This window comes from Chelonoidis abingdonii, chromosome 1 (genome assembly GCF_003597395.2).
Source record: "Chelonoidis abingdonii isolate Lonesome George chromosome 1, CheloAbing_2.0, whole genome shotgun sequence".
NCBI lineage: Eukaryota > Metazoa > Chordata > Testudines > Testudinidae > Chelonoidis > Chelonoidis abingdonii.
Window position 1 is genome coordinate 61,342,654 of NC_133769.1, and position 72,089 is coordinate 61,414,742.

The 72,089-nt window shown below is 41.3% G+C and overlaps 1 protein-coding gene across 1 annotated transcript; it reads right to left on the reverse strand.

Annotated features, from left to right (window-relative positions):
* Window positions 1–3,937: 3,937 nt before the first annotated feature.
* AMIGO2 (adhesion molecule with Ig like domain 2) lies at window positions 3,938–14,647 on the reverse strand. The gene is made up of 2 exons (XM_032802448.2): window positions 14,517–14,647; window positions 3,938–6,750 (listed from the first exon to the last, which is right to left on the reverse strand). The coding sequence occupies exon 2, from the start codon at window positions 6,675–6,677 to the stop codon at window positions 5,112–5,114; it is 1,566 nt and encodes a 521-aa protein (XP_032658339.1). The 5' UTR covers window positions 6,678–6,750; window positions 14,517–14,647; the 3' UTR covers window positions 3,938–5,111.
* Between the last annotated feature and the right edge of the window lie 57,442 nt (window positions 14,648–72,089).

The window sequence follows — 72,089 nt, forward strand, 5'->3', positions numbered from 1 at the left end:
TATGTCTGTACTGGCCACAGTGCAAAACTGCAGCTATGCCACAATTTAGCCCTAAGATGAGGCTTAGTGAATTACAGTACAGTGATGCTATCATTAGAAGTCTTCAAAATGCAATTATTAAAAGAATCCATACTCAGGTGGCAATTGCTAAATAGGTATCACAGAGGTGTTCCCCTGTTCTACTGGCCTCTAATTAGAACGTGCATGACTGGGGTTAAGAGGAGGGATGTTTGCCTTGTTTTCAGCATCCTGCACAGTAAGTGTCAGAAAATGTGAAACTGTGTGGTTTTTTCTTCCCCACTTTGGATGTTTGTTTCTCTTTTGGGAGGCTGGAGGAAGGCTAAGTCCTAAGCTGATCGGTGGTGGATGTAGCATTAGAACCTAAAAAGACTAAGGTCCTGATTCAGTAAAGCACATAAACACATTCTTAACATTCAGCGTGGCTGGTTTAGGGCATTTGTTAACAGTGGGGCTGTGATTAAGCGTGGGGTGGGAAATAACTAGATGTACTTATTGTTAGTTACATGCTCAAGGTTTGATTAGACCAAGCCATGTTAAGCTGTTCAAATTGTAGAGGTGGAAAGAGGGCACAAACAAGCCTTTCTCACAATGCTTGTACCCTGGCCACAGGGAGGGCAATAGGAGTCTAATGCTGTTGCTGCTGCTAGGTTCCCAGAGGTAGGGTGATCAGACAGCAAATGTGAAAAATCAGGGCAGGGGGTGGAGGGTAATAGGAGCCTATGTAAGAAAAAGACCCAAAAATCGGGACTGTCCCTATAAAATTGGGACAACTGGTCACTCTACCCAGAGGCAATGCTAGACTCATTTGGGGTCATGTGGCCTGCTTGGGAATGGCTCATGCTGTAGTCTTTCAAAAGGTGGTGCACAGGCTGGAGATTTTGTGGCAGCGGGAGGTCCACTGCGCATCAAAGGGACAATTTAGCTCTTTAATTGTGATTGGCGATATTAACACACTATTAGGATGAGAGAGATTGCATCTAATGGACAATTCAGTCATGGATTCAACTGGGCAACTCTAGAATTTATTCATCACTTGAGGAGGGCTGCTGGAGTTAGTGTGGTATAATCCTAACCCCTCAATCTGGGCATTTTGCTATCTCCAGAGATTGTATGTTGGGACCTAGCTGTATACACAAGAGGATAGTTTCCTTGTTTATGCAAGGGGGTCATACTCCATTGCATGTTGGGTCCTCTCAGACGCAGGGTGGCTTGTTGTGTTGAGTGAGCACTGGAGCAACTATATAGATAGCTCATCATCTATGATAGGCAGGCTGGGTTTGCAGGTCTGGTGCTACTGTTGTATTGTAAGTATTAAAGTAAATTGAAGTGATAGGATTTCTTTAAAAAACTTCTTCCTCTTAAAGCTGCAACCATTTAACTAACTCCAAGGTTGTGAGATGTGGAAATAATAGGCCTCACCCAGAATGTTAATATTGCTACATTGTCAGGAAAGATGCTTAATCCAGTTTCTTAGATATATAATCGGACATCTGAGCATTTTAAAGCAGGGACTAATGTATGAACAGTTAACATTTACAACAAGCATCTGATGCTTAGAACTATATTCGCTCTCTGTTACAGCAGGCTGACAGTTTGGGTCTGACTCTGCAAATTTTTATGCCCCTCAGCGGGATATAAACCCTCTAGGAGTAAAGGTGCAGGGTCAGTTTCCCTTTACTAAAAAATGGCTTTAAAGTACATATAGTTAATTCAGCATATTGTATAAGTGCAAGTATTGTGTTACGAACAGGCAAGTGAGCGCACACAGTTAAACATTGCTTTAGATATTCAGCTATTTGGATGGACAATGGCAGCAATTTGTTTTGCTTTTCAGTCTATTTTGGATTTGACTCGATTAGCACTCCCATGCTAGTAACCTAAGCAAATTCAACCTATATTTTAAGGTACAATTTGTTTGTGCAACACCATATCCAATAAATACAGCCTTTTCTAGCAATACTCAGTTAACAAAAATAGGCCAAATACATACAAATCGGATACTCTTTATCTCTGGCTTTCCCTTTCTGTCTTACCATTTTGTATTCAATCCTCTGTTTCAATCACTTTGCTCCTTCTTGTACAGTACAGAATATGTCCATGCACATATGGCAAATCATGGGGAAATCATGTGGCTTATTTCAATCTTCTTTCTAATCAAAAAATCCTCAAGCAAGAGACAGCTTCTTAAAGGGCACTTGTTCCTCTCATAAAGGTCAATGACAAATCTACCACTGACTTCAGCAGAAACAAGATTGGTCTCCTAATTATTTGCTAACAGATACTGTATGTAGGGCTACTGATTTTGTTTTAAAGTATATAGGTAAAGTATTACAAAATATAGATACATGTATGGAAAGGACGCTAAAAGCCTTATATCTTAGATACGAGCAGTTATTTAATATATGTTGTTCAAAGTAAAAAACTGGATCTTGTATACCTACATCCCCTGCCCATTATTCAATCTCTACAAAAGAATTTAAATAATCATGTATCTGATTTTGGTTTCACATGTTTCAAGGAAGCAAACATTCTAATGATTCCAAACAGCTGTCCAATTCCTCCTCTTTTCCTTCTACATTTTGTACATCACAGCAACACTGTTTCATAGTTTAATTTGTTTTCTAGATAGGTGGCTGTCAAACAACTAGATACATCCTGATTTTTTTCATAGCAAATTAGTTCTTATATTTTTATCTATCCTGGCCCAAAATTCAGTCTAGTGTAAACAGGTGCCATTCCACGGAAGCCACAAAAGTAGTAAATTATTATTAAAATTAGAGTCAATGGAACAAAGTTCAACCACTTACATCATTTGGCCCCTTGACTCTAACTTTGATAATTCTCTCCCATGTAGTACACTCTTTGGAGATACAATGGGCAAGGGTCTGTCAAACTTACATTGTATAGTACTTTAACTCTGAAGAGACCTGTTGATTTCAATGAGACTCCTCAGAGTTAGGTACTACTGAGGGTGAGACGGGTGGCAAAGTCTAGCCCAATGAAAATGTAAGTAAACTAGAAAAGAATGAAAATAGTTAAAGCCCGGTGTACGTTTTTATAATATTATTTTAAGGACTACAATAAAGTGTGCTACCTAGTAATTAACTCTAAATTGTTTTGGGAAACAAGATGTAGGAAAGACAAGAGGTTCAAAATAAGGGCCCTATCCTGTGTGCTGCTGATTAGCGCTGTGTCTACAGTGCCATGCCAGAGTATGACTGGCAGCTCATGTAGACATAACCAAGCTAGCTTTAATCTAGATAACTCAGGTATCAGAGCCGTGACCCTGGATAATTACTCATGTAGTTAAGCCACGCTGAAGCACATGGGGAAAATTAGCTCAGATATGTCTACACAAGCTACAGTCATGCTCCGTAACTGCAGTGTAGACGTGCCCAGTAAGTTGAAGGTATATTGCCCCTCACAGGACTGGGCCCAAATGTTATAGTTGATTCTCTAATGCCAATCTTTAAAAGCAAATTTCATGAGAATACTAACATTTAAAAGTATGCCTTTGAAAGGACAAAGCAAAAAGCAACCAAAAATTAGAAAAAGGGAGGGAAAAAACCCCTCTGTTAAACAATGGGCCCAGTCTTGCTCTCATTGATGTCAATGGAAGTTTTGTTACTGAACGCAAAGGGAGTTGAACTGCTTGAATAAAGAATGCAGGATCCCAAACATGCAATACGTGATTGGACAAATCTGCTCACCTTACTTTCATGAGCAATCCCATGGATTTAATTATAAGAAAAGTGAGGAGGATTTCTCCCCTTCCTATTTAGTTAAATGTTTCATATGGTAAGAGGTGAGCAGATTTTCTGTGCCTGGCCATAAACATTTACTATACAAAATGATTAAGATAACATACACTCTGGAATATTCTGGCTTGTGTAACTTCATTTATTCCTTTGGTAAGGGCTGTTTGGAGGCACACGGACTGCAGTTCTGTTCCCTGATATTCCAATTTACACCCAGATCCATATATTTAAGATACTGATTCTTATAAGCACACAGATTGAAAAGACAGTATCATCTACAGCAAACATTTTCTCCACAACTGATATCTAGAAAACACATAGCAAAGTGTCCCCCAACTTCACATTAACACTTTGGGTAAGTCTTCACTACAAAGTTAACTTGGATGATACCCGTCTAGGTCTGAGGCGCCAGGTTAGCCTAGCCCAGGTGTGAGCAGCCACCTTCCAAAGAGATGCCTGAATTACTGGGTACATCTACAAGGCAGTGAGTCTCAGAGCCCAGGTAGACTGACTTGTGGGGCTCAGGCTATGAGGATAAAAATAGCAGCGTAGATATTCCAGCTGTGGCTAGAGCCTGGGTTCTGAGACCCAGTAAGAGGGGGAGGGCCTTAGGGCCCAGGCTGCAGCTTTAGTGGGAGCATCTACGCTGTGTGTACACTGTTATTTTCAGCCCTGTAGCACAAGCCCGAGTCAGCTGATGAGGTCTCTGAGACTACTGCTGTGGGGGGTTTTCCTGCAGTGTAGACATACCCTCTGTTTCCTCACTGGTGCTGCACTAACCTGAGTGTGTCATTAGGATGGCCATAGGCATATCCCACGTGTACTGCAGTACGCTGAGCTGCTTTATGATTCTTTCCCAGTGAATTGTGGGAGAACTTGTCTGTCCTTCTGCACATTGAGGGGAATTGTGGGAAGGCATTAATAGACCATCAGCACTCAGGTGGGGATTTAGCCTGAGTCCTCAATGAAAACTGGGTGGGTTACTAGCCTCAGTGAAAGCAGCACTTGCCCTTGAGCCTACAACCCCAGACAAGCCAGCTAGCCTGGGCTGACGGCACCACTAGACTCAGGTGAGAGGCTTTTGAGTGTAGATAGGAGGGGGATTGGGGCAACACCCAGGTAAGAGCCTGAGTTAATTCTAGAGTAAAGATATACCCTTTGCTAACCTGTGTGATGTTGTTGCATGTTATTCCAATCACAGGAAGAGTAGGTGGACCTGTTCTTGAAGACTACTGACAATGCATTTTTTGCCACATTTTATTATTTTTTTTCCAGATGGTTGCTACAGGCAGGGGCGGTGTTGAGAGATTTAACTGCACACTAGAAAGCAAACTAAGATGATGGCATGAAAGGTGTATCCGAGAACACAGAGTTGACAGAATCAGAGTCAGATTTTGCTCGGGTTGTTTTCAAGATGCTCTCCGCTATGACAGTTTCTTTGGGAAACAGTCTCACTTTCCCATTCTGCCCATGTTTTGGCTCCTTCACAGGCTCAAGGAACACCACTCTCTTACCACTACTGGATTTCTTCTCATCAGCTGGAGGACCCTGAGATGGAGTGGAGTTTAGGACGGATGAATGGGCACTGGTTTGGGGCAGCTTCCTTTTTCTTCTTCTTGTCTTACACTGACAAGGACATGGGGTCAGATAGAGATAAAGCAGTACCAAAATAATACTGGCTACACAGGCAGCAAGGGTGGTGAAAGCAGTGTTAAATGCTTCATGAGCATGGGATCTGTTCACTGTGAAATTGCTTACATTAATTCTAACCTCTATGGTTTCATTTAACAGTCTTCTTTTATTTATTGCAATGCATGAATACAGTCCAGAATCCTCCAGCTGGGGATCCATTATCTCTAGACTCCCATTGTGAAACACCTTAAAATTTTCAGTGTCCTTATCTGGCTCCAGTAATCTATTGTCCGGGCTAACCCAGATGAAATATGTGCCTGCATCACTAATTCTGCTGTCACAGTGTACAATCAGCCTTTCGCCAACTTGGGCCTCATGAATAAACCCAAAGGCATGGAATGACACATTGATGGTGCTTTCGGAGCAATTCAGAAAGTTGTCGTGCAATAAAGTCAGTTTATTGGAACCTTTGGGATCAGATCGTAATACACAGGCATACTCATTTTTGAAATCCACAACTGAGTTGAAGTGTCTGTGATACCAATAAATTAGCATGGAGTATAGAGTACAGTCACAGTAAAATGGGTTACCATGAAGATAAATTCCACTGAGTTGTTTGGCCGGTACTAAACTTACGTGTTGAATGGGTACTGACTGGATGTGGTTATAGGAAATGTCTAATAATACAAGTTCTGTAAGTTTGTGTTTTCCAATATACAAGTCCAGTGGAAAGTGTGACAGTGAGTTACAACACAAGTACAGTTTCTGCAATTTGTATAATCCTCCAAAGGCAGCAGAATCAATCTGTGTTATCTGATTGTTGTAAAGCAAGAGAACTTCCAGTACTCTCAGCTCTTGAAATAAAGGGCTTCCCAGTGTCTTCAGGTTGTTGGATGACAAGTCTAGGTACTTTAAATTTGGAGTTGTGGAAAAGCTTCCAGTGATAATACTGCTAATACTATTATGATTGATTATTAAAGTATTCAGTTTGTCAAAAAGCACCGGGACCCATTCAGGTTCCAAAAATGCAATTCTGTTATAACTCAAATCCAGTCTTTTTATGAATTTGAAGAGAGTTCCTGGTACCCTAGAGAGGTTCTTATTGGTGCAGCTTACAATGTCACTAGCACAGATGCAGGCTGTAGGACACAAGCCAGAGGCACTGCCACATACACTCATTGTAAAGACCAAAAAGCATAGCAGTCCTCTGCCGTTCAGTTTAAGAACACCAAGTCGAGTAGAAATTGTCTGGCAGCTTAAAGACATTATGGCTCTCTCTCAGCCGTCTCCCCGTTCTCCTTGCCACAGATTATACATGTAGTTAGCCTTGCACTAATCTCTGTTAAAAGAGGAATACAGAAGTACAGAATGTTAACACATAATGTTCACACCCCATTTGGTTTTCTGTGCAGATCTTCTGAACAAATGCAGCATTTTTAGTGACTGAATCTGTTCCGTTTCACATTTAGTTTTCAAATCCATTATTTCCTAAGGCCATGATTTATCAACTTTTTTTTGCATCTGTTAGATTTTGAACTCACCTGCAAATTCTCATATTACAGACCTATCATTTTTTGCTCTCCCTTCAAAAAAAATACTACCTGTTCTCAGCCTCCTAGCTCAGTACGTGCGATTTCTGACAGTTGAGAGAGGCTATTATAAAAAATGGCAAGGCGAGTATGCAATTTCTGAAGGATTTCACTGTCATCCATGTTCCCGGTCCTGGTCCAGGGATGTAGCTTCTGATGCAAGAAAAAGAAATGGTTTGTGCCACACCAGTGCTCTTCTCTTCTCTAGTGGGGAGCAGTTTTTTATGGGTGTTTCTTCCCAATCAGGAAATGTTACCCACTTCCAAACCAATAATTTTCTAATCCACTATTTAGTTTTAAGCGTCAAGAGAATTTCATTTGTTGTTGTTTTAATAAGTTACTGCACACAGTGCAGGAAGCAACACTCATAGTTAAGATTGCCCAATACTTTCCATTATAAGAACCTGTTTTCCATTTGCCACTAACCGTTCAGGCTGAAATGTTCAATGTGAGGTATCTGCCTCAGGTTGCATTTTTTTTGAGAGTTTCAGCTAAAATGGTTCAGCTGTTTTTCAGAATTTGGTTAGGCGAACAATTACGATGTTTTGCGTCTTGTTTAAAAACCCTTCTCCGCCTCCTCCTCCCTCCCTCCCAGTGCTTTCTCCGCTGCCAAACAGCTGTTTGGTGGCGCTTAGGACTTTCTGGGAGGGAGGGAGGGAGAGAGGGAGCAGGGAAGCTGCTATCCCTTCCCCCAGCAGGCAGGGCCACTCGGAACTCAGGGGCTGCAGGTCCTTGGGCTAAGGGGGGCCCCAGGGCCCTGGCCTGCAGCTCTAAAGCCCCTTTCAGAATGTGGCCCTGCAACCACGGGCCGGAGGACTCAGGAAGAGCAAGGGCAGCCACGCAGCCAGTGGCTGGAGAGAAGCAGCACTTTCCCTTTCAAAGCCTGCCAGAGAAGCCCTGCAGCCCCTAAAGCCCCTGTGTTCTGAGTGGCCCTTCCAGCCGGGGAGGGCAGCTCCCAGAATCATGGCCATGGGGGCAGTGCCATGCTGCCCAGAGCCACCTGCACACCCCCTGCACCAAACAGGAGCTGCCCCAGGTAAGTGCTCTGCACCTCCTGCCTGCCCCAGCCCTGAGACTCCTCCCTGACCCCCACCCTGAGGCACCCTCCCCCACGGCAGCTCCCCACCCTGAAGCACCTCTCCCGCCCCAGCTCACCCCTGCCCCGCCTCCTTCCCGAGCACACCATGGCTGCTTCACTTCTCCCGCCTCCCAGGCTTGCAGTGCCAATCAGCTTAGGGGCCACAAGCCTGGGAGGCGGGAGAAGTGAAGCAGCCCCTGTATGCTCGGGGAGGAGGCGGGGCAGGGGTGAGGAGTTCCTCTGTGTGCTGCCCCCTCACCTTACTTGCTGCAGACAGCCCTCCCCATGCTCCCCTGCCCCAGCTCCCTCTGCCTAAATGCCAGCGGCGACTGAGGCGGCTGAAGATCCGGCCGCCGCTGTCACTGCCAAAGAAAATGATGCCCCCCAAATCCCAGCGGCCTAAGCGACGGCCTAGCTCGCCTAAATGGTTGCACTGGCCCTGCTCAGTGCTCCCTCTTCTGGCACCCCAGCAGCATGGAGGCAAAGGAGGAAGCTGCCTGACTTGAAGGCTGAGGGATAAGGAAGGGGGGAGATGTGAGGAAAAAAGATAACAAGCAGGGGGACAGAAGCTCAGGGGGAAGAGGGTTAGGAACCTGATGGGGTGGGAGGGTTAGAAACAGGAGCAGGAGGAGGGGCAGAAGATGGAAGGAAATAATAGGAACAGTGAAAGGGATAAGGTTTGGAGCAGAGAAAGGAGCCATGGCAGGGAGGGAGAAAGAGGTTAGGAGTAGGAGGAAACATGGGCAGGCGCAGGGGACACAAATCAAGCCCTTAAAAGCTAGGAAGTGCCAGAAGTAACATTGCCTGTGCAATCTTAATTTAGCCATTTTGTGCATATGCATTATGATACAGTGTTTAATTACATGATCACATACTACTTTTTTTTCACAAGACTCCTACCTTACACGAGATGGAGTGAGTGAATCAGGGTTGTGCAGGGAAGGAGGCTGTTGTCTGCAGGAGCTCTGCCTCCTTTGTTGCTGAAGTTGGCAGGTGTATAGTGAATGAGGCATGGGATCGCAGGAAGAGAAACGATGGCGTCATTGTTATGGCACTTAAATGTTGTCCTGGAAAATTAGATTCTATCCTTGTCTCTGCCACAGAGTACCAATGATGTCGGGCAAGTCATGTAAACCAAAATTTGTATAGGTGACCACTGTGTGTTCCTCATTTTCTGTATACTAATATGGGGTCTGATTTGCAGGAGTGCTGAGTACTAAGAACCACACTGAGGTCTATGGGAGCTCTGCTCTAGACATATAAACTACTACAGAATACTGAGTACTCTGAAAAACTAGGCCTCAGGTTTCTCAAATTGGACACCCAACATCAGTGGACACTTTTGACACTACCTCAGTCCCCTATATGTAAAATGGAGATGATAATACAACCCTCACCTCAGAGGAGGGGTGTTGTGAAGATAAATTCACCAGTCTTTGTAAAGAAATATGATACCATAACCAGAGCACCATACAAAAGCCCATGAGGAAATACATGATTTTGCATTCAGTACAGAGTTTGGATGGCTGTGGAGTAAATAATGCACGAGGTCACACATTGAATGATGAGACTAAAAAGAAATATTCAGCAGCTGCTCATTCAGCGAGCACCATCCATAATGTGCATCATAAGAATCAGGGATGCCACAGAAAACTAGTACGTGATCACATAATTAAAGACTGTAAGTCTGCAATGGATTGCATTTCCTAACTTTTGAGTGGTTGGTTTTGAAACCTTCGCAGTCTTAACACTCTTTTCACATAGTGGGTTTTTTTTAAGTGTAATATCATTGGAGAATAATACTGGAGAATTTAAAAATAATTCCCATCTGAACCATAACTGGAATCCCTGAGATATTCTAAATTGGATGCAATTAATTCAATTTTGGAAGGGTGAACAATAAGATACATAGGCTTCTATGTATGCTTCCATCCCTATCCACTGCTATTTCACCAGACAATTTTAATTTCAGTGCCAAGATACTTTATAAGGGATATTGCTACGTGGGAAATGTTATTAGCTAATATTTATCATTGACAATAGAATATTTTGGTAATGTACATATAATTGCTTCACAATAAAGTTGGATATGTAATTTAGTAGGAAATATTTAACAAGCTATGATTTATGGTAACAATGAAGAGTGCATGTGGACTTGCATTAGAGGATAACAATATGTGGTGTTAAAAGTGTCTTGTGTTTATATTTTGAGTTTATTGATCTAAAATTATAGTATTTATAGTGATAAGTGGATGTGTCATGATGAACTACACATTTCTGTATAGGAATTGTGGGCCAGATTCTCAGGTGGCACGAAAAGCCCCTTTGATTTCAATGGAGCTATTCACAGTGGCTGGGGATCTGGCTCAGTCTTAGATTTTTGGTCTGGTTTTTAGAGGTAATGGGTGCTCAGTACCTCTGAAGATCAGGCCATGTATGTCACCAGTGTAAGATTTAAGATGTCCTCAACTAGTTAATGGCACGAACCTTCACAGCACTTTATGTCCTCATATGAATGTCTCCATGTCTTCTTCTCTGCTTCCTCCCATGCCTAGAAAAATCTCTCAAATTCTGCACACCACCTCTCTTGGCTCACTCAAGTCCTCCTTAAAAACTCACTTTTACCACAAAGAAGTGAATTATTTAAAATTAAACGTAAATGTCTGTTCATTAAAACATGTGCACAAAGTGACCTGCCACATATCATCTCAAACTTCTCCTCACCTCATCTGTATTCTCCCTCCTTTAAACATGATTGTCTAGACAAATAAGTAGGCAGCTGGCATGCTGTAGCTGCTGCTTTAAACGTTTGCCAGAATTGTTGGATTGTCTCCATATGCTCCCCATCTGTTCGCTGAATTCACCTGTTGTCACTTGTTTTATACGTTGACTGCAACCTCTTCAGGGCAGGTTACATGTTATGTACAAATACATGTTGTTATGTATTTGTACAGTGCCCCATACAGTAGGGCTTTGATCTGTGACTGGGGTCCCAAGGTGCTAATCACAGTACAAGTAATAATAATAAACCCTAAATTGAAAAAATCTAGGCAGGGGGATTGTGTCTACCTAGCTGTTGTGTGAAGAGCTGAGCGCATCTTTGGGCATGGTACAAACAATAATATTTCTCTTTCCCTTGCTTGTAAGTGCTTGTGTTTTGTTCGTGATGGGATGAGGAATCATGTTAGAACTTCGTAATTTTAACTGGTCAGGAAACCAAGTTTTCTAATGAGTTTTTTCCTTCTTTTTTTAAACTGATATAAATAAATGAAGATTCAGAGTAAAATTGTCAAAAGCACCTAAGTAATTTAGGAGGCAAGTCCTATTTTTCAAAAATCAAATTTAAAATCAGTAGCCTGTAAAGTCATTTAGGTCCTTTTGAAGATTTGTATATCTAGTCTTAAATATTAAATACATTTGATTATAAGCTCTTTGGGGCAGGTACTGCATCTTCCTATGTATTTGTACAGCACCTAGCACAATGGGGCTCTAATTATGACTGGAATGTTTAGCATTACTGTAATTCTAAATAAATAATTACACACACAAAATTACATGCAAGGGCCATTATCATGGTTGCAGAGTCAAGCACTCAAAAGTTAGAAAATGCCAGAATGTTCCTTTTCCTTATTGGCTCCCAGTGTCCCTCCCCTGGCACCTCATCTGAGCGTGAGTCCCAACCTAATCCCACCTGTACCGGTAATTAAGCATAATAGTAACTGAAATGGTGGGTATCAGAGGGGTAGCCGTGTTAAGTCTGGATCTGTAAAAGCAGCAAAGAGTCCTGTGGCACCTTATAGACTAAACAGACGTATTGGAGCATGAGCTTTCGTGGGTAAATACCCACTCTGTCGGAAACTCATGCTCCAATATATGTCTGTTACTCTATAAAGTGCCACAGGACTCTTCGCTGAAATGCTGGGGGAAGGCAAAAGTATTAACATTAGCATCTTCCTTGTATTCCTTTTTGGATTAAATTTAACAAGCCTTTTCTCACACACAAGGTATAATGATTTGATTATTGAAAACAGACAAGTATTATTTTAAAATAAACCTACTTATATGAAATACAAATATTCATTTAAAATCCTAAATTTAGGGATCCTGCATGTGCATAGTGTTAGAGCCATCAACTAGGAATAGTCCATTTAGCTGAACAAAAATATTTAAGACCCATTTTTTGCAAAGGTTCCACGTTGGTCCTCTTGAGGAATCAAGCCCCAAATATTTTGATTAATCTCAGAAAATTGATCATTCTCTATGGAGGGCTCCAGCCCTGTGTAATGTCACATACACTTGCATTCATGGGGGGAAACTTCTGGGGTTTCTACCAGGAGCCTCACAGCTCCGTTTTTCCCCACTTCCATGCTTCTGCTCTGCCATTGATGGAGCACTGCAGGTAACATTTTTTTGTTTTTTTGTTTCTTTCAAACAGATAATGTTAGGATTTTATTTTTAAATAAGATTGTTTTGGAATGTTTAACCTTTTGGGGTGGGAAAGACACTAACTGACTCAGATCTCCAGTGAGCATAGTGCTTGGGGTGTCTTTAAGACAGACAGTTTCCCCGACATATGTTTTTTTCTACTAAAGATAGCTCATCTGGCTTACATGAGCTAACTGCCTGAGAGATGGGTGAACAAAGGGTGAGGGTGCCAGAGAGCCTGGATTGGGTTAGATACAGAAACATCAGCAATATCATATATAGGAAGTCAATCTCTGCAGCTCTTCTCAGTTTATATGGGTGCAAAAAATGCTGATGCCTAAGGCTTTCTGTAGTACAGACCCTGCTACTATGGCCTTAATTGCCAAGCAAATCATCAGATTAATGGAAACCTGCCTTTCCCCATGGTAAACTGCAGTCCACTGGTAGTGGTGTCCAATTTCAGTCAATCTCCAAGCAGTGACATTTTCTGCAAAATATAGCTCAGTTTAGGATTCTCAGTGTCTCCACAGGCTTTTCTGATCATATAAACTAAATGTTAGGGAACATGTTCTCTACTTATTCAAACGTCTGTTTTTAACAAGTTTTTTTTTTTTTTTTAAACTGCAGAGCTCTTTTATGTAGTGTCTCCTTAACATCCGCCTACAGCTAAACTTTACTATGTAACCAAGCTCTAAAGTTGCTCTGGGGAAGGGGCAGTATCAGGACTGAGGGGGCAGTATCAGGACATGCTCAGCAGATCAGGCTTAGCTCACAATATGAAAAATGCATAGATTACTGCTTCTCAAAATAGCATTGTTTAATTTCCTTGTTAGCTGTCACTTCAAGGTCAAAGCATAGTTAAATATTTATTTTAGGAGGGATTTTAAATCATTTACTGTAGAGGGGTTTAGAAAATAGCTACTCCCATGCACATACTCAAAGTTTTAGAATTAACATCTGTTATGAAACTAACAAATTCCCCATGGCATATAAACAGGTGGTGGCTTTAAACCTCACTGAAGAGTTAGGAATGAATACTACAGTTTAGGTTTAGGAAGATCCTTAATGTTGAACTTTTTCACTCCTTGGGGTGGGGCGGAACCCCCTCTTTCTCCTTGTCTATCTTTTGCCCTCCCTTAGGGAAGACTAATTTTCTCACTATGCAGTGATGCTCAAATTTACCACAGTCTAAGGTCTCTCTCCCCTGCTTTCCCTTCATCTCTACTTTATTTTGCACCCTCTCTCCAGAGCTGATGAGGGCCGGGGGAGGGCGGGGGGAAGAAAGCCAGTACAAATTACCGGCCCGGCTTCGTCGGCCCCGGTTAGCTAGTCTGCCGGAAAAGTTTTTTTCACTGGCACCTGAACCCGCTCTCAGCGACCCTGCCCTACTCTTCCCGGAGGGGAAGGGTGAACAGATGTCCAGATTTTATAGGGACAGTTCCGATTTTGGGGTCTTTCTTATATAGGCTTCTATTACCCCCTATCCCTGTCCCAATATTTCACACTTGCTGTCTGGTCACCCTACAGAGGACTAATGGGGAAACTAAACTGTTTATGGTCCCCGTGTAGCCCTGGTGCCACTTTGCCCCCCAGGTGTGTTGTTTGCTCCTTCCCTTATTTTTGCTCGTCTTCTCCATTCCCCTCTCTTCATTTTTGCGTCTCGATCCCTTCCTCTCCGATTCTTTTCTCCCCTTTCTCTCTGTCTCCCACCTCTGCCCCCCTGTTCAGAGCCCTGGCTTTGCTCGGGGCAAGGATTCGGCTGGCAGGGAAGGGCGCCTTCCTTGTTCCCGGGCGGGCTCACGGCTCCGGGGCTGCCTGCTAACTGCAGCCATGCTCAGCAGGAGCAATGCATCCGGATCGACGGGTTTTGCCGTCGCCTTCATGCCTCTGCCCGCAGAACCCGCCTGGTGCCGGGGCACGGCCAGAGCCCGAGAGTTCCCATTCACCCTGCCACAAAGGGCTTCTGGAGCGGTCCCCCAGAGGCTACACTTGGCAGGGTAGGAGTCGGATTACCTGGGGGTCCAGGCAGCCGCCTGGGAAGGAACAGCAGCCGCTCGTTCATCGCAGGGGGCAGGGCAGAGCCGGAGGCGTGGGGAGCGCTGGCCTGTGCCCTGCGGCGGCGTCCAGCCCTGCATGCTCTTTGCCCCGAGCCTGCTCCAACTTTAAGGACGGGCGGAGCCGGACGCTCTGCCGCACAGCTAGTCCCTCTTAGCTTCGCAGCGGGCGCCCGCCTCCTTCTGCACGGCTGGGACTAACAAATACGGAGCCAGCCGCCGCCTCCGCCCCCCAGCAGCGGGATTGGTTAGAGCAGCGGGGTGGGGGAGAGGGAGCTGCTCCACAGCGGGTAGCCAATGGTGGGCAGGAGGTCGGGGAAAGGGACCGGGGGTGCCCGCGGTAGCCACGAGGCTGTGGCTGAAGTGGCAGCGAGGAGTGCAGCGCTGCTGCGGTGATGCGGTTTTTATTCTCCCTTCCCCGCCTCCCTCATCCCGGAGCCGATCCGGAGCCCGAGCCCACTGAAGTCTAGCACAGCTGCGACTCGGGCCCTTGGTTTCCACTGGAGGAGCGGCAGCTCCTCCTCCTTTGAGCCGCGAGGGGGTGCTGTGGTATAGCGGGGCGGGGGCAGGCATCAGGGGACAGGAGTAGCCGAAGCTCCCGGCAGGGTTTCACAGGGGCGAGCCGGGGACGTTCCCAGTCCGGAGCGAAGTTGCACGCGAACAGATGCAGGCACGTGTCTGTCAAGTGCGCGGAGCCCAGCGAGCCTGGGTGCCGAGTGGGGCGTGGGGTGGCCTCTGGCCACATGGGCTTGGAACAGGATTGCTGAGGCGAGCGCCCCCGTTAAGGGTGTGTTGGGGAAGGGAATGAATGGGGCAGTTTAAACACGGGCAGCGGCCCGATCCTGCAGCGCACGGCTCCCCTGAATAAACTAGTCCCGGGAGCAGGCACTGCAGCATCGCGCTAACATAGACACACGCGGAGGGGGGCGTCGCCGCTCCCTCCTCTCCTGCTGCCTCGCTAGATGCAGATACGCCGGGACTCGGGTCTCGTTCCGACTCCGTGTGGTCATGACGGTAAAAATCCCTGAGTCAGTCGGAGGTCCGCTGCTGCTGGCTGGAGGATGGGGATCGGGGCTGGGTCGCGCTTCTCTCTCGCGGGGTACACAACGCACCAAGGAGGAAATATGGAAAGGGCAGCTGCCTGCCTTAATGCAGCTGCATCTTGTTGGCCACCGTTGATCTCCTCGCCAGCCCCTCTTAGCCTACCCTGTGCACAGGCAAGGGCTTCCGCAGACTCGGAGGATAAGTTCACTGGAGCCACAGCAGTAGCTGAACAAGGCAGCTAGAGTGACCAGAGAGCAAGTGTGAAAAAGTGGGGGGGGGGAGGGGTTGCTGGGGGACTAATAGGGTGCAATGTAAGACAAAGCCCCTGATGACAGCACCGATAAAATGGGGACATCTGGTCACCCTAAAGCAGTAGTTTTCAAACTTTTTAGGTTGCTTACCCTTTTCCAAATAATGTCGTTTACTGCATACTTCCATCTGAGATAGGCAATGGTGACGTGCGGGAGAGGGGAGGCTCATGGGTCACTTGTCACTCTCAGATTTCTGCCTTCCGTTTAGCAACACCTCAAGGTTTTCAAACTGTGGGGTATACCCCCCATAGGGGCCTGGAGGAAGGTGGTGGGGGGTGAGTGGTAATGCCAGGTGGCTCAGGCCTGCTCCCTGCAGTGGGACTCTGGGAGGGAGGGACCGCCGCCTCCAGCCTTTGACTCACTTCAGGAGGCCACCTAGCCTGTCTGGGTTGGGGGAGGGGCACAACCAAAAATTATAACTCAAAGGGGGCACGGGGCTGGCCCAAGCTGCCTGGCATCAATGCTCACCCCCCCCCCAAAAAAAACCTTCCTGCATGCCCCCATAAGGGGGTGCGCTCCACAGTTTGGAAACCTCTGTACTAAATAAAAATGCATTGTCTGCCATTACAGGATTTTTCTTGCATACCCTCTGACAAGGGCTCGTGTACCCCTACCAGTACATGTACCCCAGTTTGAAAACCGCTGTCTTAAAGGAGCACTGCTGAGTCATCCCCCAAAGCTGTGGCCTCCTTAGAAAGAGTAAACAGTAATAAGTCATTAGGGCCAGATGGTATTTACCCAAAAGTTCTGAAGGAACTCAGATATGAAATTACAGAACTACTGACTGTGGTATGGAATCCATCACTTTAATCAATTGACTGGTAGCTGGCTAATGTGATGCTGATTTTTTTAAAAAAAGGCTCCACAGGTGATCCTGCAATTGTAGGCTCAAAGCCTATATCTTCAGTTCCAGGCAAATTGGTTGAAAATATAGTAAAGAACATAATTTTCAGACATATAGATGAACATGATTTGTTGGGAACATGGCTTTTGTAAAGGGAAATCATGCCTCGCCAATCTATTAGAATTCTTTGTTGGTATCAACAAATAAGTGGACAAGAGTGATCCAGTGGATATAGTATACTTGGACTCTCAGAAAGCCTTTGATAAGGTCCCTCACCAAAAGCTCTTGAGCAAAGTAAGCAATCATAGATCAGAAACTGGTTAAAAGATAAGAAATAAAAGGTAGGAATAAATGGTGATTTTTCACAATGGAGAGAGGTAAATAGTGGGGTCCTCCAACGTTCTGTATTGGGACCAGTTCTGTTCAACATATTCATAAATGATCTGTAAAAAGGGGTAAACAGTGAGGTGGTAAAGTTTGCATGTGATACAAGATCACTCGAGATTGTTAAGTCCAAAGCAGACTGCTAAGAGTCACAAAAGGATCTCACAAAACTGGATGACTGGAGAAGAAAATGGGAGATGAAATTCAGTGTTGATAGATGCAAAGTAATGCACATTGGAAAACATTATCCCAGCCATACATACAAAATGACAGGGTCTAAATTAGCTGTTACCACTCAAAAAAGAGATGTTGGAGTCACTGTGGGTAGTTCTCTGATAACATCTGCTCAATATGCAGCAGCTGTCAAAAAAGCTAAGAGAATGTTAGGAACCATTAGGAAAGGGATAGATAATAAGACAGAAAATATCATAATGCCACATAAATCCATGGCATGCCCACTTCTGAATACTGTGTGTAGTTCTGGTCATCCCATCTCAAAAAAGATACGATGAAATTTGAAAAAGTACAGAGAAGCGCAACGAAAATGATTAGGGCTATGGAACAGTGGCCATATGAGGATAGATTAAAAAGACTGGGATTGTTCAACTGAGAAAAGAGATGACTAAGGGTGGGTGTGCAACTGAAGGCACCCCTGAATTCACACTCTACACACTACTGTAATAATCTTTGTACAAAACATGTCTTGTGAGGTATCATTTGAAACTAATAGCTTTCTGGTCAATAAAACGGTAAAATGTATGTAGCAACATTATATGTAAAGTTCTGAATATAAGCTGAAATCATGACTGACATATGTGTACCAGATAAGTCCAGGGAATGAGTACGCCTGTTTTTCAAAGATGAAGGACAAGTTAATGCCCTAGTCAAGTGTCATCAAAATTGATGGGCCTTCTTCGACAAGGAAGGAGGGTGTGGGCTGGAACAAACATACAGCCTGAAACCTCTTCCCACACCAGACCCTATGTTTCCTTGCTTTCAGCTGGAAAGAACTTTATCTAGGGGTCTTTCTCAGGTAAATGCATTTCAAAAGGTGAATAAACTATAAAAAGAAAGCAAAAACACCTGAAGGTATCTTTCCCTATCCATCTCTCTCTCTTTTCACCTAAGAAGACAAAAGAAACAGCCACTGGAATTTAGGAGCAGTTCCTAACCTGAGAATTTGGTCAGCAATGTACTGAAACCATATGGTAAGGAAGTTCACTTTGAACCAAGTCTAGTCTGTTAAGTTTAGAAAGAGCTTTATCTTTATTTTTCTTGTAACCGTTCCTTACTTTATGCCTCATTACTTGTACTCAGTTAAAATCTATCTCTTTGTAAGTAAATAAACTTATTTTATTCTTTAATTAGAACTAATCCAGGGTTGTGAATTGTTTGGGAACTCCATTTGAGGTAGCAGACTGTTGTATGTTGATGTCCTTAGAGGGGCAATGGACCTAATATATCTGAACTATCCAGGAGGAGGCTGGGCAGTGCAGGATAAATGTCTTTGGGGGGAAATCCGGGACTGAAAGTACGTTCAGGTCACTCTGCAAGTAGTAACCAAGGCTGCTGGAAGCCAGAGTGTGGTTGGTGTTTGATGACAGGCTGCTGGAGTCAGAGTTGGGAGACCAGGGCTGTGACTGTACACAGCACTGAGGGTGTGACCTGCATGCTGTTTGGCTGTTTGTGAGGAGCCCAGGTTGGGAGTTACAGCTGCAAAGCACTGTGAGGCACCTTAGGTTGCAGGGCAAGTGGTGACACAGCCTCTCACTGGTCTGGATTGTACCCTGGAATGTCATAAGGGGATATGCTAGAGGTCTATAAAATCATGAATGGGTGTGGAAAAAGTGAATAAGGAAGTGTTATTTACCCCTTCACATACCGCAAGAACCAGGAGTCACCCAATGAAATGAATAGGCAGCAGGTTTAAAACAAACAAAACACACTATCAACCTGTGGAACTTGTCAGGGATATTGTGAAGGGCAAAACTATAACAGGGTTCGAAAAAGAATTAGATAAGTTCATGAAGGATAGGTTCACTAATGGCTATTAGCCAAGATGGTCAGGAGTGCAATCCCATGTTCTGGGTGTCCTTAAACCTCTGACTGCTAGAAACTGGGACTGGACTATAGGAGATGGATTGCTCAATAAATCGCTCTGTTCTGTTCACTCCCTCTGAAGCATCTGACCACTGTTGGAAGACAGGAAACTGGGCTAGATGGACCATTGGTCTGGCCCAATATGGCCGTTCTTATGGTTTTAATAAAATCTGTTAATTGAATCTTCAGTTGCCTCTTCAGTATTTGTGCAGGCAGATTAATGCCCATTTGATGCTCCTCATGCCCCTTCCTCCTTTTAAGGGATGAGGAGGCAGATTTCAGCAGGCGTCTCTGGGAGCTCTGCTGCTGACACCATTTAACCATGACTGTTGATGTGTCTGTAAAGGAAATGAGATAAAACTGCACTGAGTCCCGAGGTGTCCTGTATGCAGAGAGGGTATTTTAGCAGCTGTAGACACTACATCAGGGAAAACTGCACACTCTCTGGGCCCTTAAAGAGGAGGCAGAAAATCCAAAACATGGACAGGATCCTGGGGGGAGCTTTGGAGAAAAGGGTGACTAAAATGCTCTGAACATCCTTTTGCTTAAATGATGTGGGACAAAAAGAGAAGGCAATTTCATCCCTCCAGTAACTCAACTGGAGCCTAAATTACATCAGAGATGAATCTGGCCCACAGTATGAAAATAATCCTCGGCTGTGAACGTGCTTTTCTGCTCTTAAATCCCTGGCTTTCATGAGGACCCACCACCATGGGTGTATAAACAGGGCAAGATTTTATTTAAATACTGTAAATACCCAATAGAGCTGACAGTATATGTCAAAATGGAGAAATATGCACCAATATTGTGCCTTAGTAGATGGAACTGCAGGGTATTAATAATGTAAAATAGATTTAAAAGGCATTGTGTGTGGATTTATTAAACATTTCTCCAGTTAATTAAATGATCAAAATCAAGAAAGGCTGCACAGTAAACAGGGTTTTGTTAAGAACAAAAGAGCCTATCAAATGATACAAGGGGCTATCTAAAATGTATTTCCATGTACTCAGTATGCCTGGAACAAGTGGTCTGTGGAAAAGTAGCTTAAAATAGGAAAGCACTATAGGGAGAGAAGAGGCAAATTCTCCGGCTATATTTTATACTCTTTAGAAAATTATTTCAACAGTTTCCAGCCTATTTTAATATTGTTCAGTAATATTTATCACTGAATTTCCATCCTCATTTAAAGAACTCTAAATTTAGAGACTGAAACAAAGTAGTGGCTAGTTTAGCAAATAACAGAGATTGTGAATTTATTGTCAACCTGGCTTACAGTTTATAAAATAATTCTCAGCTAGCAGGCTTGTGTATGAAAGCTAGTGTAAATCAGACTTTTCTTCCAAGGGCACCTAGCTGAAGTGATTTTTTTATGTAATGGTTTATGGCTAGATATAATGTTTCAAGGAACATGCCATCCCAAATGTTACAAACAAACAAATGTCTTTACATGTATGGTGGGTGGTATTTCTATTGATATCAATGAGCCCTGGAGCAGGCCAAGATTAGTGAAGTGAATTATTATCGAAAACCAGTTTCCAGGTCATCTTCCATGGGCTTTGTTTTCTTTTGGCATTTCTTTCAACTTGGATAATGAATCAATGAAATAAAATTAATCTCTAGGTTTTTAATTCTGCAGTGTTTGGGTTACAAACATTGTAGGGAGCTGTGATCTTATTTAAAGAGAACTCTCTTCATTGGAATTTTTGTTTAAACTGAAAAAAACATTTCTATTTGCCTTAGATTTAATAAAATCTTATGCCAAATTTAATTTGATCATATCACTAATATAACTACAGGAAAATATTAACTTTCTTTAAATAAAATAATACCTGCCCCCACTCCCGCCCAGCACTGAAGAAATTGTCCTTTAATTCCTCATGAAGGCAAAACTTCTTTTCATGCCAATGAGAATTTTGGTAGTATATAAATTGCTGGATTGGCCCATCAGTAGTATACACTGGTATCTTATGTAGCCGTACCATATTTGCATGTATTTTTTCTGCATTTCCTTAAAAATGATCAGATCGAGTCACAATTTTATTGATGTTTGTGCAGGGCTTTGAAAATACTACATAAATGCAAAATGATACTATTGTTTGTAGCTGCTTCACTGTTTGTACCCCAAATCTGGAGTGTTGACACCAAGATACCTGTTTTTGGGTCTGTAGGTTCCAGGCCATAGCTGAGAGTCTAAAAATTAAGGAGATCTAAATATTTTTTCCCTCTCAAAGTGCTAAATAGCATTTATTTTTTCTATTTGAGACTTTAGGGCCTAAACTTGCAAATTGATGAGGACCTTCCAGAAATCAATGGGAGCTGGGCTGGGTCACTAAGCTCACAGAATTGGGCCATTTGACTGTAAGTAGAAATATAACATGTCATGGAGAAATCATGACCCAGGAACGTATCAAACTGTCTGACAACAATTTAGACACTAATGAATTCTCAGTTGTTGGTTTCTTGTTTAATTTTGACAAGCTAGCCGATGACATGATGCAGCTTAAAGATTGTGCTGTTGTACAACATGAAGCTTCATCTGATGCATCATGTCACATGAAATCATAAGAAGGTTTTTAACAAGAATGCTTTTGGGTTTGAGCAATTGGAATGAAGTAGGGTAATTGTCTTTCTTTTATTAAATGTTTCTGATGTTCTGAAAAACAACCCCTTCTTTTCCTGATTGCTGATCTGATATGGACACAACAGTATGAAGCTGACAGTCCATTAATTAGGACATGACTGTATCCTGTTCCAAATCTAGACAAACACCTCACCAGTAGAAATTTTTGTTGTAGGGAATTATTGCTAGCTGTCTCCATCTTCCAAAAACATCAGGATCCTGCCTCTGTCTTCTTGCCTCTATACCAAATGATCCTTTAGACTTTAGTGATGAAACTATTCTTCTTTTTGTGGTACAGTACAATGTCAAACAGATTGTCAGTGCTAAGAACATGAACAATAATAATTTCCCCTATAAACTTAAAAAATATCCCCTTCTAATGTGTTTTAATAAATACATTTTGGTAAAATAATAATTTTACAATTGTCATACATTTTACCATTGAAGAGCCTACAAACATTTCTTAATGTTAGCAAACATTAAATTTGCCCCCGTTGTAAAATACTCCATAATACTTATTACAGAATATACAGTAATGTCTCTTTCAGCACTTAGCAAAGAATTTTCCAGCAGCACATTGCAAATTATGTAGCAGCACAAGCAAACCATGCATGTCTGTAAGATGCTTAGCTTGCAAGGGCAGTTACTGGTCAAAATTAATCCTTGATGTAACTGCATTGCCTTTGCTGGAGTTATCTCCAGGTATGAACTTGGCCCATTTTGTTTTAGATGTATTTTTAAGCTTTAATTTGCCATTTTGAAAAAAGAATATAAGAAAAACACTTGCAAGGGACTGACTCTGTGGGCATGGAGCTGTGTTTTTTATTGCCAAGCATGGTCAATGGATGAACATCAAATGTAATGACCTTGTAGTTTCATCATTTATACTCCCATGCAACTCTGAGATCATAGCAAGGAGTGGAGTTTGGTTCATGTGTAATTTAATCCTATATTTTGGTCCCTCTTTCTGCTGCAGTCACAAAGAAGGTGAGAGCCCCTTCAAGAGTGCACTCGGTTGCGCTAGTTTAAGGTCCCTTGGAGCCTCTATAGCGGTGCAAAGGGAAGGGCCCAAGGATCATTTGGCTCTGGCCTCATCCTTTGAAAACATGGTTCTAACCCGGGGTGGACAAACTTTCTGGCCCGAGGGCCACATCGGGGTTGCACAACTGTATGGAGGGCCGGGTAGGGAAGGCGGTGCCTCCCCAGACAGGCTGGCCACCCCCCCCCACTTCTCACCCCCTGACTTCCCCCCTCAGAACCCCCAACCCATCCACCCCCCCTTGCTCCTTGCCCCCTATCCAACCGCCCTGCTCCCTGTCCCCTGACTGCCCCAACCCCTATCCACACCCCTAGCCCCTGATAGCACCCCACAGCCCCACCCCCTATCCAACCGCCCTCTGCTTTTTGTCCCCTGACCACTCCCTCCCAGGACCTCCCACCCCTAACTGCCCCCCAGGATCCCACCCCCTTATCCAAACCCGCCTTCTCCCTGTCCCCTGACTGCCCTCCCAACCTCTATTCACATCCCTGTCCCCTGACAGGCCCCCCACCCCTGGGACTCCCAGTTCCAACCTTCCCTGTTCCCCATCCCCTGACCTTCCCCCCAGAACCTTCGCCCCATCCAACTTCCCCCTCCTCCCTGACTGCCCCCCGGGATACCCCGCTCCCTTACTCAACCCTCCAGCTCCCTGTCTGCTTACCAGCAGCAGGAGCTTGCAGCCGCAACACCCAGCCAGAGCCAGCTGCGCTCCCCACCCTGCCCAGCGGGAGCCAGGGACCAGAGCACGTCCTGCGCGGTGGTGTGGCTGCGGGAGTGGGGGGACATTGGGGGAGGGGCTGGGGACCAGGTTTCCTGGCCGGGAGCTCAGGGCCCAGGCAGGTCGGGCCTGCGGGCCAGATATGGCCAGCGGGCTGTAGTTTGCCCACATCTGGTCTACACAGACCATTTAATGTGCAGCACATTAGTGTGCTTTAGAAATCACACCCTTGTAGAGTTCATTACCCCACCCTGTAGACAAGCCCATAGCTTAACCAGCATTGGTAGCTTGGGTCATGTGGGAGGCTAATACAATTAATTGATTCACAGATATGAAGACTGTAGATTTATATAGGGAAGTATGAATGAAGTTAAAAAAAAAATCATGGGTAATTCCAGTAACTGAAACTTTGAACCCTCTGAACTGTTTAGTTCAAGATGCTTTAAAAATCCCATTGCAGGGGTGGAGTCCCCGATTCATTTAGTTAAACTCATTCATCTGTTATCACTGTTTTCGGGGGTCTCATCTTATTTTATGTATGCATTTATCTATTTTCCTTCTTGGATTATATTATTTCTGACCTTAAGACTTTTCACATCTGTCACACATTTAAAATACAAAACTTGAGACAGCCTAGGGGCATGATGGTATCTAATTTACTGTTTGATTTTTGCAGGATATTCAAAATTCACCTCTACTAACTTCAGGAAGTAACAGGAAGGATGAGATTTATAAAATAGCTATGAATGTCAGATCTACCATTGGCTGTTTGTATTCATATGTTTATCTCTATACACTGCAGAATTCAAGGAAACTTTAGAAATCATCCTAATGATATATTGTTTTATTGGAATATATTAACAATTTGAATATTTTAAAAAGACAAATACATTTCAGTGAAAATAAAATGCTATCTCAACCTGCTGATAAGAGAGAGGGAGAGTTTTCCTCAGCACATCGCCTGTAGAACTAGAACTGTTTTTATCAGACAAGATGCTTTTATTACTTGCTCAACTCCCTGTTCCCTCAGCAATGGCTATGTTTTTCTGGCAGACATCTAACTGCTTCTCTTTTTAAGAAGCTAGAAAAACAACACATGAGGAGGTAAAGTGCTGTGTTATAACCAATCAGGTCTGTCTTTCCACTGCTTTAAGCTCATTTTCTCTTGGCCATTGAGAGCAGCTGTTTTTAATGAACACAAATAGGCCAATAAAAATCCACATGCATGTTATTAGAAGGGTTCCTACCATCTACATTATGTGAATAAGATTAGCAATCTGAAATCCAAGTATCTTCCTTTGGGATTTAAATATAGCTCAGTTTCTTGCTCCAGGATTATAATAATTTGCTTTTGTTGTTAATTTTGCTGGTAATTAATCAATCTTCTCTATTTTTGACCACCCAGACCCTTCTGTTCTTGAGCATATTTCAACAACTAACTTTTCATTGCCCAATTGTCTCTTAGGTGCCTGATTTGAGTGCAGAGGGGAGAAGAGCTGGACGTAGGGCAGGGTGATGTGTGGGGTGGAATGATGAGAATAAAAATAGTATATCATGTACTTAAAGACTGTTTCATAATGCACACATACAAGGGGGCTGAAGTAAGGATCCACAGGCAACTGTAAACCTAGCATTTCCTAACGTTTGAGTGCTTGACTTTGCAACCTTAACAGAGTTCTTTTAGCAAAGATTTTTTTGTATGTGATAGAAACATAATGTAATAAAAATGGGATTTTTTTCCTGAACAAACGTCTAGGCATTGTTTTGTATCAAGTGTCACAGACATTGGGCCCCAACCCTACCTGCTTGCAGAGTGCTGCACCAGGCTGGAGCTAGACTTCAGTGGCATTCCATATAGGCACGGTACAGGATTGGGGCTCTGTTCTGTACCCCCAAGGCCCTCTGTTTTTGCATAACTATCTGTGCTCTCTGTCTTCTTGTTTGATTTAATCATGAGGAGGCGAGAATACTCATTTCCCCTATGGGAACTAAAGATTATACTCAGTGCTAGTCTACACTAGAAGCACTACATTGATGCAGCTGTACCGATGTGGCACGTCTGGTAAAGCTGCTGTATGGGAGAGATCATCTTCTGCCGACTAGCACTGTCATAAACAAATAGTTAAGGGTTAATGCCTCTTTTACCTGTAAAGGGTTAATAAGCTCAGTAAATCTGGCTGACACCTGACCAGAGGACCAATGGGGGGACAAGATACTTTCAAATCTTGGTGGGGGGAAGTCTTTTGTTTGTGCTCTTTGTTTTGTTCGCTCTTGGGACTAAGAGGGACCAGACGTCAATCCAGGCTCTCAAAATCTTTCTGAATCAGTCTCATGTTTCAAACTTGTAAGTAACAGCCAGGCAAGGCGTGTTAGTCTTATTTTTGTTTTCTCAACTTGTGAATGTTCCTTTTTGCTGAGAGGATTTTACCTCTGTTTGCTGTAACTTTGAACCTAAGGATAGAGGGGGTTCCTCTGGGCTATATGAATCTGATTACCCTGTAAAGTATTTTCCATCCTGATTTTACAGAGAAAATTTTTACCTTTCTTTCTTTAATTAAAAGCTTTCTTTTTAAGAACCTGATTGATTTTTCCTTGTTTTAAGATCCAAGGGGATTGGATCTGGACTCACCGGGAATTGGTGGGGGAAAGGAGGGGGGATGGTTAAATTCTCCTTATGTTAAGATCAAAGCGGTTGGATCGATGTTCACCAGGAACTTGGTGAAAAAGCTTCTCAAGGCTGCCCAGGGAGGGGAAGGTTTTGGGAGGACAGGAAGTGTTCCAGGCACTGAAATTTCTGGATGGTGGCAGTGTTACCAGATCTAAACTAGTAATTAAGCTTAGAAGTGTGCATGCAGGTCCCTATATCTGTACTCTAAAGTTCAGAGTGGGGGAGGATCCTTGACAAGCACTTAGGTTGGTGTAATTTACGTCACTCAGGGGGGTGACATAGGTTATACTGGCATAAGTGGTAGTGTGCACTAGCCCCTGCACTGTTCACTAGTCTAGTTCTTGTGTCACCACAACATTGTCACTGAACTCCTGCTCTCTATTAGCCTCTCATGCAGACCTGGCATTTAACTTGGCAATGCTCAAGGTTCTTGGTGAAATTAGTTCAACAGTGTATCATCACATCCGCCCAAGCACATCACAGAAAATGCAAAATGTCAAAAATCATAAAGATTTTAAAAAACCACATAACCGCAGCTTTATCCATACCCACATTGTACAAATTAATATACAGCATTTGAAAATCTAACCTAGAGCAATATTTTGCTTAGTAGTATTTTGTTTTGAGATTGTATGACAAAGCCTACTGTATGTGCCCTCTAGATAAACAAGAACAGCTATATCTGTCTTTCATCTGAAAATAATTAAAATGTACAAATATGGACCATATTTTTGTCAGCACTGCTTTTGATTATGGCTCTATACCATCTGGTGAGTGGGATTAGCAGCACTAATTAGATTGTACAAATTATCATCTTTATTTTTGTTTGTTATTTTTATGTTTACAAATAGATCAACATGGAATATTGTCTGCATGGACTAAAAACAACAACAAATCATGCTAAAATCCCCTTTGAAAAAATTAAAAGCGATGAATATTGTTCACTGTGTGGGGGCTTAACTAAAACAACATTTCCCCATAACTTTGTTTTTCATTTAAGTGGGAAAAGTCTAATCTGGACCTGTTCAGTATAATTAATAGTACAGTTCATTAAAAGTTTCAGATACAGGACCCCCTTCGGCAATGAATTCTGAATCGGCGCCCTAATGGGTCTGTATGGATTCAGGGGTCCTCCTTCACAGAGCTCATTGCCGGATAGGGGACATAGCTCTAGGTAGAGGTGCTCACTCATTCCACATTGTTTAGCTACATTGAATGATTCTATGTAACATTTAATTCCATATCTAATTTTCATAAGTAGCTTCATAAACATTCATAGCCCAAGAAACCTCTGTCTCCTCTGCCATCCTGTCTGCAAAATCCTGACTGGCAGGACTCTTTTGAATAGTGAAATGATTGATCTCACTAGACTGCCTTCATTCAGCCTTATAGCCAAGCACTATGCCACTTGCGATAGCTCTGAATTTAATCTTCAGAAAGATCATGCAAATCCAGGACAGACTCACCACAATAAGGAAACAAGGTGAAGGAGAGAAGATCATGCCTCCTCCTTGACAGAGTTTGGCCCAGTAATGAAAATGGAAACCCTAGAAATGCTAAGGGATTCTTGATCACTACACGTGAAACAGCCCCAGTGCTTCTGATGGTAGGGGAAAGCCAATGCAGAGAACCTAGGCCTACCGCTGACACAGATCATTTACACCTTCTTTGGAGAAACCAATCTACCAGCCAGCCTTAAGTATGCCATATCCAGCTGGTCCTCCAGAACCCACAGGTGACCCCAATGCCCTATTAACTATTGCCTTGCAATCAACCTCTACGTCATGAGAAAAATCACAGAGAAAGATGGAGTGAACAAACTCCAAAGTCACTATTGTAGGGAAATGTCCTGCACCCTTCACAATCAGTTTGAAGAGTAAGATGTGACACGGAGATTGCTCTAGTGGCATTGATGGATGATCTCCTTATGTCCATAGACAGGGGACTTTCAGTGTCTGTGCTAGTGCTTTGGTTCCATCAGCACACATTTGGGACTCCTTCCAATTTACTGGATCAAAAGGGTGAGAAGAAGAATCCAGCCCTTCATTTTTCTCAACCACTATGTGATTTGTTTTGCTCAATGTTTATCCTTTCCAAAAATTAGAAGAGATCCGGTGATCAGCATAGTAAAGCTGCCTAGCTCTTATATAGCAGTTTTCATCCATAGATCTCAAAGTGCTTTACAAAGATGGATCAGTATCATTGTCTTCATTTTACAGATGGGGAAACTAAAGCACAGAGAAATTAAATGTCTTGCCCATGGTCACACTGCAGGTCAGTGATAGAGCCAGGAATAGAAACTCGTTTTCCTGATTTCCAGTCTAGTCCAGTCCTGCTGTATCTACAAGGCAACACTACCTCTATTTCACATTCCCCTCTTTCTGGGCCAATGGACTGACCTCAAGTAATTTAAAAATTGTTAAAAGATGGGAACCCCAGCAAGTCAAGGCTTGAATATAGCTTGAGTAAGAATGACACCCCTTGTGACTTGGTTTGATTTGCAGTGGTGTCTCCCTTGTAGAGTATGAAATGGGGACTTAGCTCAGTGTTTTAAACCAGTGGTTCTCAACTAGGGTACACGTACCCCTGGGTGTACACAGAAGTCTTCCAGGGGATACATCAACTCATCTAGATATTTGCCTAGTGACACTAGCAAAGTCAATACAAACTAAAATTTCATACAGTCAATGATTTGTTTATTCTGCCCTGTATACTATATACTGAAATGTAATTACAATATTTATATTTCAATTGATTTATTGTATAATTATATGATAAAAATGAGAGTCAGTAATTTTTCAGTAATAATGTGCTGTGACACTTCTGTATTTTTATGTCAGATTTTGTAAGCAAGTAGTTTAACTGAGGTGAAACTTGGGGGTACGCAAGACAAATCAGACTCCTGAAAGGGGTACAGTAGTCTGGAAAGGCTGAGAGTCACTGTTTTAAACCACACCAGTGGGCAGGGGTGGCTCCAGACATTTTGCTGCCCCAAGCACTGCGGCATGCCGTGGGGGGCGCTCTGCCGGTCGCCGGTTCTGCAGCTCTGGTGGACCTCCCGCATGCCTGCGGGAGGTCTACTAGAGCCGCAGGACCAGCGGACCCTCTGCAGGCATGCCGCTGAAGGCTGCCTGCCTGCCGCCCTCCTGGCGACCAGTAGAGCGCCCCCTGCAGCATACCGCCCCAAGCACGCGCTTGGCGTGCTGGGGCCTGGAGCCGCCCCTGCCAGTGGGGCTTCTCTTTAATGCAAAGGAAATGGGTTTTTGAGACAGAGCTTACCTTCCTTCTTCAATATCCAGTAACTAAATATTAATTTGTCATTAGTTTCCCAACTTTAAAACTAATATTTCCTATCAGCAAAGTTATCTACCTATTGTAAACTTGCAAGAATATAGATATGCACGTAAGGCAGATCAAATGCCAAAGGAAGTAAATGAAAAACACCTTACTGACTTTAAGGAACTGAACAAGAAACAGGAGCAATTTTACAACATTTCCTTAACCACTTCTTCACTTCATAGATTTTAAGGCTTGAAGGGGCCATTAGATCATCTACTCTGACTGCCTGTGTACAGGGCCGGTGCAAGGAAGTTTTGTGCCCTAGGCGAAACTTCCACCTTGCACCAACCCCCCCAGCCCTGCGGCAGCTCCTCGCCCCCCGCTCTGCCCTGAGGGCCCTCCCCCACAACAGCTCCCCCCCCACTCCCGGGGAGCCATGCAGCACCTCCCCACCCCAGCTCACCTCTGCTCTGCGTCCTCCCCGAGCATGTCGCCCCTGCTCTAATTCTCCTCCCAGGCTTGCGGCGCCAAACAGCTGATTGGCATTGCAAGCCTGGGAGGTGGGAGAAGTTGAGCAGTGACTACGCACCCAGGGAGGAACTGCTGTAAAAAAAAAAATAGTTGGCACAGCTTTTTGGTGCCCCCAAACCTTGGCGCCCTAGGCAACTGCCTAGTTCACCTTAATGGTAGCACCGGCCCTGTCTGTATAGCACAAGCCAAGGCATCCAGTCTTGATCTGGAGACGTCAAGAGACGGAGAATCCACCACTTCCCTTGGTAGTTTGTTCCAATGATTAATCAGTCTTACTGTTAAAAATGTGTGCCTTATTTCTATATTGAATATGTCTTCCCTTAACTTCTAGCTCTTGGTTTTTGTTATCACTGTAAAGTAAACCTGAGAGATGGATCTTCAGTAGCATGGAATATGGAGAAAGCATAAAGAACTGAAACATGAGATCTGAACTTATTCTGTGCAGAGGGCCCATTTTTTTCCTGTCAAAAACAATAATAAAAAAGGTCATGCTCCTTCAGTTAGTCATTCCCATATTTGGTTGTTACTGAGCTATCTCTAGCTGGGAATTTAGTGTCTAGTTCTTGGGCTAGAAAGAACTTTTCTGGAGTACATTATAATAGGAATGCTATTACTCTTTTTTGTGCTATTTCTGATTAGATTTCTTTAAAAATATAAGCCCAGGTACAGATTGTTTTTGAAAAACCCAAGCATTCAGGTGTGGATAATACTTTTGATTCTGAAATGATGTATATTTCTTAATGTCTAATATGCATGTAATTTGATTTAAGTTTACTGTGCACCAGATAACACTAGATTGCTTTCTTTCAGAAAGAAGTGTAATCCAGGGATTTTCTGCTTACATTATTTGTGTAATTAAAAAAAGGTCATGGCTGATGTCACTGTATTAATCTCCAACAAATTGGAGCATTTGATCACCTGCTGACATTGAAGCCCAAAAGACTCAAGGGCACATTTTAGTTAATCCATGATTAAAAGCATGATCAATTTGCCTTTTTACAATATTGCTAGAAAACTGCAAATGGAATTCAACATACTGTTTCCAGACATTTCTGTTATGTCATTTTAAATGTAAAATAAATGTTTTAATGGCAATAGGTGGTTTAATAGATTGCATTTAACATTTGTAAAAAACTCTAAATCTATACTCACATCATAAGAAAAGTGAGATTCATTGTCTCAAGTAAACCCTTCATCGCAGATAATGTCCATTTTTTAAAATCTGTATGATAATGAGCGTGATTGATTTTAAACAAAATGATTTAAATCACCAATTTAATCAAGATTTAATCATGATTTAAATCAGTAGCTAGTAAAACTTTGATTTAAGTAATTGGTTTTAATCTTGATTTGCAATTAGAATTCAATTAAAAATTCACAAAAAGCAGAATTTAAAAATTGTTTTTATTAGTTAAATAAAACTATCTTAAATGTACTAGATACATGGGGATGGGGAGTAAGTTTGTCACAACGTTTTGCATTTAAAACTAACTTTTTTTAAACAAAAGAAGTATTATCTGTAGCTAGTGAATTGAAGTGATTGTTTCTAGCCACCGTGTCCTTCAAGGTTTTAGAACTAATAGATCTCATCTTGTCCCACTGGATTGTTATTCATAGATTGGAAGAGGAAAAACAAGATTTCCTGCTTTTTCAGCTCCCATTTGGTTTCTCAGCTTTGAATGAACTAGTCCAAATGCAGAAAATATTCTCTCTGCACCTGTGGAAAAGACTACTGTCAAAAAATGGTTTAGCACTTCAACAAACTCTGGCTTCCACCACTTCAGTGTCTTGACCTTCTTTAAAACTTTGGCAGTAAACAAGTACTGCTTGAATGGTTTATCTCCAGCCCTGAAATGTATTATTGTTGGTGTGATTAATGGATGCCTATTAGATGCCCATGTCATAGCAGCATCTTCCTCTTTGCAGTTAGATATTTACCCTGGTACTTTGTGGGAATGGGAATATTTGCAAGAAAAGGAGGCAGAATGTGTGCTTGATCCATCTGCTTCTTCACTGCCTGCAGCTTAATTTTGTGGTTGAGCATTTCTTTCTGCAATGTTTCTTAAAGTTCTTTCCAAATTTCAAGAGCATTAGCAATAGAGTAGCTATCTTGCATTAGCAATAGAGTAGCTATCTTTCTGTATTTTTTCCAAAGATTTGGAAAACAGTTTCACTATCTTCAGTGTATCATCTACATTTCTCTTTAGTTTGATGTTGACTACTGTGGCTGCAATAATTCCATCTACATTTTGTCATGATTTTCCTCACAAAGTGTCATCAGGATAGGCCCAATTTTAATAAGTAGCTGAAAACAATCAACCATTGACTTCCATTGTACATCTTGGGGGAGAATTAGTTCTAATCCTCCTTCATTCTTCAGTGAAACAGAACCCAAATGATTATCACAGGAGTATTTTACAGTTTCAACAACAATTTCCCTTATTCTTGGAGTATCTAAGTCTTTGGCTAAAAGATGCATCAAACAAGGATCTATGTATTATAAATTACAGGCTCACTTCATTATCCTTTTCTAGATTTATTCCATCTTTGCTATATTAGTAGCATTATCTGTGACAAAGCTACACACAACACTGATATTTTGTTCACAATTTCTAATAACTTTTACTGTTACTACTTTCATGCTTTATTATGCTGTATGGGTATCATGCTGTTTCTGTAAGGTAGACAACTCCATTTTATGTTCTCACATAAACACGTTTGGTGGTTCAAAAGGGCTAATTTCACAAAGCTGAAAACAATTATGAGCAAATCAGCTGGGAGGAAGAATTTAATAAAAAAATGTGAATGATAATTGGGCATTTTGTAAGAACACTTTACTAGATGCCCCAAAAGCCACAATTGAGGAAGAGGGCTCTATTGGTTAAAAAAACCCGACCTGAATTAGAGGGAAAGTGATGGCAGCTATAAAAAATATAAAAAATGGCAGAAAGGGGAAGTTGACAGTAATGAATATAAATCAGAAGGTAGGAATTATAGAAAATTGATAAGGGAAGCAGAAAGCCGCGGAGAAATCTGTGGCCAGAAGAGTTAACAACAATAAGGAGTTTTTAAAGTAGTGTATTAGAAACAAAAATAATACTGCACAGGTCCATTACTAGATGGAAATGATAGAATTATCAATAATAATGCAGAAAAGGCAGAATTGTTCAATAAATATTGCTGTTCTATATTTGGGAAAAAAGATGATGTAGTCATATCATATGTTAAGACTCTTTCTTTTCCACAAGTATTTCAGGAGGATGCTAAACAGCATTAGCTACTAAAGCTAGACATTTATAAATCAGGATCCAAGAGTTTTAAAAGAGTTGGCCGAGAAGCTCACTGGGCCATAATGTTGCTTTTCAATCAATATTGGAATATCGAGGGAGTTCCAGAAGACTGGAGGAAAGCTATTGTGCCAATATTTAAAAATGGGTAAATGGGATAACCTGGGTAATTATGAGCTTGCCAGCCTGATATCAATCCTGGACAAAATAATGGAATGGCTGATATGGGACTTGTCTAATAAGGAATTAAAGGAGGGTAACATAATTATTGCAAGTCAACACGGATTTATGGAGAATAGATCCTGTCAAACTAACTCGATCTAATTTTTTAATGAGATTACAAGGTTGGTTACTTAGACTTTTGTAAAGCATTTGACTTGGTACCATATGACATTTTGATTAAAAAAGTAGAAAGATATAAAATTAACATTACATAGATTAAAACCTGGCTAATTGGTAGGTCTCAAAATGTAATTGTAAATGTGTGTGTTTCTAGTGGGTCCCACAGAGACTGGCTTTTGGTCCTATGCTATTTAACAGTTTTTAATCAATGATCTGGAGAAAACGAAAATAATCACTAATAAAGTTTTCAGATGACACAAATTGAGGGAGTGGTAAATAATGAAGAGGACAGGTTGCTGATACAGAGCAATCTGGATCATTTGGTAAACAGCAGCAAGCAAACAATCTGCATTTTAATATGGTTAAATTTAAATGTATTAATCTAGGAACAAAGAATGCAGGCCACACTTTCAGGATGGGAGACTATCCTGGGAAGCAGTGACTCTGAAAAAGATTTGTGGGTCATAGTGGATGACCAGCTGAACATAGGCTCCCAGTGCAATGCTATGGCCAAAGGGGCTAATGAAATCCTTGGATGCATGAACAGGAGAATGTTAAGTAGGAGTAGAGAGGTCATTTTATCCCTGTATTTGACACTGGTGCAACACTGCTGGAATATTGTGTCTAAGTCTGGTATTTACAGTTCAAGAAGGATGATGCTATATTGGAGAGGATTCAGAAAAGAGCTATGAGAATGATTAAAAGATTAGAATGGATTATAGTGATGGACTCACAGAGCTCAATCTGTTTAGTTTAACAAAGAGAAGGGTAAGGGTGACTTGAGTACAGTCTATATCTGCATGGGGAACAGATATTTAATAATGGGCTGTTCAATCTAGCAGAGAAAGGTATAACATGATCCAATGCAGGGGTTCTCAAACTGGGGGTCAGGACCTCTCAGGGGGTCACAGGGTTATTACCTGGGTGGTCATGAGCTATCAGCCTCCACCCCAAACCCCACTTTGCCTCCAGCATTTACAATGGTGTCAAATATATAAAAAAGTGTTTTTAATTTATTAGGGGGGTCTCATTCAGAGGCTTGCTACATTAAAGGGGTCACCAGTACAAAAATTTGAGAACCACTGATCTAATGGATGAAAGTTGAAGCTAGAGAAATTAGTACTGGAAATAGGGCATACATTTATAACAGTGAGAGTAGGGGAGGTTTTGGAATAAATCTGATAGAAACTCAACACTTAACCAATTCACCGGGACCAATGGCATCACTAACAGTTCTGAAAAACTCAAATAGAAGTGCGGAAACTATTAACTAACGCTTGTACCTGTCATTTAAAATCGCTCGGTACGCAACACGACTGAAGCTTGCCTCATGCTAACGCCAATTATAAAAGGGTCGTAGAGGTGATCCCGCAATTACAGACACCTGTAATGAACATAACTCGGCAAATATGAACAAATAGTTAAATAAATTGTCAGACACATAGAAAAACAAATAACTGTTGAGGACATGAGTCAACAATGTGTTCTGAAAGGAAATCGTGTCACTATCATAAGAGCTTCTTGAAGGGGTCACAAAATGTGGACCGAAGGGGAATTCGCATGGACGAGTGTACTTAGAGTCCAGAAAGCCTTTAACAAGTCCGTCACCAAAGCTCTTATGTAAATTAAAACTAAAGAAGGGAAGGTCCTTATGCATGAGAAACTGCTAAAAGACAGGAACAAGGTAGAATAATGACATTTTTCAGAATGGAGAGGGGTAACTAGTGGTGTCCCAACGAGATTAGTCCTAGGACTCAGTCCTATTCAATTTATCGTAAATGACTGAGAAAGGATAAACAGTGAGGTGCAAAGTTGGCAGATGATACAAACTACTCAAAATAGTTAAGACATGATGAAGTAAAAATCTTAAATGAATCCACATGTTCCATAGATTATGATGAAGTAAAAATCTTAAAATTGAAAATCCTAGATAGTAATTCCATGCTCTAATAAGAAACAAGGCATCTACTATCGGCCCACCTGACCAAGACAGTGATATTGACAATGAAATACTAAGGAGATAGAGAGGCTATCAAAATAAAGAACTACATAATAGGTGGGATCCTATATCCCCAATATTTGACTGGTACATGTCACCTGAGGATGAAATGCAGAGACAATTTTTCGATACTTTAAAAGACTTCTGGAGCAGCTGGTCAGGAACCACAAAGGAGAGGCATTCTTGATTTAGTCCTGAGTGAAGCGACAGGATCTGGTCCAACCAACGTAAACAGAAACCGCTGGATAGTGACCATAATATACATATCTAACATTAACATCTGAGGTGGGAAGAAACCAACGTCCAACACTGTGGCATTTAATTTCAGAAAGGGGAACTACCAAATGATGAGGTTAGTTAAACAAAATTAAGTGGTACAGTGACTAGATTGAAATCCCTGCAACTGCTTGGACACTTTCAAAAGGTACCCATAAAAGAGGCCCAACTAAAAGTATAAGCCCGAAATTAAAAAACACAGTAAAAAGAAGTAAAAAAGACCACATGCTTAACAACCATGTAAAGAACAGTGAGATAAAAAGCATCTTTTAAAAAGTGGAAATAAAATCTAGCAAGGTAAATAAAAAGACCATAAACACTGCAACTTAAGTGTAAAAATTAATAAGAAAAGCCAAAAAGGATTTGAAGATAGCTAGCCAAAATTCAAAAGGTAATAACAAAATGTTTTTAATGTACAATCACAAGCAGAGAGCTGCTAAACAGACCAGTGGGGCCTTGAGTCAAGATACAAGAAGACACTTAACAGATGAAAAAGTGCATTGCGGAGAAACATATAATCTTGCTTCATTCACGGCGAGGACTTAGGCGAAAATCTAAACTGAGCCATCCTTGCTGGTGAAGATCTGAGATTGCATAGAATTGAGCGTCAAGTGAAGGAGGATTTGAAAATTATCATAAATTTAACAGTCAAGTCACCAAGATACGGGACCAAGATCATTCACCGAGAGAGTTCTGAAAGAACTCAAAATGTGAATTGCAGCATTAATAACTATTGGTTTTAACCGTTCCTTTAAATCAGCTCTGTACCCAATGAACTGAAGATAGGTAAGTTAACGAAATATTAAAAAGGCCTAGAGGATCCCAGCAATTGCAACCAGAGATGTAACTGCGTCCGTCACAGCACCCAGATTAGTCGAACACATATAAAGAATAAAAATGTCAGACACTAGAAAATAAGGGAAATCATGTCTACTAATCTATTACAATTCTTATGAAAGGGTCAACAAATTGGATAGGGACATGGACATAGTTCTTAGATTTCAAAGCCTTCAGTCAAGTCCCCTCAACAAAGGCTCTTACCTAAATTAAGTTTGTCATGGACTAAAGGGAAATCCTTCCATGGATTGAGACCTGTTAAAAGCGAGACAAGGCATAGAATAAATGGTAGCAAATTTTCAATGAATGGCCGGGTATACTATGTGTTCACCCCAAGTGGTCTTAGCATCCCATTCCAACTTATTCATAGAATGTCTCTGAAATAAGTGAGGTGGCAAAGCAGATGATACTAAACCTGCTCAGATAGCTTTAAGACCAAAGCAGACGTGACTACAACTCACAAGCTACCAACCAAAGCATTCGACACAACCACAAGCGCAAATCTACTCGCAGCGCACAGACTCCAAGCATGACACATGGAGGGCAATAACCACTATAAACCACATCCAATACTCGAGGGCGCGCTAACTGCCAACACCCACCGGTCCACAGACTGGCACCGTGGGAGTATATTGAATCACGCATCAGAGAAACCAATTCACTCATCTAACACCTCACAGGCGAAAGACTGGAATATCTATCTGCCTCATATCCTTCTACCCATCTCGAATACCTGTGTCAGATTGCTCCCCTCACCTCAAAAATTCATACAATAGAAAAGTTCAGAGAAGGCAACTAAAAGATAGGGTTTGAGAGGTCATACGAGAAAGATAAAGAGGCAGGCTCTTCAGCTTGGACCAGAGAACGAAGGGGATTAAAGAGAAATAAAAATCATCGAATGATCTGGAGAAAGTGGGATAGGAAAGTATTTACTTACCATAACAAGAACTGGTGCACCAAATGAAATAAATAATAGCAGGTGACAAAACAAATAAGACTCTTCTCACCCGCCACCACAAGTCAATGTGGAACCATCCTTCCTGAGAGTAACCGTGAGGCTGGACGATATAACATGTTAAAAGGGACATAGGATAAAATATGGCCTAACAGCCATAAATGCTAATAGCCAGGAAGGGTAAAGAATGGTGTCCCTAGCCTCTGTTCATCAGAGGATGGAGATGGATGGCAGGAGAGAGATCACTTGATCATTGCCAGTTAGCTTCACTCCTCTGGGGCACCTGGCATTGGCCACTGTCGGTAGACAGATACTGGGCTAGATGGACTTTTGGTCTGACCTGGTACGGCCGTTCTTATGTTTTTATGTTCTTATAGTAATTAACCATTTGGACAATTTACCCAGGGTGGTGGTGGATTGTCCATCACTGACCATTTTGGAATCAAGATTGGATATTTTTCTAAAAGATATGTTCTAGGAATTATTTTGTGGGATGTTCTGTGGCCTGTTAGACAGGAAGTCAGACTAGTTGATTTCAATGGTCCCTTCTGGCTTTGGAATACATGAATCTGTGAATATTTACTGTATTTGTGTACATTGCTCATCTCAAGATTCAGAATGCTTTTCCCTTTAAGGTATTCCACATACTGTTCTATTTCCTTCTCATATACAGTATCCGGCAACCTTCTACCAGTGTCTGCTCTCCTTCATGGAGCATAACTTGAATGCTTTCATCTTGTTGACGAAATGTTTGCTTTGAACAAGCCAAAAGGGAGAGGTCATTACATATATGAACAGGGCAATCTTTCCATCTATGGAATGTGGTTGGAATTTGCTGAATTTGATTACAAAGTATCCCTGCTCTTTTTGGATGATGACTGTTTTTTGGGAAATAGGTAGCATACTGTCAGACATATGTTTACCTACAGTGCTGCTGGTGGTATCAACGGATCACTCTGAAGTTGTAGATGGTGGACTGCAGATGATAGACATTTAGAATCTCTTATGTCTAAATTAGACTCTGAAACAAAATGAAAAAAAAGTTAATCATATGTACTCTCACCCAGTATTATTCAGTGCACTACTTACAAAAAATGAAACTGTCTATGAAAGACCTCCCCTATTGCAGTTAACTTTAACACCGTTGAAAAATGATTGATATAATTATTCTATAGGTCCAGCCTTGTAGGGAAAGTATTTAATAAATCATCAGGTTTCTCTACTTCTAGTTAAACCCTTATCTTTATATAACCCTTATGCCAAACAGATGAAAAACAAACAAAAAAATCCTCTCAAACTTTTAAATTTTAAAATCCTGAAATGACTGACAATACTTTACTTTTCATCTATGATTTGCTTTTGATTATATTTTTAATGCTCCTTGATTTCTAAAATATTTTATTTTTCATTATAAGTAATGAATACTCCCAAATATAAAAAGCCAGTCAAATTTTAAACATTGAAGCTTTTTAAAATTCATAATCCAAAATAGAAGTTTATGACAGGCAGTTAATTTTATGGCAATTATCTACATTTTCATTTAGTAGTATATTTCATAAAAAGACATGCCAGGCTTTACAGAAACATTCTTTACAACAAAAATGAATTAATTCATTGGTTGATCCAGCTTGTTATGATACGTCCACATCATTTTCTAAGTCTTTGCAAACTTCTGATGGATTTCTGTACGGAGAAGGTATATAGAGTGAATGATGAACCTTAATTTTTTTTCCAGATCATGGAATTGCACAGTGTGTGTGAAAGAAGATATATGGGCTCTTTAAAGACAGGCTTCCTGTCCTGCAATACCTTGATCTGGGCAACAAGGCATGCTGGGAAAGACAACCTGTCACATAAGATTCTTAGCTAAGCAATCGATAGCCAAGAAGCTGATGGAAAAAACTGAGACAGAGGCTGAACCTGATGCTGAACCAGAACTTCATGACAGTGTGGTTTGATCACTCTACTGGGTGTTCCTTGAGGTTTCTTTTTTAAATCAATGCATTAGTAATTGTTTGAAGAATACAGACACTAAGGGAATGGAGTGAGAGTTTATAACGCATCTTGAGTGACTTTAAATACGGTCAAAACACTGACCAATTCAGCATTATCGGTCAGGGAGGATTACGTACATTACATACAAAATATCTTTGAGCTTGGAAGATGAAGTATTCTTACAATTTGAGCACTTATTTCTTTGAATTAAGGGTAACTGAACTTTATAGCATTTAGGATTTTTAAAAGTGGAAGTACTGTCAGTACTTCATACTAGTTCTCTGAGTGAGGATGTCTCTTTAAGAAAGTCATGCCTGGGAGTCGGCTCTGCCTAGTCTGGCACAGTACAGAGCAACAGAGACTCTGGGAGAGAGTGGTCAGACTTTGCAGATAGTCTAGGTCTTGATTCTAATGAATAACTGTCTCTCTCTGCTTTGTCTGAGTCTCCTTGATAAGAACCCATGTATATGACATGGTATCAGTGGTGGGGTGAAGAGGACAGACTGGAAATGGAGCAGTTCTGAGCCTCAACAGAGCTCAAACCTTCCATCCATGCAGCAAAAAAATTGAAGAGTTTCAAGCAGCCATTCATCCTCTGCATGTTGACAAGTGGAGCCACTGAGTTGGCAAATAAAAAAGGTAGATATTTTCCTTAATATGACTGGGCCAGAAGCACTAGATGTATATAATAATCTACAGTTAAGCCAGGAAGAGGATAGTTATGAGACAGTGCTGGAAGATTTTGAGGAGTACTGCACTTCCAGAAAGAAGGAGACTTTTGAAAGATGCACATTTCATATGAGAGCTCAAAAAGAGAGAAATTTGTGATTGATCTTAGACTCCTGAGACAATCAAGTAATTATGGAGAGCTCACAGATTCCTTAATTAGAGACCAGATTGTTATGGAGATCAGAGACATAAAGCTCAGAACGAGACAGCTGGAAGATCCAGACTAGAATTTAGGAAAGGTAATCAGAATCAGATTATTCAGGCTAAAAGGAAGTTGTTGGATGGAAAACAATAAACAGAGGCAATGGACAGATTGACAGCTCTTCTAAGCTACAGAAAAATGAAGACGTGAAATAGGTTTGAGAAATCTAAAGAGAAATCTGGAAAAAAAATCTAATCAGATTGAGTTTGTAGAAGGCAGAACATAGGGCTGCACGTGGTGTAGTGGCAGACTTGGGCCACAACAATGTCCTGTTTTTGGAAAACTCTTCAACAGCAAAAAGCTTAATTGCTTTGCAAGAGCTTGCAAACAGGAACATCATGTGTGCAAACAGAAACAAAGCGTGCACACCCTGTACAGAGTAAAGAGTAGCAAAGGCACCAGTGAAGAATTCTTCATAAGAACTACACAGTACATGAAACAGCATCACCATGCAACTGACTATTACTTTAGAAACAAATGGAAACTTCATGACTTTTAAATTGGACATTGGTGCACAAACAAGTGGTGCCTGAATCTATTATTCAGGCCTTTAAGAGTAAGCCAAGCACAATGAAAAAGCAGAACAGTGAAAGTTCAGAACTTACAGTGGGGAGCTGATTGAACTAAAGGTGAGAGACAGTATGGAAAAGATAATGTTTGTAACTGTAAGGGAAAAGACTACCACTACTAGGGTTGAAAATATGTCAGACCCTGGGCCTTATACAGAGAGTGTACTCTTTAGTGGGGCAGGTGATCACATACATTCCACATGTCTTCAAGGGGATTGGAACTGTCAACAGAGTACAAGATAGAGTTGACTGAGCCCAATAGTCCCACAATATATGCCCCTAGTAATATACCTCTTGTCCTTAGTCAGAAACTCAAAGAGAAATTGGATACTTTAGTTGTGTTGGGCATGATAGAGAAAGTAGAAGAACTGTCAGAGCAGTTCCATTTGTTAGTAATTGTTGAAAAGAAAGATGGAACCCTTTGCCTGTGTCTAGACCCAAAGCAACTTAATAAGTGTGTAAAAAGGGAACCTTTTCCTATACCTACAAGGGAAGAAATCTTTGGAGAAATGGCTGACGCCAAATATTTCCCCACGAGATGCATCAACTGTATTTTGGCAGTCTTCCTTAGAAAAAAGTAGCACACATTTGTGCACTTTTAACACAGCCTTTGGGAAATGCAGCTTTTTGCAGACTACCTTTGGGGTGATGTTCTTCATCTGAAGTGTTCCACCGAAAAGTACCACAGATATTTGATGGTATTGAAGGTACCAAAGTACAAATGGATAATGTTTTGATATGAGCACATATGCTAGAAGAAGGAATATAACCGAGGGCTCCAAAATGCTCTAGAAAGGGCTTGTTGAGCAGGGTTAAAACTAAAACAACAAAAATATAAATTTAGAGGCAGTGAAATAACACATCTGGGAGCAAGACTGACAGAACATTACCAATATGCTGGCTCCAGCAAAGACAGGGTACAAAAATCCTAGGAATGGTAAATATTGTAGGGAAAATTGTACCTAACATGGCCGATAAAACCAGCAACGTGAGAGTACTCCTGTGTAAAATGACCAATGGATATGGGATACCAATGATCAAAAGGAGTTTGAAAACATGATAAAATGAATAAAGGATGCTCCACTCCTTAGCGATGATGACAGAAACCACCAGACAACGTGCTATACAGATGTCTTCAAGGAAGGCACTGGAGTGGCACTCATGCAAAGGTACGATGAACACTGGTGACCTGCGGCATATGCTTCTAGGACACTAACCAAAACAGAATGTCAGTATTCTCAAACAGAAAAAGGCCTTCGCCCTGTTTCATGGATGTAAAAAAAATCATGTTTTTAATTATGGGAAACCAGAAATAGCTGACCACCAGCCTCTAGTGGCTATGGGCGGGGGGAAGGTTAAGCAGACATTCCCCTGCCTAGGATACCAAGATTATTCTTTCAGTTACAGTTATCTGATTTACAAATGGTATACAAGCTTGGAAAGACCTAGTGCTGGCAGACACACTTTCCAGAGCTTTTGATAAAACTGTAGATATTGTGATAGACCAAGATAGACACTTGGATGTTGTGCATGTAAACCTCATAAGGAAAACATGGGCAGTGTCTGATAAAATGCGGACTGTAACTTTCAAAGCCAAAGCTGAGGATAAGACATTGCAAAGTGTCATGAAAGCTATGTGCACATGGTGGCCCAGACACTATATATCCAGTCTTTACTATCGGTTTAAAGGAGAACTTTCTGTACTGGATGGATTCTGTTCAAGGGCACAAGACTAATTGTTTCATAAACATTACAGAAGGATCTGCTAAATAGATACACTAAATACATGGACACCTTGAGAACAGAAAAATGTAAAAGAGGGCTAGAGATGTTTTATAGAGGCCTTGAATGAATGCATACATAGAAGAAACCATTAGACCTTATGAAACATGCCAGAAATACATATCTAGTCAAGTAAGAGAGCTCAGGATGACTTCAGCTCCATGGTATAAGGTGGGCATTGATTTCCAGTATATTTCACATATCCTGGAAAAAACTGTGTGCTGGTTTTGGATTATTTATTGCACATCCCAAAAATAACTTTGCTAGAAGAGACTACTGCAGAGCATGTAGTTATGCACATGAAGTCATTTTTGCTAGATATGGTATACCAGAAGTGGTAATGTTAGATAATGGACCACAATCTGATGGATATAAGTTCAGACAATTTGTTAACAAGTATGGGTTTAAGCATATTACATCTAGTCCTAGATATCCACAGTCTAATGGTTTAGTGGAAAATGATGTAAAAAAGAATCAAGTCTGCTAAAAAAAAAAAGCAGAGAAGACTAACTTGGACTTTTAACTAGCACTGATAAATTATAGGGTGGCCTCCTTAAAGTATAGGTTGTCACCAGCAGAAGTTTTGTTCAACTGAAAACAGGAATTTTGTAGATACAGATAAAAATGATCCGACTATGTATAAGAAAACTGACACAGATAAAGTTTATTATGACAGAGGATCACGAGAACTTGAGCATTTGCAGCAACATGATCATGTATGTATAGATGGAAAAACCCAGAAGGCAGCGGTCTCTCAAGAAGTGGCTCCTAGATCCTACATCTTGAGGAACACACCTGCAAACAGAACAGGAGACACCCTCCATAAAATCTCAGGATGAAGGGAAGATAGCAAGGAAGGCAGAGTCCAAGTCTTCAGTGATGGAACCCAACAGTGATATGGAGGAATTCACAGAACAGATTGCACCAGTGAGCATGGTGGCACTGAGCACCGCACTGCAGTAGGGTGACCAGATGTCCCAATTTTATAGGGACAGTCCTGATATTTGGGGCTTTTTCTTATATAGAGGCCTATTACCCCTCACCCCATCCCAATTCTTCACACTTGCTATCTGGTGATCCTACACTGCAGAAACTTGAAGGGATGACATGCAAATCCATGAGACTGTGCAAGGCCCCTCAAAGACTAATAGAAAATTGTTAGTGAGCAATTATGTTTCTTTATTTGTATACATACAGTTGAGTATTATGTTTATTTGGAAAGGGGAGATGTGAAAATACTTCTGTAAGAGAGCCAGTCCTGGCAGTTGGCTCTGCCTAGTCTGGCACAGCACAAGGAGGTTCATTGTGACCCAGGGTATGTCTACACAGGGTGTGTCTACTACACAGTCTAAACCTGTGGCTGGCCCATGCCAACTGTCTCCGGGGCTGTTTAATTGCAGTGTAGACTTCCAGGCTCGGGCTACCGCCCAAGTTCTGGGACCCTCCCACCTCACATAGACTTGGACAGAGAGAGGTCAGACTTTGCAGGTGGTCTAGGTCTTGCTTCTAATGAGTAACCATCTCCCTCTGCTTTATCTAAGCGCCCTTCATAAGTACCCATGAATATTGTACTCTGCAGTTCTCGAAGCATGTGTATAACACAACTCTACTTTAGGATCCCTACACTTCAAGCTGAACAGATGTGTGGAGGGCGAGGGAGGGAGAAATCCTCCCTGGGGGCTATGGAGCAGATTTGCATCTGCTCCACAGAGGCTATTCCAGCCAGATGCCCTGTCTGACTGATTCACACTCCACCCCTCATGCACATTGCTCTACAGTGAGCTTATGCAGAGCAGGGGTCTGCATTATAGCAGTGGGGCACCTCCTCACTATATCTCCCCTCTGCACATATGTCCCACTGCCAAGGGGTGCTCTGTAGCTGCAAAGGCAGAGGTAGATGGATTTTTTACCCTAGGAGCAGTTTCCGGTTGAGAGTACTCTTACACAGCCATGGGGAAAAGTAAAACTACCCCAAGTACTACATTGCTTAAAAACAATACCAGCACGCAGAGTAAAGAATGGAGATTCAAATCTTGTTTTATTACAGGGCTGAAACTATTTTTCTGGTTTTCTCTGTATTAAGATGGTCAGGAAAAAAAGCTGGTAAATGGGTGGCCAACAAAATGGTACTACAACATGCTTAAGCTGTATTGTTAGGAGAAACTGGAGTTTTGGGGGTTATTTTTACACACAATCAAGAGATACCCTTTTACTGGTAGATGTATATTTCCACTTTTAGTGGAAATGCAGAGAACAAATCTCTCAAAGTTCAGTGCCTTAAACTTCAGGAAGAAGACAGAGAATATTTAGAGAAGCTGTCTAATTACAGGAGCACTGTAGAAGGTATTAAGGTTGAAAAGACAGGTAAATTAAAAGGTAACGAAGCTATGTTCAATTTAAAATTAATAGTTTCTGTACATAAAACACATATCTTCACCTATGAGCTTGGCAGCTTAGTTAAATTTGTAATCTTTCCTAGATAAATTACTATCAAGACTTATAGGAGCTGATATCTTTCTGTTTTTAATACTTACTGGAGTTACAATCTGGAACAGGAATTCTGCAGTTTGTTCCCTGCAACTAAACCTTTTGAGCCCAAATCTCCTCTTAATTATATCCTGATGTGCTGCCTTCATTACCTTTACCTTCGATGGATGTGCACTGATATAAATGAGGCAGGACTTTGGTCCATTTGACTTTGCAGTGTTGCTAGTATACCATATAAATGTGTGGCAAAAGGTCTCAGGTGGTAGCATTTTGCGAACAGAATTAATAGTGCTGGTTGGAAAATTTCAAATTTTGAAAATTTAACACAAAAAGACAATATTTTTATGATTTTTTGTGATTTTTTTTCCATTTTCTGACCGGCTCTAAAACTCTCCCTATGATTCTATGTAAGATGAATCTAGATAATGAAAAATCTCACAGAAGGGGTCAGAAGGAGCAACACTTCATGAGTTACACCTCATCGAGTATCTCCAGAAACATTCTTTCTGATCAGAAAGGTTGGTGAAGGGTTAGGGATGCTACAGAGATAGATAAACTCCAGGTATAGAGAAACCCTAGTTCTCTTTGTAGGTGCTCAGTAGCAGGCAGACAGAAGAGTCTGTCAGAGGTATTACAGTTCAGAGATGTATTGGTTCCCATCTGAAGTTCAATGTGGAACTACGGGGCTCTTCAAGAGATGGTGCTATATACATAGAGTGGCACATCCTCTGTCCTCTCCTCCTTACGTTCAGTGTTTCATCTTTGAGCAAGTATGGTGAGAAGAGGTAGAGCTACCCTAGCTTTCACAACGAAAGGTGGGAATTCAGTGGGAGAATGGGCTTTTCCCTGCAATGTGGGATAAGTTGGCACCTGGTGTCTTCTGCAATTCAAACATAATTTCTGTGCAACTCGTCCACAAGATTTCTTCTGTACACGTTCCTGGTTACAGGCTCCTTCTGGGTGATAGGAGAGTGCAGGGTTTAGTTTAGAAATGCGAGTGCCTCAGAAACTGAAATGGGGAGATTATAAATGGAAGTTTGTGCATTAATTTCAGCAGACTTAATTCTCTATGGGTCACAATGTTTCCTTGTACAATGGTAGTATCTAGAAGTCAAGGCTCCATTGTGGTAGGCACTGTACAAATATATGACAAAGAGGAAGTCCCTGCCCCAAAGAGCATGCAGTTTAAAGACTACATTGTGTCCTGTATCTTCATAAATGTTTGCGGCAAGGGTGTTGGCACATCTCAAGCCTGTGAATGCTGGGTTGGCTTTTCTTTGGGGCAATAACTATTTTGAAGATGTGGTTAGATGCTTCACGGGCATGTTATCTGTAGTCTTTTTGATATAACGACGGTTCTAGAGGTTAAAATGGTTTGTGTTTAAAACCAAACAAAGAAAAGTCCATCGGAAACTGCATAGCTTTTCCGGAGCAATAATTTAGATTGAAGAAAGTGATTATTGTTCACTTTTACAGATGCTTGTTTTGTGACGTGTCTAACATACATTTGGATGCTACATAAATCTAAAAAATTAAAACTTTTGACACTTAATAAATTTGACAGTATTTTTGATCCGTCCAAGTCAAATGATCCTATCAAAAATGTATCATACCATAAGTAACACTGGTGAAGGCGTCGATTTCAACTGTCTTCAAATAAACAAAAAGGAACTGCTTAGAAGTGCAGCATGTTAGTGGTCATTTAACTTATACAGTGCAATACATAATATCTTTGTGCAATACCAGCTAGTTTTAACCTACCTTTCAGTTTCCGAGAAGACTTTATGACTAGATTGAAGAATGTCTACAATTTAAATCTGTACGTTCAGATGAAAGATGAAACTAGAATGAAAAGATTTAGGATCTGTCATGGTATAATTCCCCACTCTGAACCTTAGCGTCCAAAAGATGGGGTACCAGCATGAATTCCTGTAAGCTTAATTACCAGCTTAGAACCTGTAGAGCTGCCACCAACCAGGAATTCCAGTGCCTGGTACACTCTGGTCCCCCCAAAACCTTGCCTGGGGACCCCCAAGACCCAGACCCTCTGGATCTTAACCAAGGAAAGTAAACCCTTTCCCCCACCGTTGCCTCTCCCAGGCTTCCCCTCCCTGGGTTACCCTGGAAGATCACTGTGATTCAAAACTCCTTGAATCACAAAACAGAGAGGAAATTCACCTTCCCTCCCTCCTTCTCTCTCCCCTCCCAGACTCTCCCTGAGAGAGAAAGTAATCCTACACACAGAGAGAAATTAGCCCTCTCTCCCCCTTCCCTCCTTTCTCCCCACCAATTCCCTGGTGAATCCAGACCCAGTCCCCTGGGGTCTCACCAGAATAAAAAAACAATCAGGTTCTTAAACAAGAAAAGCTTTTAATTAAAGAGAGAAAAACAGTAAAAATTATCTTTGTAAATTTAAGATGGATTAGGTACAGGGTTTTTCAGCTATAGACACTGGGAATACCCTCCCAGCCTAAGTATACAAGTACAAATTAAAATCCTTTCAGCAAAATACAATTTGAACTCCTTCCAGCCAAATGCACATTAAACTTTGCAAATAAAGAAAACAAACATAAGCCTAACTCGCCTTATCTACCTAGTACTTCACTATTTGAACTATAAGAGCCCTGTATCAGAGAGATTGGAGAGAAACCTGGTTGCACGTTCTGGTCGCTCTCAGAACCCAGAGAGAACAACAACCAAATTCTAACAGCACACACAAAGCCTTCCCTCCCTCAAGATTTGAAAGTATCCTGTCCCCTGATTGGTCCTCTGGTCAGGTGACAGCCAGGCTTACTGAACTTGTCAACCCTTTACAGTCAAAAGAGATATAAAGTACTTCTGTTCTACTAACTCCTACTATCTGTTTATGACAGGATCAAATTATGTAGGTACAACCTCTAATGTGTAAGAAAAGAATTATCATAAAGCTTGATCTAGCAAATGACCTGTGTGCAGAAGTCCCATTGACTTAAATATGAGTTTCATGCCTAGGGTGCCTACAAGATCCTGTATTTTTCCATAGGAAGAAAATTCATCATGCAATTTAATAGAAACCTAATTCTATTTCTATTGAAGTCAATGACAAAGCACTTAATGTGGTACTTTGCCAGTCTATAGAAATGGATTAGGTTATAAAAATCTGAAAATATAGCTTTATATTTCATAGAAAATTTAATATTGGGCTTGGAGCAGGTCAGGGTCAGCTGCTCTTACTCTTGTTGATTAGTATCTGACTCAGGAAGCAGTCTCATCAAAGTCTTATGAGAAGGGAATTGTACATCTAACATTGCAAAGACTATTCAGACTCTCTCCTTTAGTGCAAAAGCCTATGGAGGTCAGACAGCTGGGGCAGGAAATTAATAGGACACAGTCCCAACATCAGCACAGCAATAATATCTTCTAATCTTAGGCAAGTATATAGTCCCCATCGCTGTAGTATCTGAGTGACTCACAACCAAAATGACATAATGTGGTTATCCTCACAGTATCCCTTTGAAGTAGGGCAGTACTAATAGCCCCATTTTACAGTTAGAATCACAGAAACTTAGGGCTGGAAGGGACTTTGAGAAGTCATCAAGCCCAGTCTTCTGCACTGAAGTAGGACCAATAAACGTAGGCCATCCATGACAGATGTTTGTCCAGCCAGTTCCTAAAAAGCCCCAATGATGGGGATTCTACAACCTCCTTGGGAAGCCTATTCCAGAGTTTAACTACCCTTCTAGTTTGAAAGTATTTCCTAATATCTAACATAAACCTCCCTTGCTGCAGATTAAGGCCATTACTTCTTGTCCTACCTGCAGTGGAGAACAATTGATCCCCATCATCTTTATAACACGGGGAACACAGGCATAGAGAAAATAAGAGACTTATCCAAGGGTCTCAAGTCTGCGGTAGAACAGGGACCCAGGTCTCTTCAGTCTTATATAAGCATCTTAACCAATGCAAAACCCCCCTTTAATAAAGAATCATGTGATTATATTTCAGCCAGGCAGTTGGCAAGCAGTGCAATTTCCTAGGCTGAACTGGACCCAGATGCAACTATTAGACCAAGAAACCGCTGTCTGATAAAAAACAACTAACATACTGTGCAGCTAGTGGGAAAATGCAATTTTACAGTAACAACCCCAAAAACCAACTGATACCAATTGAAACCTGTGATAGGAAACGGCAAGTGGGAGGCAGTGTAGCCTAGTGGAAAGGGCACCATATTGGTACTTGAGCCTTGGTTCAGGTTTTGGATCCATTTCTGTGAGATCTTGGGCCAGTCACCTTACCTCCCTGTGCATCAGTTTTCCCATTTGTAAAACAGAGATAATGATCTTTTTAAAGTGCTTTGGGATATACAGCTGAAAAGTGCTATGTGAGAGATAGGTATTATTACTGAGGGTATACAGCTGTTCAGGACTCAGATCTTACTAGAGTAGAGCAGAACTTCATATGTGCAATACAGGGAGGCAATATAGGAGCATGTGTTTGTGTGGAAAATTTCCATGGAAAACTTTGATGAAATTGAAGAAAAGTTATTTTGTCAACACTTTCAGTAGAAAATATTAACTTTTTACAGGAAACATAAAAAGTTTTTCAGCAATTGTTGGACCAAAAAGAAAAAAGAAAGAAAAGAAAAATCAACACTCAGTTTTTGGTTTTCAGATAGAACATTTTAATTTTTCACTGGAAAGCATATGCTTTCCTTGAACATTTTGTTTCACCCAAAAAAGTTTTGATGGAAAACTTTCAACCAGCCCCACAAAGGAGATTTTAAAGTATAGGGATATTTTTCAAGAGTGAGGACACTGTGGAAAGACAGTAATAACTAAAAGTAGATCTGGTGTCTGAGTTGGGGTGTTCATCATGGAGCAAAAGTCCAGGGGCATTGTGTGATCCAGTCTGGGATTAAACTAAACCCCCAGAGGAGGGATTGCATTGAATCAGGAGATACTGATACAGTCTGGATGAGCAGTAGGGTGACTGTAAAGAAATCATTATGCAAATTAGGGAACTTCATAGATCTAAATAGTGGATAGGCACTATCCACAACTGAGGCTATTCTGTGAGAACTTTTCTCAGCCAAAATCTTTATAGTCTGGTGTTGGGAATGAGTTCTGGTTTATAAAGCTGGATAAACAATTATTTAAACTGCTGATCTTCACAAAGCCTTTGGACACTGCATGTAGCTGCACAATGGAGCTGGTTGGAAAATGCCAACTATTTTTGTAGGAAATATTTAAAAAAATCTTTTAAAACTTTCAAAAAAAGTTTTGGTTTCTCAGACAAAATAAACTCTAAGATTTGAAAAAAATTCAGTTTCCAAAAACTGTTTGGTTTAATTTTTGTGTTTTCTATTTTTTTTGTTGAAAAAAAATATTTTAACCCAAACAAAATAAATTTTAAAAAAATCCACTAAACAATTCATTTTGGTTGAAAAACTACTTTCATCAAATGTGTTGACCTCTCTCCTCCAATCCCCAAAACAATGTAACCAGCTCTCCTTTCAGGTGAATGAACATAAGCCCAGTGTGACATGGCATATAAACTCTGCACTAGAACTGAAGGGGTTAAAAAGCAACTCTGGGCTCAGTTAACCCTACCCAGCCACACCTACAGAGCATGCTTCAGATAGAGGTAGAGCTTTAAAGTAAGGCAGACATCAGAAGGGGGCTGACTAGTCAGGGAAAAGGACCTGCTCTGGAAGCACCTTCAGAGGGGTGCTGGAGAACCTTCTCTTGGAGAAAAGGAGACTACCTGTTGGGCCCAGACAGGATGAAGGTACCGTTAGTAACTGTTCTATTACATGTTCACAATAGACTGCAAAACATGGACAGTAGAGTATGTGGTAGGAAGTGACCCAGGGAGGGCAGCGTTAAGATGCTCCTGGGTGCTGGATCTTTGCTAACTCTTAAAGGACCCTGTGCCAGAGCCGAATGGAGTGAGAAAGTCCCGGCTCCCCTATCAATCCCCTCCACGTTAAGGAGGGCCTAACCCCCTAATCAGTAGGTGACACTTCAACGAGCACCAGCCATCATAACCAGCCCCAGAAGTGTTTCAGAGAAAATTCACTGAGACATTGTCTCACAAGCGCCTGCCACAAATGATCCAATCAGCATGTCAACACCACTGGCACTCACTCTTAACAGTAGTTGATCTCCTTCTGGTAGCACTGGAGAAGTCCACTGTATGTCACCTGGTATCATTTGAATTGTTTGCAAAATGGAACCAAGAGTGAAAATAGTGAAGAAATTATTCTAATCAGTTGTACCCTCAAAAGTGGATCCTGTTTTCAACAATCTTAGCAGAAAACGATCAAACAGAACGAAGACATAACAAAACAAAGCATACTGCATTGATGCAGTCCTGGAGTAGTCTAAGGTAAGACAAAAACCCTGCTGCCAATGAGAGACCAGCTACAGCCAGAACTAGTGGGAAACTGCAGAATGTAGGTGGCTAACAATCAGAGGAAGGAAGTACCTGATTACAATCAGTGGCTAAAGATCTATCAGCTCCAGAAGAGACCACTCTAGGGTAGACTCAGCCTTTAGAAGGACATGGGATAGGGTGGACGAAGGAATTGTGAGCAGTGCAGTAGCACTTGTGTCATATCAGCTGAGCATTCAGGAGAGACAGAAGCTGGGAAATTTTCCAGAAGCTGGGAGTGGGCGACAGGGGATGAATCACTTGATAATTACCTGTTCTGTTCATTCCCTCTGAGGCACCTGGCACTGGCCACTGTCAGAAGACAGGATACTGGGCTAGATGGACCTTTGGTCTGACCCAGCATGGCTGTTCTTATGACAGTGTTGTCATGAAATGATAGGTATTTATGCGACCAAAAATTCATCTATGAGTCAGTGGGGAAGAACGGAACCATGCAATGTGAGTCCATTGAGATACCAAGAGTGCCAGAGATTACAGAGAAGGAAAACAATCCTGATATGACCTTGCAGTGTTGGAAGATTGATGAGGAAGATGGACCACAGAGGCAGTAATAGGGTCGCCCTGGCCTGGTTGCCTGCTAAGGAAACCATGCTTCCTTTAGGACTACTCAAATCTGTGTTAAAGACATGACTGAAAATGCTATGTGCTAGTGACCTCTGCCCTTCTAGTGGGTAAGGTTGAGTTGTACACGCACTGACTGTTTGATATGTCTGTAAAATAAGAAAGATATAGCACAAGCGGAACTGCAGAAAGAGGATCAGAATTCAAGAGGGAAATATTTAATGTGGGATTAGAGGCCCATGTATATAGGCCAGGGGTTTGCTTTGGGGAAGGGCATAGGAAAAAAAAGAGCTGAGCCTGAACACACTGTACTGGTCATACAGTGGGTTTGACTTTCTTATTCATGTTGACTACTTCATTCATTCCATGAGTAGTCCCAGTGGGTCCAGTATTACATGCTCAGGCTCAGTTGACTCTCCCCATGCCCACGTATGAGTCAAGTTGGCAGAATCCAGCTTAGTGTGTTTAATAAAGCACCATTTTGTATAACTCTGCCTGCTTGTTTTATAACTTATTAATAGTGAAGTATTCACGTCAAGAAACAACTTTCATCTCTGACGTGTTTCATTCAATTACCGTAAACCAGCAGCAGCAAGAACAAATAATGGGATGAGAGATTCACTTGTCAGACTTGAGCTTCTCCAAACATTCTGTGAGCAACTGATTATGCCCACACTCCCAACTGCATTTTAAACATTTTTCTGGCTTGTTCATTAGGAACAGTAGTATTGTTTATTTCCCAAGCGATGAACAATTAGTAGTGGGTATAATTAAAGTGTGACAATCTTCCTGCTTCTTATCACAGTTCCAACATCCAACTTTATGCCTCAATAGATTTTTGAAATTCCTGCAACTGACAAGCAAACAGTTTGTACAGGATGCAGATTGTTAGTGCTGACAGGAAGGATTCATGTTACTGTACTTAGCACAGCATGTTAATCCACTTCCATCTGGCTAGCGGCTGGCTGGGTTGAGGGATTATATCCCTAATATTTATGCTATTCTTAAAAAATAAAGTTAGAGGACAATGTAAAAACTTCAGTCACAGATAAGAAACTTTTCCGTCTTGTTAGCTAACAAGGTTCCAACCATCTTTAATGGACTCTTTTTTTTCTTTTCACACAGGCAAAACACCTCAGTGTGACTGTACTGGCTGACTCCTATCATGTACGAAGTGGCAATATTTAGGGCAACTTGTTCTTTTCCAATCCACATGAAAAGCCTACACTGCAGCTAAGGTAATTGTATTAGATTACAAAGTTACTCAAGACTGAGACTGTGTCTTCTTTTCTGTCATGTACAACACCAATCACATTTTTGGCACTTAATAAATAGAAGAGAACAATAACCCAATTTCCTTTCTCACATATCTGAGAGGAGAAGATTGTTGTTGACATATATTGAATTTTTTTGATACAATCACTGATGCCTTTTTTACTTGCATAATCTCATTCTCTTCTTTTAAATTAGAGCAGAGAAGTTACTGATATTTTAGCAGGACAGGTAACGTACCTCTGTCATACAGTAAACATCTGCCATGTTTAAAGCCCATAGAAATATCTGACAATCTGCCTGATGCTGCATTCTGCACCACATTGCCTTGCACTTTCATATATATCATCATTCATGCTGATCAGTAGACTCATTGGCTATTTCACTATAAATACTTTCATCTTTCAACTTCTCTAATTAAAAAAGTCACTCTTAAACACCTTCAGGAAGAAATAGCTCAATCTTCATGAATAAAAAGATTTAAGAGAATGGTTTGGCCATGTTCAATATAAAAACTGCTTGGTTAGAAAAGTGTTAGTCATTTGGGTTGCCAAAATAAATAAAACACTGATATCTATCTTGAATTTTTTTCCTGGGGAGTTTTGTAACCCGCATCAGTGAGAGTGGGCTCAGGCTGCAGACTGCTTAGTTCGATCATATAAGAACTTTGGCACCAAATGCATTTTGCAGTTAAATAGGTTACAACTGTGAGTAACTCCAATAAAGTAAAATTTTAATTAAAATAGATTCATGCTGTTATTATAACATGGGCCACCACTTTGTAGAATATTGAGTAAGACGAGTTGGATTTGACTCAGCAGAATTGCTCTGGACTGACACTATTACTGAGTACAGGATTTGCGTCTCTGTCGCCTTTGAACGAAATGAGAAACCCATATATGTTTTGATGCATATGACATACAAAATATTCATAGAATCTAAGGGCAGAAGGGACAGTTATCTTCTAGTCTGACCTCCTGAATACCACAGGCCATAGAACTTCCCCAAAATAATCCCAAGAGCGTATCTTTTAGAAAAACATCCCATCTTGGTTTAAAAAAATGTATATCTGAGCACTACACAACAACTTAGAATTATTGGGCCAGATTCTGCTGGTATTTCTCACACAGACAGTTCCGCTGATTTCACTAGGACAGCTTAATGGCCAGAACCAGATCCTGCCATAAGAAGTGCCACTGATTTCAGTGGGACAACTGCTGGTGTAAGATGCTGCTCACCATGAGTAAGGGCATCAAAATCTGACCCTAAGTGAATAAGTGAGCAAGGTTTGGCTAGTTCTCCTGGAAAATGGTGGCAGCCCAGCTTTGACATGTGTGAATCACCTTAATTATTTCAAAGTACAGTGATTTTACAGACTATAATACAGATCTAACACTGGTGATGGCACCTATAGCCACACAACAGCTTCAGCTGGACAGAAAAATGTAGGTGATAATGACAGGGCACAGGGTAGTGAGGAGAGAAATGAGTACTGGGAGCAGGGATAGGAGAGAGACAGAGTTGGGGACTAAGCTGAGTGCTACAGGGATGGTGGTGGAGACATTTTGAGTCAGTGCCAAAAGGGACAGGATGAGGTAAGGAGCACTTCAGAGTTATCAGTTAAGCCTACTTGAGTGATAAAAATACTATGAGCTCCTGGAGCCTTGTCTGCATGAGCAAAATTGGTGAGAATTTTTGTTTGTGAAAACCTCCAGTGTAGACACAACCTAAGAGAACATTGTTAGCCAGGCAAATAGTCAACACAACTACTTTAGGCTAATTATGTGTCTTATGGTGGTGTGCAGGGCCGTCCTTAGGATTTATGGTGCCCTAGGTGGGATTATTAAACTGACGCTCCTGTGCCTGTCTTGCTCTTAGCAACACAAACATAAGCTTACACTACTGGAAAACTTGCCACATGCATGTTATTAAAACCAGTTTAACTTAATTAAGCCACTGTAATGCTGATGGACTAGCACTAAAGAAGTAGCACTTTAGAAAAAATTCTGATTTGACAGAATGATGCAAATAATATAATTTTTTAATTTGTCAACATTTTATTGGAAATTTCTATGAAGAGGTATTGAAACAAGGATTTGGTTTTAATTAAAAGCAATCTTTCTGGCTCTTTTGGCTGCAAAATCAGTAATAATGTCATCATATGACAGAGACAAAGTGATGTCTTGTTTGATTGCAAGAATAGCAAGACCAGTCAAGTGTTCCTGACTCATTGTAGAGCAGAGATAGTTTTTAATGAGCTTTAGTTTTGAGAAACTTCGTTCTCCTGATGCTACTGTTACAGGACTTGTCAGTAGAATACGAGTGGCAATGTATGCAGTAACTGTACATGTCATCCGCTCGATTCGCCTATGCACTTGTGATGATGTATCATTCTTTAGTTCAAGTCTTTACAGTGTCAAACGATCGCTGTGCTCAGGGGTCTCTAGGCAGGGGTCCCAGTGGTGCTGAGGGTGCAGGGTGCCCTAGGGGTTTCCCAGTTGCTCTGTCTGGTAGCGGCGAGCATCCGCCGAAATGCCCCAATTCGCGATTTCAGCGTGAACTTGGATGCACCACTTGCTGATGTAAGCGTGTATCAGAGGCGTCGCTGGCTGAAATGCTGCCGATTTCTGCAGGCATTTCAGCGGTGTGCGTCCCTGCCGGTTCTCATGGTGACTTGCCAGACAAAGTTGGGGACAACATGCTCTAGAGTTCTGCACTTGTCTATTGCTCTTGTTTCCTTTCGTGAATTTAGTCCTGTCAAGCCTGCACGAACTGGTGAGAAGTGGAACCCAGGCCGACAGCCAGTTGAGTGGCCGCCGAGGTCTAGCCACTGCTCTGCTCACGCCACGCCCTGGGGTTCCTTGGGGTCCCAGCAGACCAGTCAGCGGGTACTGAGTGGGCGGTCGGCTGGGACTCTTCGACATGAAGGCAGCAGCAGAAGCCAAGCTGCGACGGCTGAGCGCTCACACCATCGTGCCATCAAATGCTCCTGCTGTGCCATCGTTGCAGTTGGCGAGAGTTGCTGACCTCTGCACAAACAGATAAGAATGAGTTATTACGTTGTTTCTGCTGCATGCCATCAAAAATCAGCTCGTTTTACGTGCACCTTTGGCACGTGTTGCCGTAGGTTGCCGGGACCCCTGCTCTATACATTAGTAAGGAGATGAGCATATTACATTGGTTGGAGGGCTCTGTTTAGCAGTAACAGGGCTATAGGAAAGTCAGTCAACATTTTTTGTTTCTCTGATGAAAATTGGCCCACTCCCTTCCCCATACCAAACTTGTCACAAATAATTGTCAACAACTTAATTTTCTGTTTTTTCTGTTTTTAAGAAAAAATATTGAAATTGAATTCAGGATTGTTAGCAAGCATTTTTGGTGAACAAATTTGTTAAATGACAATCTAAATGGCAACACAGTACTGCTTTCATGCTTGGTTCACCCCCCAGTCTGCTGGTCCAACAGCTGCAGTAGAGGAGGAGATAGGTGTAAAACTGCAGGACCCCAAGATCCACCTCTTGGGGTGCAGAGTGGCAAGAGCAGCAGCAAACCCTCAGCTCTGATCACATGCCAATGGGCACCACTGCCAGCCCAATGGACCATGGTGAAGTTAGCACAGCATCTGATCTCAGGGACAGGGCACCCATGGAGCCACCGCAGCTCATCCTGCCCCGTGCAGCTCCCCCCGGATGAGATGGATCGCTCCAGCCAGGGGAAGAGACACGCTCCCCAGCTAGGGTGACCAGATCCAGATGTCCTGATTTTATAGGGCCAGTCCTGATATTTGGGGCTTTGTCTTATATGGTACCAATTACCCCCACCTAGGGTGACTAGACAGCAAGTGTGAAAAATCGGGACAGGGGTGGGGGGGAATAGGAGCCTATATAAGAAAAAGACCCAAAAATCAGGACTGTCCCTGACCCAAAAATCGGGACATCTGGTCACCCTACAGGTGAGTTTCTTCCCCCACCCCTTCCCAGATACCCCAGCAGCCAATCCCCCACCTCAGACTGTGCTGCATTCAGCTCTCTCTAGGACCCAGCAGCCCTGCTTTTACATGCTCCACTGTTTCCTGTCTGTCTGGGCTCACAGCAGAGCGGTGCCTCCAGACCTAGTGGTGCCCTTGGTGGCTGCCTGTTCTGCCTATGGCTAAGGATGGCCCTGGTGTTGTGGCAGCTCTGCTGTAGTTAAGACTGCATTACAGAACTCAGCCTTACATGTTTTTTTTTTACGTAAGGACTTGCACATTCTTTCTACCTTCATACTGTGAAATTTCATCACAGTCACTCAGCACGGTTGAGGCAAAACAACTTTCTCAAATTCATGGACTGTGTGTCAGTCAGATGTACTGACCTGTTGATATAGCTGATACAGGAACATGTGCGCTCACTGTGAAGGTTTTGTGTGAGAGTGCAAGTTTGGTGACATTGGAGTATGTATTATATTTGGGAACAAACTACTTTTGGATATTGGTTGGAGGTGAAAGCCTTATGGAGTGTGTTATCAACAGTGTCAAATGCAAGATAAAGCTGGAAAGGACTGCACAAGCCTTTCCTCTTCACTTCTCATTTCCATGCTTTTACAGTTTTGTGTGTGAGGCGTGTCCCACGGCAACCTCAACTGTCATTAAATGTAGTTCTTATTTGCTAACGTAAAGAATACTTTGAGCAGCCACTCCACTCATATCATGAGGCTTTTTAAAGTTTTGTAGCTGAAATGAAGTAAAGTGAGATAAGAATGTTGCCCCTGATTGATACAAAATTTTCGGTTTTATTTTAGTTTGTTTCCTAAGGATTCAAGAATTCATGATATCAAGCATAAGCTCTTAAATTCATTTAATGCACAAAAAATAATTTATACATCTCAGAATTCACAATAATGTTGAAAACATTGTAATAAACTAATGATATAAAATACCACAAATACAATAGCTATTCCTGCACACCAGGTCAGTTTTCACAGATTCAGTTAAAGGCCAAAAGGGACCCTTGTGATAATCTAGTTTCCAGTGATGGGGAATCCAACACAGCCCTTGGTAAGTTGTTCCAATGGTTCATTACCTTCACTGTTAAAAATTGGCATTTTATTTCAAGTGTGATTTGTCTAACTTCAGTTTCCAGCTATTAGATCTGGTTATACCTTTGTCTGAAGAGTCCTCTGCCACAGATCTGCTTGAATGCTCCCTGTCCTGGGCACTAACCAGACTGTGAAAGAACCATGGGCTGCCATTTTATTCAAGTGTCTGAAGTCTGAATTGAATACAGGCACTGCCCCTGGTTTGAAGTCCCATACCCCAAGACCCATACTGAGTGCACAGATCCTCCATCTAATCACCCTCTTCTGAGAAGTAAGACAGCACAGTCCAACTTCCTCTCCCCTGTTACCAGTACTGATCCCACAGACTCCACTGTAGCTTAAACACACCCTCTCCCAGAACTCCAGTTGCATGGGGTTCCGGGTCCACAGATTAACTCTTGAAGTGCAGCTGGCAGTTGTAACACACAACAAATACAGACTTTACACTGGGTTCTAAACCAGCATTGCTCTTAATCAAAAGAGAAATACACAGATCTATAAAAAAATAATGAACCCTACATGAATTTCTGGGTCTCTGTTTCCTCACCACTCTAGAGTATGCTTTGGTCTGGAGTCAGAGTACTCTACTGCAGTGTCTGGTTTGTCTTTTCAGTCACAGAGCCTCTCTTTTTCCAGGTCAGCTTGCTTTGGCCTTGATTGATCCTGCAACTAAACCAAATTCCCTTGTTATGACAGTGTGCCTATCTCTTCCCCTTCCCTGCCCAAAACTTGCCATGCAACTCTGGGAGTCCATTGAGTCCCACTACCAAGATCTGGTTCCTTTGGCCTGCTGCTGATAATCATCCACTATACAAACCCCAGCATCCTATAGGCAAGCTGGGGGAAGTGGCTTCTCCCAGCACCTATTGCGTGGCCAGAATGCAGTCGTTGACTACTCTCCATTGAACCTATTCTGGGAGAGACATGCATATAGCCTGGTCAGCCAGGGTAGATACACATAGACATAGAAGCATTCCATGGTACAACAATTTTCATAAGAATTCATGCTTTGTACAGATTACACAAATCAGCACACCTTCAACTGTCAAATTTCTGTTCCCTATGTAGGGAACTTATATTTCTGTAATTGTGGCTTTTTTATTTAATTTAAACATCCGAACTCTGCATTAGCAGCACAATTTCTAAACTGTTTTGATACAGTCGCACATGTACAGTCTGTATTAGTTGTAAATGTCTGGTTCATTTGTTGCCTTTAAACAGAAGCTCTAGCAAGGTCTCAGAAGTCTGACTTTTTTTTGTTGTTGAATCAGTCAGTCAGTTCCTTAAATATTGCTCTTTCTCCTATTAAAATAAGCACAGAATTAACACAGCTGAGAAAACAATTTTGAATGAAGAAAGGTAAATCTTGCTAGTTTCCTTGCATCCAAAGCAAATATTTGAGTGCTACAGTTCAATATTTCTCAGGTTATATGAGATTTTTAATTAGAGTAGTCCCTCTGAGGCCAGAAAGTTTCATTAGACTTGTTTGTGTTTCCTGGGTAATATCATTTCATTTCATGTCAAATGTTGCTAAAATAATTATGATAAGATTATAACAAAAATTACATTGTGCTTACAGACAGTCTGAAAAACAATAAATAACAAACAGTAGGTTGCTTAGCTAGCTTTTAAGTGATATTTTTATCCAATACTATTTTGACATGCAGGTAATGGTTTTGGGATGCATTCCATGTCTGTAACTACTTGCACTATTGGAATGGATCCACTGAGATCAGAAGACCATGTAGCCTTTAGATATAGATATTTGCTAGGTAAGGCATAGGTATAAGTTAAAGCAGTAATGCAATGAGCTGACAAACCTCAAGGCCTGTAAGATACTAGCTTAACTAGGTTAATATGATAACCAAGCTTGTTTAATAAAGCCACCAAGGTTTATCATAAGTAGCTAACTAAGAGTAACCCTAGATCATAACTAAACTGCTGATAGATAACCACAAGATGCTAATTTATACCAGCTTGAGGTATTTTAATTTAGGGATATCAGCAGATATCTGACCACAAGCATGCCATGGCAACTAATTGACATATATGCTAATAAGTGTGAGGGCAAAGGATTAATAACCTATGGGAGAAAAGCATCCCAACATTAGTGGGCGAAGAACTACAAATATGGTAAATGGGATGAACCCCCTGCTGAATAGGCATAGTGGTGTCAGTATAACACATGATAAAAGCTGTATCCTGGCCTGTGTGCTTTAGAAGATGCCAGGATGATGACCAGTGGTGATGGTGATGGTGATGATGATGAGAAAGGAGATGATGATGAGGAAGATAATGACCAACATTTTAGGTTGTTTTGCAAGGGATGGTATGAGTATATGGATGTTCACATATACATTCTGTATTATCTCAATCTACCTTGCTGATTTAGAGTGTTTGTGACTGTATTAAAAACAACTAGTATAAATATAGTATATAATTTCCTAAGTGTGTGAGTTGCAACTATGCACATTGGGGTTCCCAGCTGAATAGTAATTTTAATAACACTAGGCCTCATCTTGGGACAAGAACCTATCAAACCTCAAAGTGTAAATGGGGAGTTCTTAAACAGTCAATATAATTCATATACAATCAATTGATCATGCAATATCAACTGCCAGTGTTTCATAGGTCCATTCCTTGGGCTCAGGGGCTGATTACTCTGGCCTTGATCTAGAAAAGCATTTAAACTCACATTTAACTTTAAGTATGCAAGTAATGAAAATCATGATTGGTTTTCAATAGGAATTGAGCGCTGCTTTGAAAACCATAGCTTTAGGATCATTGATTCAGTTAGTAATTGCTAAACAGGGCTTCATTTCACCCGAGGCAATTGCATCGAACTAAACATGCCTTTCAGTGTGAATTGGGCACTGAACTCCCCTAGATAACTTTGAACATCCTGGCCTGCTGTAACCTTTTGTGATTATCGGAGAAAATGGCAGCTTAAAGACCTGATTCTGCCTGATCCAACTGCCACTACAATCAGCGAGATACCTAGTCTCTTCAATGAGATTTGGATCAGGGCCTTGTGCAGACCTTTGTTCTTGTGTGAAGTCTAGTTAACTTTAATGCCCCAGTCCTTTATCAGGTCCACTTCACATGAGTGCCAGGGCTCATGCTAACAGATACTGATGTAGAACTGAAACTTTAGATTATCAAACTGAGGGTATGGCTACACTTGGAAATGTGCAGCGCTGGGAGTTACAGCTGTGGTCGTACAGCTGTGTAGGAACAGCGCTGCAGTGTGGCCACACTGACAGCTACCAGACGCATGAGTGTCGGAACATTTTCGCAAGCATTGCAGCCTGTTGGGAGTGTGCATTGTGGGCAGCTATCCAGCGTTCAAGTGGCCGCAACGGTGCTTCTAAAGAGGGGGGTGGGGTGGATGTGACAGGGAGGGTCGGGGAGACAGAGAGAGCGCGATTTTTGGAGCAGGACCTGTGACAGCTCCCTGCCTTGCAAGTTCAGCGCGGGGTGGGTGGAGTGTGACAGGGAGTCGGGGAGACAGAGAGATCGGATTTTTGGAGCAGACACTGTGAGCTCCCTGCCTTGCATTCTTGCCATTCCCCACCCCTCTTCATCCACTCTTAAATGTAAAAAGGCTTCAGACCAGATAAGCAGTTCTCGATGGACTCCCTCCCCCCGCCGTGGTGCTTGTCTCCTCAAGCAAACAGCTGTGAACATTCCAAAGCCTCGGCTGCTCGCTGGCAAGAGCAGCTTGTTTGGTAGCTCCGGGGACCTTCCTGTTTGTTGTAGACAAGAATTCTGGATACCTCTTCAATACCCGGAGGCCATAACGCGCCGGTGAGTGTCCACACCTGATGAGCAGCGCTGCATCACCAGCGCTGGATTCATACACCCGTAGCAGACCAGGAGTACAAGCCAGCGCTGCAGCCAGGAGTTGCAGCGCTGGCTGGTTTGAGTGTGGACACCGAGTAAGTTGCAGCACTGTAAACCCCTCACCAGCGCTGCAACTTGCAGTGTAGCAAGCCTGAGTGAATTGGGGTCGGAAGGAATTTTCCCCAAGTCAGATCGGCATGAGTCTCCAGGGGAATTTCACCTTCCTTTGCAGCATGGAGCATGGGTCACTTGCACATTTAAAGTAGTGTAAATGGTGGAGTCTCTATAACTTGAGGTCTTTAAATCATGATTTGAGGACTTCAGTAACTCACTCAGAGATTAGAGATCTATTACAGGAGTGGGGGGTGAGGTTCTATGGCCTGCAATGTGCAGGTCAGAGTAAATGATCATGATGGTCCCTTCTGACCTTAAAGCCTAGGAGTCTTTAAAAAGCCCCCTGCTTATTTTTCAACCATGAACATGTAGAAATGTTGATGAGTAAGTAAAATATTAATTTTATCTTCTTGATTTTCCAGGAAGAATTCCATACAGAAGGAAAAAAACTATTTTGACTCCAAAATATTTAATGCTTTAGTTGCAAAGAATAGCTCTCTCTTAACGAAATAGCCCTTTCAGGTTTTCCACTGCTGCTCCCAGCTCTTCATCCTCCATGCTGCAGAGTGCCTTGATTGCTTAAGTACAAATTGCCTCAGTCGTTAAAATTACTATTGGGCAAAAATGATTTTCTGAGTTAGAGAAAAATATGAACAAAACAAGCCAATTTCAGAAATTAAGGGCAGTTATTCAGAGGCAGTTGCTACAGCAACATCACTTGTTCACAAAAAGACAACTGATAAATAAAAAATACAGTACTTGGTGTTGTTTTTTGTGGGGGCTCTCAGCTCTGCTACAATCCCTTTGTTCCATTTAGCTTGAGAGTCCCCTCTCTGACACACTGTACCTCAAAGTAGCACCCTGTAACCCCCATATTCATCATTGGTATGTGGGTGTGATATTTCATATGGCACATGTCTTGCAAGGTATCATATGAAAGTTAATGATCTCCTGAAGCTCAGTGTTCTGTCAAAATATGTGCATCATTGTATATTGAATTATGACATTCTGCTATATGGTTGATATTGAAATACGTTGTATGTCTGGGAGACGTTCATGGCTAGCTCTCTAGTGACAACAAAGAAAGTGACACACACTCAAATGGGTGTTAAGCAACCATCATGAGCTATTGACCAGCAGGGAAATTGTAAACAAGAGATTTACAGTTCTGTAAGAGATGATTGCACAAGCACCACACAATGAGGATTGCTTAACTCTGTGACTCAGCAAGGCCCACCAGGACATGTCTGGACCAGTATCTTCCCTGGGACATGAATTGAGAGTATAACATAAGGGACAGTGGCTTCATGAGACCACCTCTCTTCTCCCCCACCTATGCTGGAAGCAACAAGAATGCTGGGAAAAAAAAGACTTTGAACTGAGGAGACTGGTCCCAGGCTGAGAAAGAAATTCAGCTTGTGTGTTAAGAAGCGTACCCTACCTGCAGCATCCAGTGGGGTGAGAAAAGCTGTTGATTCAAATCTTGCTTAGTCTGAAAGTTTAGGTTTTATAATGTGCATTTACTTTTAATTTTTGTAGGTAACTGTCTCTGAGCTTTATGCTTACCACATAATCACTTACAATCTATCTTTCTGTAGTTAATACATTTATATTAATGTTTTATCCTTACCAGTGAGTTTGTCTCAAGTGCTTGGGGAATCAGCTGAGATTACAAAGACTGGTCCATGTCCAGTCTCCTTTGATGAGGTGGCGAACTAATGAATGAGCTTGCATTGTTCAAGAGAAGGTTGTGAGTGGTGTAAGAGGGTACATGTATGGGATGCAAGGCTGTGGGGATTTGCTGGTGTCTCCCCCTGTATAGTTCATGAGTGGCATGGAGAGCATTCATGCAACTGGGGTTGGTGTATCTTTGCATGCTGGTGGCCAAGTGATCACAGCACCTGGAGGGTTTTGCTGCTTGTCACTAGCAAAGCATTGTGAGAGACAGCCCAGGCTGGAGAATTAAGGGGGCACAGTGGTCCTACAGTTCCAGTTTGTATCCCAGGAATCCTGTCACACCGCCACAGTAGGGGAGTCCTCTGTTGTAGATAGTTCTACCTTTATGCTTCACAACTCCTTGCACTTCCCAGTCTCTGCTTCCCCAGCACATGGAGATACATTTTTGCTAGCCAGTGAAAAGCAAGTGCATATCAATTACCTTTCACTTGATTCGTTTATATACCACAAAATGTTCCAGTCTATTCTCACTCTTTGGATAAGCAACTTCCTTATTTTTTGTACTGTTTTATAAAAGAAAAAAGGTTGGAAAACAATGTAAAGAAAACTGTATCCACTGAGATGTCTCTAAAGGTAATGCTAAACAGTGTGTAGATATTAGTGCTAAAGGCGCATCTTACATTTTGGAGTCTCAGAGCTCTCATCTGGGAAACATGGGCATATATGTACCGTTGTGTAGCATGGATATTTCATTTAAGATGCCAAAATGACTTTAGAGGTTTATGGAACCCCTAATCAATATAGATTGTCCCAATTTTGCATATATTCTTGAATGCTAAAACCCTATTAAATTTGTAAAATAGTTCTTGTGCAGAATATGGCATGCACTGTACAGTACACATGATGATGTGGTATCAAATTATATAAATATTCGGTAGAGATGATCCATATAACACACTTGTGAGCAACACGACCATGCCAAACTCATGACAAGAAATCCTTTATATTGGTGGCTCCAGAACTGTGGTCATGGTCCACCAGTTATCTGCAGAGCACTTCCTGGTGGCTTGTGGAGAGCGGGTCGGCACATGGGGCTGGCTTTCTTTGTTTCCACCTGCTAAGTCTCATTAAAAGAAGTTTTAAATACATTCAGTACTTTCCTAGCATTAGTTTTGCAAGTAAGCAATTGCTGTAGTTGAACAGGAATGTTATTCAATCACCATTAGGAGGTTATGTGGTCACTGCAGTTATGAACAGACATTTTTTTCTATTAAGCTATGGTCCATACCATAAAAAAGCTAGTGGACCTCTGCTTTATTCCACCATGAAATAGTGTCCATTAGGGGTCGGCAACCTTTCAGAAGTGGTGTGCCGAGTCTTCATTTATTCACTCTAATGTAAGATTTCATGTGCCAGTAATACATTTTAACATTTTTAGAAGGTCTCTTTCTCCAAGTCTATAATATGTAACTAAACTATTGTTGTATGTAAAGTAAATAAGGTTTTTAAAATGTTTAAGAAGCTTCATTTAACATTAAATTAAAATGCAGAGCCCCCCGGACTGGTAGCCAGGACCCGGGTAGTGTGAGTGCCATTGAAAATCAGCTCACGTGCCGCCATCAGCTCACATGCTTTAGGTTGCCTACTGCTGGTGTACACTTATAGTGTGAAATCTAGGCCCCATTGAAGTCAGTGGAGCAAGGTTTCACCTTGCTTAGTGGATTTACATCTGAGCTGGATTCTGTAAATCAGCAATTCCACCAAAAGCAACAAAGCATAACTCATTTTTTAAATTAATCAATGATTGATCACTGCATCATTTTAAAAGGTAATTTTAGTTAAATTAAATTTCCAGATATCTTGACTTATTTATTAAATACAATAAAAAACTGGGCAAACAAATCCACATTTGGGTCTTGTCCTGCATGAAAGCTAATCCCATAGAAGTCAAGAGCCAGTAATTTAATCAGTCAAATATCTTTTTGGTGAAGAAACTGGTTGTAAGTATTAAATCCTTGGTGTGAGTATCAACTTTTTCATCACGGTTTGCCTTCCAAAAACTAAGTAAGGAACATATTTCCATCAGTCCAAATCATGTTTAATCACATATAAACATGGGGAGTAAATGAGCATCATCTAACTCCATACTGGGTGTAATTTTTAAATATCAATATCAAAACCTCTGTCTTTTAGCTAAATTGATGTAACAGAAAATCTTTTTATCTCCTTAATAGTATAGCTTGACACATAACTACATATGTTAAAAGTTCCATCCAATGATTCTCAAATATTTTTGTCTTTATCATTTTTAACAAGATATTATTTGCCACTCCAGACATGATGCCTTGAATTCCACAACGTTAAGTGACTTATCAGAAGTTTGATAGGCAAAGAAAATAAAGACCTGTTATAGTCTCTGTTGCTCTGGTAATATTGGTCCATATTCTTGCCCCTGCTCTTCTGGCACAAAACAGGAGGAATGCTGATTTAAAAGGATAGATACCTGGGTACTTCTCTTGTGCAAGGAAATGCCCAAATGGCATACAGCCAATGCAGTAATTCTATACCAGTCGTCCTCTTGGCTTCCAGCACAGGGGCCATTCCTGGGGGAAAAGTGGATGTGACTCTGCAGTTTAGCTATTTCCAGAACATCTCTTGGCAAATTAACATAAGTTAGAGCAACTTTTGATCTGCTCTAATTTATGTCAGGGACCAGGCTGGTGCCTGGTTAGCCTCGACTAATCTAGGGCTACAAAAGGTGACTTAACTGTGATTATGTCAGCTTTGAGGCTGACAGCACTACCTAGAGCAGTTCTTGTTCTCCCTGTGTTCAAGGATATGAATGATCTGGCCCCTGTGCAGGGCCCCAAGTGTAGCTTCTCTTCTTCCTAATCGCCTTTCAATACACTGTTAGACACAGAATAATGCAAAGAGTGCAGTGGATATGGCTTATTTGGATTTCACTAAGCTATTTACTATAGTTCTATATAATAAATCTAATGGAAATAACAAATAATAATAAATCATAGAAAAATATAACTCACAGAGGTTAATCTTAGTCCTTGTCTGCTGTGATTGTCATGGAGATAAAATCATAGTGCTAACACTTACCATGTTACTTCTGCAGAGATTTGTAACATTTTTACTGTTTTAAACCCTTCCATGCTGCTTGCAGTCTCAAGATGGACATGTAATTTTTTTTAACCAGTTGCTGATTGGTATTGAGCAGCTTAAGCCTTGCAACTGTTGAGTGTTACATGATCAACTGTTCGTTGAATATTAAAACATGTCCTTATTTGTAGGCATATTACTAAAATGTTTATGAAATTCAATTTAGTTGTTTTTATTACAAACTTGGACAAGTTACAAAGTATCCTGGAATATGTCTATTAGAAAATCTTATGTTCAGCATTATTAATACAATGTACTGTGCTGTGAATTTTAAAGCATATTTTTCTGCAGTACACAAAATTACCATTAACCGATTTATGGTATTAATCTTATTTTATGAGAGAAGTACACATAATATGATCCATTCTTTATTTTGGACAGTTTCAAATTGTAACATGGGTCAGTTTCTTTTCTATGGTTTCTTTTGTATTTCAGTAAATGAAATGAAGTAATTTCTCCTGGGCTTTATAATCAAATAAACTATGAGTCTCCAAAATAGAAAATTATCAGATGTTCAGTGCACACTGCTCTGTCTCTAGAATTATTATGTAATGGTACCCAGATGATTAAGCTTGTTATTTTCTACTAGTAAACTTTATTATGTAGGCAGTTCCACTGCAATTACCTGGGACATTTATTAACTCTGCGGAAAGATAAAAATGTCTATTAAATCATGGCTCCCCAACATGCTTATGATACCTCCAGTGTAATGCTTCTTTAAGTTCACATTAGTTCACATGTGTTCATGGAAGATTATGAATAGTGTCTGAAAACTAACATTTCTGGCAGCTGTTCTGTATGAAAAATCCCCCCATCTCTATTTATATAGAGTGGAGCTCATTTTATATATTTAAAAAGGAACTATTTTTAATATCTGTGTTATTAGATGATAATATTGGTACATTGAATGTAGAATAATATTTGAGTTCTCCTAGCTGAGAAAGCGATGTTAAAGGATCAATAGGTAACTATAAAATATACTTTAAGAATAATCTTCTTTTAGTGTTTAAGAATTTTTTTAAATATAGCGTTATTTGGTAAACAACCCTGATCTTGCCTTCATTGAAATCAATGGCAAAATTCCAACTGACTTAAATAGAAGCAGAATCAAGCCTCAGGTGTGTATATAGCATATCCAGAGAGAAAGAGAGAGGTGGACTTTTGAGTTATTATTTCGACTGTAACCAGCATTATGTGACCTACAGTGGCTGTGTGTGGAGGCTAGTAGGTGTTCCTTTTGGATGCTGAATTAACTCTTTTCACATGTGAATGCTGTATCACCCACTTCAGGTATTCTTGCTTCATACTAGAGCTGGTAGAAATTTTTTCATCTAACCAAAGAGGCCACATGGGGCCAAAGCACTAGATAGCTCAGTTTAGGTACTGCCCTGAGTTGGGACTGTTTTTGAGATACTGGACCACAGGGGACTTCAGGGAGGGATTGTGCACAATCCTTTCCTGAGCAACATGCTGTGCAAAAGGAGTGCACAGGAGGGGCACTCACTATTGCAGCATGGGGAGAGAAGACCTGGCTTTCCCTCTTCTCTGTCCCATTTGGGATGGTTGTGCCCAGTGGGGACACACAGAGGGACCAGACACTGAACGTCCCTGACTACAAACTGAGATTGCCGCTTGAAGGTCCATAGACAATCCAGTCTATAATTCTTATAGGCTCAAAAGAAATCCCTTCCCTTAAGGAATGTAATACTAGGATCCAGGTACATGGAAGTCATCCTGTGTTTGATGTTCATCAGCCCAAAAGATTCTAAACATTAGAAGAATCTCTAGTGGTCACCAGGCATTCAGCATCTGGCCAGTCAGGCTGGATGATTTAGGGTTTACTAGAGTCACAGGGTTGACATTAATACTCTATTTTATTGTATTTTATTTTCTTGGGCATTTTTTCTGCTACATTTTCCATGTTTCTTAAAAAAAAATCAAGTAATTGGTCATCGGGCATAAGGGTAACTTAAAAAAACTAAGATATGAATTGCATGGTATTTCATTAAACTGGGTTACATTAAATCCATGTGTTAATGAAATGAAACTGTTTTCAACTTGTCTATGAGTGCTAGGTAGTTTTCAAGTATGGTGTTAAACCAACAAACAAAATCGAATTTGAATTTGAGCAGGTAACTGACTGCTACAGAGCTATTGATGCTTAAGTATCAAACTGAACGTATGTTACTTTTCCTTGCAACTGCATGTTTCACTTTTGAAGCTGTGACAGAATGCTCAGGACCTGACTGTTTCTTCCTGGACAGAGCAATATATTTTCATGTGAATGTTTTTTGCTTATGCAAAAAAATTAGATTGACAGGACTAGGGTCTGAATCCATTTGTTTATAGATGGACAAGTAGAGAGTGGGCATTGGCTGTTCAGGCTTCCCATGCTGTAGGCCTCAACCAAGTTGTAGAAAGACCATTTCTAGGGGAGAAAGGTTAGTTCAGCTGCCATCTCTCTGCTAAAAGTGCCAACCAGAGAGCTGGTACCAACTGTCCCAATCATTTTTAAGATATGGAATCTTTCCACTAGTAAATGTACTCAAGCTAGAGTCTCTAGATAGCCCATTGAACAGCCATCAGATGGCAAAATGTTTTGGTCTGTAACAGACCTGGGCTATCCAAGAGAAGTGTTCTGTTATCATTACTCTCAATCATTCAACCCCACTGTAGCGTATATAGTGTATATTTTGAAAGATGAAAATCTTGCCTCAAAAAAGTGATTGGGTAAGAATGACAGCCATGTACTTTATACATTTTCTTTTGCATTTTCACAGTTTATCATGCTGAATTTCAAAACACTCAACTACATTCCTCTGTGCAGGGTCTGTCACTGACTATAGACAGACACTTTGAAACTGTTTGTTTGAAACGAAATATTTATGCTATTTTATAACAGATAGGAAGATATTTAAACAACATAATCATTCTAAAAGATGTTTAGTCCTTCAGTAGATTTAGAAGGAAGCAATAATTAATGTTGCTTTAAAGTTAGAACCATGTTGTCAGCTGGTTAGTCTCTCATCAGGTGCTTGAACTAAAGCATCTAAAAACAACAAAGAATGTTGTTAACAATCTTGTCACTGTGATTTTTTTTTCAAACATAAATTTAGGGCTTATGAAAGGTGCTGGATTGTTGGAGCTGTTGCGGCAGTGCAAACGTTTATATGAACCACTGCAAACTCATTTACCTTTGCCTTGGAAAGACAACCTTGTTGGTGAAAGGGCAATATGATTTCTGTGGCCAGTCTTCGTTGACACTATTATGGATGCCAATTGTGAGGTTTATTTTTGAGATGTGGAAACCTGGTTTCTAGGAACTTGACTGTGGCCACCAATTCTTATCATGAAGTGGCTTCTGATTATCCTTTTTAACATCAAATTCATAGTAAAATTCATGGTAGTTATGATATATTTTGTTTTAAAATGGAGTTTGTTAGCAGTGTGCAAGCCTGCTAAGATCCTTTGTGTTTAGTCAATCACTTACATTTATATCAGCACCCATCAAAGAAATCATCCCACAGTGCTTTGAAAAACAGTTATGAGGACACAAAATTAAGTAGGAATGACTAGACGTGATTTAAACAATGCAACAGATCTAATTCAGCATAGCAAAGAATTTTAAAGGTAATGGGCATAACAATGAACAATGAATTGGTCTTGAGACTTGGACTATACCCAGCATATCATAAGGGATTCAGTGTACACTAAAGTATATGAAGAAATAATTGCCTAACCTGGAAGCTTTATACTATAAGCAGACAAAAATGAATACAAATTTTAAGATAAAGCCAGTGATGTTTAAAAAACAATGGGGAAATGTTGGAAATTGTATACAACTGGAATTGCTGAGTACTGCAAAAGTGTCAATTAATAGCTAAAAGTAGCTGGGAGACCAGGTAACAGAAGCATTTCATTATTTAATTTGAAGACTGAAAGCCAGAAGCAAAATGTCAGTCTTGTACAAAGACAACATAGACTCTAGCTGACATATACTCCTCAAATGGCAATATCAAGTCTCATTGATTGGCTTGATCCTTCTTCTGTTGAAAGCAAGGGCCAAAATCCCGCTAACAACAATAGGAGGAGAAATAGGATGAAGATAACTGATATTGTGATGACTCTGCTGAGCAGCAAATTCATTGCCTTTTTTCCTCCCCTGAAGGAGCGACTGGGAATCATAGGTCAGCAGGAAGGAAGCTGATTTGGGAGGAATCCAACAAAAGCAGGCAGTGTGGGGGCTGGGACAGGGAGACTGGGTGACTAATGGGAGGGTAGCAAGCCGTGGCTGGCAGGGTTCCAGCAACATCAAGATACAGGGTGAGCAGCCTATAAACAAGGGCCATAAGGTAACCATTATAACTGGATGGCATAGCAGGAGCCAG

What these genes read in the sequence shown, in the direction of transcription:
- AMIGO2 (XM_032802448.2), bottom strand. Translation starts at nt 6,677, where the DNA reads ATGTCTTTAAGCTGCCAGACAATTTCTACTCGACTTGGTGTTCTTAAA.